The sequence below is a fragment of the Cynocephalus volans genome, chromosome 9 (genome assembly GCF_027409185.1).
Source record: "Cynocephalus volans isolate mCynVol1 chromosome 9, mCynVol1.pri, whole genome shotgun sequence".
Taxonomy (NCBI): Eukaryota; Metazoa; Chordata; class Mammalia; order Dermoptera; family Cynocephalidae; genus Cynocephalus; species Cynocephalus volans.
In genome coordinates, this window is record NC_084468.1 from 116,135,540 (window position 1) to 116,207,628 (window position 72,089).

Genomic DNA, 72,089 nt, shown 5'->3' on the forward strand with positions numbered 1-72,089 from the left:
TAGCAATTGGTTAACAGCCTAATAACCTTCACTGTTAAAGTATAGGGCAAGCTCAAAGAGAGTAGCTAGTCTATCACTTAAGAAATCTATTTGTATCTTAGCTCGTTTACCTGATGTCTGATACTAAATCAAGTAAGAGAAATTGGTTATGCCTTTGTAATGAGAAAACATGGCTGGCATGCTTAAGCGTCACATGCACTGAGAATGTTTTTATCTTTCAATCTATGTATCTATCTCTTTATCTGTGTATGTGTGTAAATACATACATATGTATCTATCTATCATCTATTATCCATCATCTATCAACTAAGAGATAACATAATCACCTCTTCCTCCCCAATAACTCAATATGTCAACTTCCATACTCTATCTTTAAATTTCTTTCTAGTTTCTTTTTATAAGTACTCATTTCATAAGCATATAAATAATATTTACTCATAAGGCTCTTGCACTGTAAGTTTTAATTTAATTAAATATGAAACATTATTATACATGTTTTATTCCTTTAAATAGTATTTAAATCTAGAATGAATAATTTTTTCATTCTAAGAATGAATGTAAAAGTATGAAACTTAAGTAATGAGATCACTACAATAATATAGGAAAAGAATACTAGATACAGAATCACAAGATGAAATTCTTACAGTCTATCTATGTAAATAATTTTATACATACTGGTTCTCACATCAACACATCTGTAAGATGAGAGAGTTGTTATTTAGCTCCATTCCAAGTCAGTGTTCAAATAAAATTAACTCACTGAACATTATTAATTTCTCATTCTATTTGGGTGTTATTTGTGTGTATAAGTTTTATTCCAACTATTAAGTATCTAATAGTGTATGTTAATATGAGTAAATTGTTGCAATAATTTTTATCAAGTAATTCATAATGCAAAATAATTACGGCATCAATTTAACATTAATTTTCTGTGAGAAAAAAGTCAGTTTCTATTGAACTTCTAAAATTATAGACACGGGGTGAAAGATGTGTGGTTTTATTTTCTGATGAAGGACATTAATGTGTAAAAGTGTGTTTTAATCTATTTACACATTGGAATAATATGTAATCATAGTAGAATAATATTAAGGCTTTTTCACCAATTTTTGAGGGTAATCACAATTTAAAGATGTCTAATTGTTTAAACCTGGCATCTCTACAACTTTGGCAATGTATTTTTAGGAAGGTACTTAAGCGTCTAGTCGTTAGTCCATGCGAATTTAATGAGAAAATATGGAGAGACCCCTGTACCAGAGAAAAAAAGTGGCCATAGTCACCGGAAGCTAAACCTGAACAGTATGTCGGAGCTTAAGCAAGGTCAAAAGAGCAGTTCCATGCAGGCGGGTCTGATCAGAGATGTCAGTACGTAGGCAGGATGAGCAAAACATTCTCCAGGAACAGAGTGACAGAACTCAAGTGGATTAACTAAGACCTTCCTTGAAGAAGAGATACTAGCAATTGTTTGTGGACACTGATAAAGAAAATAAAAAATTAGTATTTAAGTTACAAGATTCCATTATCCTTTTTTGGCCTTAGAACATGTTCCCCTAAGACATACAGTCAGTGTCAGCGTACTGTGTTCCAAAGTTGTTATTATTTTCTTATGGGGAAAAGTCACCAATTTGGTATTAGTCCATGGTTTTACTTGCTGTTTTTTAAAAATTTTAGGATATGTTTATTTCATGATCTATAATTATTTCTTATTATACAAATAATTTCTCTGTTCGGTGTAGAAATTTATATCAGTGAATCTTGCTCCCATCTCCCCCCATTCTCACCTCCCTCAACATCAGTTCTCTAGTACATACAAAAAAAGTTGTCATTTTATTCAGCTTTTTCATTTTTGTAAGAACTCAGCAATCACTTCCAAGCTCATTACATTTGGGAGTTGAAACAGGAAGCTATAACTAGCTTTTAACCAACAGAATATAGCAAAGGTGATAGGATGTTACTTCCATCATTACATTCCATAATATTTAAACTTCTGTCTTCTTGGTTAACTCGGTCTCTGCTTTCTTGGCTTGCACACTTTGATGAAGCTGGGAGCCATGTTGGAGAGGCCCACATAACAAAGAACTCAGGGCCAACAGCTGCCAGGAAACTCAGTCTCTCAGTACTACCAGCTGCAAGGAATTAAATCCTGCCAGTAACTATGTGAGCTTGGAAGGGATACAAGCATCCTTCCCAAAGGTCTAGTCTCCCAGTAAAACTCCAGTACTATCCCATTCTTTAATGAAAATCTTGTGATAGACTCTGAGTCAGAGGACACAGTTAAGTTGTCATTGGATTCCTGATACAGAGAAGCTATGAGAGTAATGTGTGTTGTTTCATAGCTGCTAAGTGTGTTTTAATATTTATGCAGCAATAGATAACTTGCATAAATATCATTTAATACAATGTTCATTACCTATAAAGGTGTGCATTCATAAAGCACTTACAAAAGTGGAATTGTTGGGTCCAATAATAAATGCATTTGTACATTTGATAAGTGTTGCCAAATTCCCCTTCATAGTGGTTATAGCATTTCATGCCACCATGGCAATGTAAAAGTGTAGAGATTTTTCCATAGCCTCACAGAGTGTTTTGTCAATTCTCCTTGTGGTTTGTATGTGAAAGATATCTGTGTTTTAAGCTTAAATTTCTTATATTTTAGGCCCACTATCACAAATTTATATATGAACTGATTATTCATATATATTGTGTGTGTATGCATTTCTTCAAATTTTAAAAGTTCTTTATACATCTGGTATATTAGCCCTTCATCTAATATATTAATAATCATACTGATTGAAACACCCAATTCTCTTTACTGGCTGGATACAAGCCAACTTGTTTCATTGATTTGTATTACGTTCGTTTGGTCTTTATTTGATTATTCCATTTAATTAAAGTTTTATGATATCTGCCTGTCAATGTCTGTTCACAGCCAGTTTCTTGGAAGAGACTTCCTACTAGTGACCCTATTTGGGTCAGAAAGTCTTTTCCATCAGGATGCATCTGGGAATATTTTTATTTTCCTGACTCAGTTCCTAAGATATCTGTAGAATATTTGCAATGATAAGCCCAGTGCTAATCAAATCACCATATGTGCCGTTGCCATTGAAGACCTAACACTTATGCAGCTAGCTAAAATGATCTATACCAAAAATTCCATACACCGTGAAGCTACAAATAAGTATATTCAACATGCAAATAAAGTTCATGAAGGTGTACAATAAAAATTCTCATAAATGTCCTTTGTCAGAATAAAGTGTTACGTCCTGCTGCGATGTCACACCAAAATTTACCTTTCTCAAGATTTCATTTCCATTCTCCTTAAATGGTTTATTCACATTCACATTTGACATATTTAAAGGAGCATATTAAGCTGTAATATACCTATAAACCGTGAACTGAGTGATCACTGAAGTTAAATACCACAAACTGAGTCATCAGGTGATTCTGTGTCCGTTCTTTTTCTCAAATTTTAAGCAGTCCTTAGATAAAGCTTAAAGATCTACAGGAATACAAATTTCTTCCTCAAGAGAAAACAAGTTTGAAGTTTTCTGTCAAGATCAGTTATTAGCACACATGTCTGAGTGTTTTATTCTCTTGTGCTAAGGCGATGGCAGGAAGTCGCATGATTGCATCACACTCTGGGTTTGACAACCATTTGTGATTACCTTATCCATCTGTTCTGAACACTCTTTGTTTCCATTAATTACCTGTTTAAATCATATCACCTTTGTGCTCCACACATTTTTATCTCAGCAAACGTGCTATCATCAACAGAACTGTTAATAACAGCAACATACCTGCTACATCCACTTTGTTCCACCCTAGGCAGATGCCATGGTATTTGACAGATAAAGAATCATGGAACATGCAAATATAAGGAGGGAAATTAATAGAAAATCTATTGATACCATAGTAATAGGTTAAAATTTTTATATGTTGTGGTCACTAAAGGATTAAGGGTTATTTGAAAAATTCAACATTAATTACTGATTAAAGAAAAAAAATTCTCAAGTCTCTCTCTCTTTCTCTTCCCCTCCTTTCCCTGTTTCCCTCCATTTGTCTACCTTTTTTTTCTTCATACTTTACTTACTCTCACTTACTCTCTATCTCTCTAGCTCTCATTCCCCCATCTGTCTATGGATAAACTTAAAACTGAAGTATATATGTTGAAAAACCAGAAGCATGAGTCAGGATTAAATCAAATTAAAAATAGTAGCCTCAAAATCACTGTAATTATACAAACTTATTTTTACTATAACTACCAGTAAATTCAAGCATTCAATAGAAAGAAATCAATTAAAACAATAGAAATGACATAAATTTAACATTAATTTATATAACATGATTTAGTATTTGGAAATCAATATTACAATCAAATGAAAAATATTAATGTTTGCAATAACAAATGTGTGTAGGATTAATTGTTGCAGATTTTATATACATATAGCAATAGCTTTTCTCTGCATCAACAATAACCAGCCCCAACATTTAACAAAGGAAAACAATCCTAGTTACAATAACAATGAAAATGATCAAATTAATCAAACACACACAAAAATATGTGCCAAGGGAAAAAATGTATCTTAGCAGAAAACTTTAAAATTCTACTGATTTAAACAAATAAAAAATATTTAAATAAATCAGAGAATGTCAAATATATTGACAGAGAAAAAGTCAATACTGAAATATGTCAATTCTGATATTAATTAGTCAATTTAGTGTAATTTTACTTACAAACTTTTTATAAACACAGGAAAGCATATTATAAAGCTCATAAAAAAGAATAAAAGTACAGGAAAAGAGAGAAAAATATATAAAATTTAAAGATAAAAGACAATTAAAAATTTTGGTTACTGACACACACAAGCAAATTTTTCAAAGAAATAGGATAATTCGTAGATCAATTCAAATACATATGAAAATCTAGTATATAGTAGAAGTGACATTGTGGAGAAAAAATTAAAAAATCAATCAATCACATTGTGACAATTTACTAATTGTCTGAATAATAAAAATGTGAAAATCTTTCTCATTGCACACAACATAATTCTAAATTGATCAAATATTTTATTAACTTCTAAAAAGTAAAATTAGTAAAATAAAACATTGAAATTATTTTCATAATTTTAGAATGAAAAATTTCATTAAGAGACAATTCACAGAAAAATAGCTAGAAAACAGTTGAAAGGATCCTTATCGTTAGTTGCCAGGAAAAAATTATAACTTAAATCAACTAAGTACCATGTTAGTCCGACATCTTTGCAGATATTTCAAAAAATGGATGGTATGAATAATTGGCTTTGACTGTAGGTAAGCAGCCACCCTTACATGTTTCTTGCATAAACTTTGACTTCAATTTAATATTTACTACATTTTAAAAATGCCCTGTCTCATTAATTTTTAGATGAAGTATTTTATTTTGAGATAAAATGTAAATTTAGTTGCATGAAGTTGTAAAACATAATACAGAAATCCTGTGGAGAGACCTGTGTATCTTTCACTTAGTTTACCCTAAAGGCAACATCTCGCAGTATCACAAATAAGGTATAGATGTTGATGCTGCCAAGACACAGAACATTTTCATCAACACACAAATTCTTCATGTTGCCTTTTTATACCCATCACCCACTTTCCTCCAGATCCTTATCACTAATCTGTCCTCCATGTCTATAACTTGTCATTTCAAGAATGTTACACAAATGTTTTCACACAGTATGTGAACTTTTCAATTTTTTTCTTTTTTGTGGTAAGAACACAACATGAGATCAACTTTCTCAGCAAACTTTCAGTTTGTAGTACAGTATTGCTAACTATGGATACGATGCTGTAAAGATCTCTAGAACTTATTCATCCTGCATAGTTAAAACTATATACCTGTTGAACAACAACACCTTATTTCCCTTTTCCGCCAGCCCCTGGCAACCCCTATTCTACTCTCTGCTCCTATGTGGTTGACTACTTTAGATTCCTGATGTAAGTGGAATCATGCAATATTTGTCCTTCTGTGACTGGCTTATTTCACTTAACATAAATGTTCTCCAGGTTCATCCATGTTGTCACATATGGCAGGATTTCCTTTTCCTTTTTGAAGACTGAAAAATATTCTATTATATGTACAGTATATACCACAGTTTCTTTATCCATTCATCTGTCCACGGACATCTATGTTGTTTCCATATCTTGGTTCTTGTGAATAATACCGTAATGGGTGTGGGAGTGTAATATCTCTTTGAGATCCTAATTTTATTTCTTTTGGATATATATACAGAAGTGGAATTGCTGGATCATATGGCAGAAATATTTTTTAATGTTTTGAGGAAACTCCATAGTGTTTTCCATAGTGGCTGCGCCACTTTACATTCCCTCCCTGTTTTTTGATCCAGCATTTCCACTATAAAAACTACCCAAAGAAATGCACCCCTGGCCCCCCTCCCCCTCCCCACATACAATCCTAGTCTTCAGAAACAATCTAAATACACATTGAGGGCTAAAAAGAAAGGCCTGACTGAATGGTATTTGAGCAGAATGTACTCATCTGTCTTCTGTTGCTTCTAACAGAATACCTGAAACTGGGTAATTTATAGGAAAATGAAATTTATTTCTTACAGTTTTAGAGGGTGTGAATTCCAAGGTCCAAGGGGCACATCTAATGAGGGCCTCCTTCTGGTGGGAACACTCTAGAGAGCCCATGGTGATGCAGGATATCACCTGGTGAGCATGGCATGAACAAGAGTTAATATGCTCACTTAATCTCCTTATAAAGCCATCAGAACCATTCTCTGATAATTCATTAAACCATTAACACATTACTTCATGAATGGATTAATCCATTCACTAGGGCACAGTCCTCACAATCCAATCACCTCTTAAAGGCCCCATGTTTTAAATACCATAATGGGATTTTCCAACCTTTTAACACGTACAATGAAGATGAAGTATCCAATACATGAACTTTTGTGGGCACATGCAATCCATAGTAGAGAGATATTAAGAAGTGAGGAAACAGAGCATGCAGATATCTTCAAAGAGAATGACTAGTACAAAGGCTATGAGGCAGAAGTGTGCTCGCTGAGTTTGCAAACCATCTTGGAGGCCTATGTCGTTGTATCATAGTGAGCTGAAAAGAGAATGATAATAAAGAGGGTGAGTAGGAGAGGAATTCCATATCATGAGAAACTTTTAAAGGCTACTCTGCTTTTTTTTTTTTAAATTTTATATTTGTTGAAACATAATTGATTTTATGTATTTGTGAGTTACAGAGTTCACTATCAATTCTTGTGTGCAATATGTGATGATCAAATCAGGATAATTAGCATATTCATTACAAACCATTGTAGAGGATTCATAAAGCAAATGTACCTCACAGGGCCTGGTTTTCCGAAGACTTGCAGTTTCAAATATTGACCTTGCAAAGGATAGGAAATTTCCCCAGGGCATTGAGTCTCTGTTGCAAGATAAGAATCATAACACAGCAAGGCTGCTGGCTCTAAGACAGACAAGTTACTAATTGATATGTAAAGTTACTAAAAAGCTGCTAGAGGAAAAGGAATGTCAGCTAAATCAAGCCTTTGTTAGTGGATCACTTAATTGCCTAACAGACTATCATCTGACTTGTTTTTACTGAATGTGACCAGCTTCTATTGTAAAACATGTTAAACTGTACTTAGCAAAACCCCACCTATGCCTCTTCCTGTAACTTCTTGGTTTGGAGAATAAATGCAGGAAGAGAACCCCAATTCATGGTTAATTTCCCAAATGGAAGGAATGCCTCTGTCTGGAGGGTTCTGGGAGATTAACCCCTTTCTGGGGCTTCTCACTGCTCAAAAGAGATGGGATTTGAGTAATCTTTGGCAGCTCCGTCACCCAGGGGAAAAGGGGTGAAAAATCCATGGAAGGCAAAGCAACAAAACATAATAATTCTTTGTGTCCCTTAACCAATTTCTTGTCGGGCCTTAAAAATAACGCCACCTTAAGTGACATTACAAGCGGCGCCATTATGGGCCCACAAGGGTGTATTAATGTGGCACCCTAAGACATGCTGGGAGGAAGTAGGGTGGGGGTGTCTGCGGGAACCTTGCCTTAGCCCTTATTGGCCAAATACGTGTACGTGCTTCCGCACTCATGGTTGCAATAGCTAGGCATTGAGACAGGATGCATGCTCTCTTGACCTTTAAGCTGATAAGATTATGTAAAAAACCTCCCTTCCCCATTTGCCTTTAAAAGCAAGTGCTTGTGTGGTAATAAACGGGACTGCTCGACAGAACCCCCATGCGTGTCTGAGTGTCCTTTAACTGGGCTGTTTTTGGGGGGCCAGCGGCTGTGCTCACCTCTCTTCACAGCTCTCTTCCCCCGTCTCCTTCCAAAGGGGACAGGAGGGAAAAAGGAATCCCAGGCCGTTCTCTCACCCACTGAAAGGAACGAGGCTAGGGCTGTTCGGGTCGGCCGGTGGTGGACCTGACAATTTCTCACCAACCCTTCTCCCCTGCCCCCTTTCCTCTTCTTGTAACCACAGTTCTGTTCTCTTCTTCTCAATGTTTTCAATGTATTATTGAGATTTCTTTCTTTCTTTCTTTCTTTCTTTCTTTCTTTCTTCCTTCCTTCCTTTCTTTCTTTCTTTCTTTCTTTCTTTCTTTCTTTCTTTCTTTCTTTCTTTCTTTCTTTCTTTCTTTCTTTCTTTCTTTCTTTCTCTCTCTCTCTCTCTCTCTCTCTCTCTCTCTCTCTCTCTCTCTCTCTTTCTTTCTTTCTTTCTTTCTCTTTCCTTCTTTCTTTTTTTTTTTTTTTTTTTTGTCTTTTTCGTGACCGGCACTCAGCCAGTGAGTGCACTGGTCAGTCCTATATAGGATCCGAACCCGAGGCGGGAGCGTCGCCACGCTGCCAGCGCAGCACTCTACCAAGTGCGCCACGGGCTCGGCCCCCTTCTTTCTTTCTTTCTTTCTCTTTCCTTCTTTTTTTCTTTCATCCTTCCTTCCTTCCTTCCTTTCACTCCCACTTATGAGTGAGAACATGAGTATTTCTCTTTTGTGCCTGACTTATCTCACTTAACATAATTTTCTCCACTCTCATCCATGTTGCTGTGAATGGCAGAATTTCATTTTTTTATGGCTGAGTAGTATTCTATTGTGTATATATACCACTTTTTCCTCACCCAGTTGTCCATCAGTGGAAATTTAGGTTGGTTTCAACTCGTTCCTATTGTAAATAGAGCTGCAATAAACATGGAACTGCAGGTATCTCTTTGATGTGATGATTTACATTCCTTTGGGTATGTACCTAGAAGTGGTATTGCTGGATCATACGGTTGTTCTCTCTGTAGGTGTTTGAGAAATTTCCATACTGTTTTCCATAATAGTTGCACTAATTTCTAGTCCCAGCCACAATGCATAAGGGTTCCCCTTTCTCTGCATCCTCACCAGAATTTGTTATTTTCTGTCATTTTGATTAACAGGCAGTCTAACTGGGGTGAGATAATATCTCAATGTGGTTTTGATTTGTATATCCCTGTTGATCAATGATTTTGAGCATTTTTTCACATACCTACCTGTTGGCCATTTGTATGTCTTCCTTGAAAAATATCTATTCAGCTCCTTTGCCCATCTTTAAATCAGATTATTTGTTTTGCTCTTACATTGTTTGAGTTCCTTGTATATTCTGGATATTAATTCTTTGTCAGACACATAGTTAGCAAATATTTCCCGTTCTGTAGGTTGTCTTTCCAAGCTGTGCACTATTTCCTTTGCTGTGCAGAAGCTTTTCGGTTTGATGTCATCCCATTTGTTTATTTTTTTCTTTTGTTTCCTGTGCCTTTTGGGTCTGATACAAAGTCTTTGCCCAGTCCTACTTCCTGGAGTGTTACCCCTATATTTTCTTCTAGAAGTTTTAAAGGTTCAGGTCTTATATTTAAGTCTTTAATCTTTTTTGATTTGACTTAAATACTTTCAAGGATCAGTTCTGTAGTTTGTCATTGCTTAACTCCAAGAGAAAATGTAAGCAACTGGAGAGTTTTTAGTAACAAAGTATTTAAATATACTTTTACACTCACTTTTATGTCAGAAATAAAATTATGTCATCATATCTTATTTCATGGGTTTAGGTTTCTGAAGAAATAATCTGAATTTAACTTAAGACATTTATAAAGTTCTTCTGATTCATGAGCATAAAATTCCTTTCCATTCACTTGTGTCCTCTTAAATTGCTTTCATCAATGTTTTATAGTTTTTACCTTGGAAGTTTTTCACCTCCTTGGTTAAATTCATTCTTAAGGTTTGTTGTTGGTGGTGGTGGTGGTGGGGGTGGTGGAGTTTATTTTTTCATGCGATTGTAAATGAGATTTTTTTTTCCTTGATTTGTTTTTCAGCTAGATTGTTATCTGTGCATAGAAGTGCTGCAGATTTTTGTATGTTGATTTTATATCCTGCTACTTCACTGAATTTATTTATAAGACATAACAGTTTTTTGGTGGAATCTTTGGGTTTTCTACATATAGAATCATGTCATCTGTAAATAGAGATAATTTTACTTCTTTCTTTCTGTTTTGGATACTGTTTATTTCTTTTACTTGTCTAATTGCTTTTGATAGTACTTCCAATGCTATGTTGATATTGACTTCTTGAAAAATGTAGAGTGGCAAATGACATTATTACTGTTAATTGCTGTATGTTAGGAGCAAACTCAGAAATATGGAAATACAGCTTTTATTGTACAAAATAAGTGACTCATACCAAGATCGAGAATGAGAACACCCAATCCAATAATAGATGTCCAATGCCTAATATTATAAGTTTGGTACAGGAGGGTTGAATTGTTTCACTTAGGAGAACAGGGCTAAAGTGCTACTTAAGAAATTCAAAGTAGATTTGACAGAATTCGAAGGTTAAACTCATCCCAAAAAAGATAGTAAGAAGGTAATTGATTCCAAGTAATAACTATCATGGTTGACAGCTCTCTTGCCCTTCAGCTTCAAAGGCCTTGGGGAAGACACAGAAACACTAGATAACAAAAAGACGTGGTAAGCATGGATTCAGGTAAGTGGACTGATTTCCACAAATGTCTGGCCTAGGACGAATGTAGCATCTCCCACTCTGAGTATAGATCAGTAATGTGATACAGAACTAATGATTTCCAAATTGGATATTATTGACAGATTGATTACCTAGCTGGGATCTAGAAGAAAAAAAAAAAAAAAAGACTTTGCAGAAGCCGCATGCATTCTAAACAATAGATATAGGACTAAATCAGGGCAAGCACCACCAAGGTCATTCTACATACCACTGAATTTTATTACCTTTACCACATAACTCTCAATTATGTATGAATCATATCTAATTTTTTTACTAGTGTCTTTCAAGTCATTTTATAATCTGTTATATCACATTTATTCAAGGTTATTTTAAATTTTAAAGGTGTAGCATGCTCTATTGTCAGTCTTCTAATACTGTCTTCTATTCTTTCTTTGAATTCACCTATGTAGAATATCTTTTCCAGTGTTTATATTCTAAATTGTCAATTTTATCTGTCAATTATATGATATTCTGCAGTGTCAATTGATCATTTCATATGCATTTCTGCTTTATGCTATAATATGTTGTAAGAGACCTGAAGACAGAAAATCTTTCTTATTCTTCTTTTGTATCTCTTCTATTCATCCTGGCATTATAATGAATTAGAAGATAAATTATTTTAATTGTTTGCCAGTTTTCCAAATGTCATCATTCTATTTCTTCCTCCAAAAGGAAAAATCTGAGTACTGATTTTGTTATTCTTTTACTTAAGTGCATAATTAATGTGCATTCTAAGAAGAAAATATAAAACTATTTTCGATGTAACTTTTTTATAAGTAGAATTATAGAATTAAGATATTGTTTTAATATCCTTAACCCACAACAGTTTTAGAATTCAGTGACTCATTTTTTATGTAGCTAAGTATTATTTTTAAGCATAATAATAAAAGCAGAATAAATTAGGTGGTAACTTTATTCATATGCAAAACGTAAGTATCATGATTTTACAAAAAATAAAAACTTCTTTTTCTCTTTAGTGATATATCATCCGTAAATCAAAAAAATCGTGTCATTTGGGTTTCCATAAGTATTTGATAATTATACATTTAAAATATTTTTTTTCGATCATTGAAAGTATAGCCAGTGTGATTTTTACAGGATAAATATACTGACAATTTTGCAGGGGAAAAATAATAAAACATATCAAATATAACTGTTCCATTAAATTCTTAGTGTGCATCCATAGTCAAATTGTTGCACAGAATTACAAGGATTGTCCATTTCCATAAATCATCAGTCTAGTTTAATCAATATGTCTGCCAATTATAAAAGGTGACTTTTATGCACTGTTACTTGAAGGGATTATAAAAATTATAGCAGCAAACTAAGACTAGCTGTCTACTTCATAATTGAAGATCGAACTATCATTCACTTATTTGAAGAAAGCTACATTTTAAATATTAATTTATTTTTAAGTTACCAAATATTTAAGTGTTGCAACATTGTGAAAGCACAATATGTTATAAGCCATTACCAAAATAAAAACTGGAGAGAAGAGATTTTACATATAAATAATTAGAGACAGAGAAGCTAAGAATACTATGATTGAAAGGCTTTGTGTAGAGGTCAGCCTGCCTTTCTTTTCTGGATATATAAATAAGAGACTTAAAATGTACAAATTTGATGTAGATCCTGAGTGGTTTCTGTAATAGCCTTCATGAGTTTTCAACTCAAGATACCTACTTTTATTCCACTATTAAATGATGACTATATTGAGGAAGTAGTCATGAGTTGGGAGTCCTGAGGAGCAATAACCACAACAGTTAGAGGTTTCATGTTGCAGCATTTATTTCTAGTCAAGTCAGATATTTTCTGAAAGATTCGTTAAGTTGACCTGGTTTATATGTCTGTGGGAAATAACTGAGTGCATGATACAATTTAAATGACAACATAATAGAGGATGCTGTTATTTGAATATGTTAATATATATATATATATTATTACAAATACATTACTTTGTATCCTCTTGGTGTTGACCAACTGTTTACCGTAAGTTCTACATCGTTTGGATAACAAAAGAGAGAATCTTTAACTTGTTGCCCTATAAATTTTGTTCATTGCATGATTAATTCAGATATGGAGATTAAATATATTTCAGTAGCCATGCATTGAATATGAGCGTAAATGGGATTTCTTTTTGTGACAGAGAATACACTTCAGTTAATACTAAATTTGACATTGTGTACACCTGAAGACCTTCAATAGACAACTAATTTAGAAAGCTGATTTTCTGAAGACAAAGTGGAGAGTAAGTTATTAAAGCAATTATCTGTAAATGAGAAAAGGAATCTTAAATCCTTTTAATCCAAATTTCAAGTGGTTAATACATGACTCTGCATGAATCAAAAAAGATTCTTTGAATTTCTAAGATGACCTCATCCAGAAAACTGAACTTGTCATTTAAACATACCATTGTCTTGAATACAAAGAAAAACAAAAAAAGCCACCAAAATACCTTTTGCACCCTTTTACATTTAGTCAACATTTATCACATTCCTACCTAAAAGTACATGGAAAAAATGTTTGAAAATAATACAAAGCAAGTTAGAATACAAAGTTATTATGAATTTTGCACCTGTTCTAATTTGTTCTGTGACACACAACTGATAATTTTTTAATTGACTTAACTTCCATGTTTCTTTTGAATACACAGGGTAACTATTTGATTTTAAAGATTTAATGAAGATTGTTAAATTACTGTAATTATGTTCGAGATTAGCTGGTGAGCTTAGGGCTTTTACAAGCTTGATTATCACCTGAAGTCTGGAAGAAATTATATAATTTTCCCTAAAATGCAATTTCTTGACACCAATACATTTATTTTTCAGTTGTATTTTTGTGGGTATTTCAAAAAGAGACAAGATTATACCTATGGATTTTCTTGCCACATGAGAGTATAATAGGAGAGATTAGGAGAGGACTTGGAGCTGGGGAAGAAGGGACAGAAAAGATCTTATATGATCTTTTATTTTTTTTTTTGACACATGTGAAAATCTCCCAGATTTCTCTGAATCTTAGATAGGCAATTGCTGTTTATGGACACTCCAGAATAAGAGCGCTCAAGTTAGAATAAGTAAAAGAAGTTTCTCCAAGTCTGATATCACATTGTTACCTGGAAATATGGCTAACACTTTGTGACACAACACATAAGTAGAAAATAGTTTTTCACCATTTATATTTCCTTTGCTGGGTTTGCCTAGAGATAAGATTTTGATAAGGCACGAATGATTTCAATATCTTGACTTGTAAAATTATAGATTAATTTTCCTCATTTTAGAAATTCATATAATGGGAACTATGCCAATGTATTCTTTTGTGAGTAGCTTAATACTCTCCGTATAATTTGTCATGTGTTTTGAAAACCATCCATCATATTTTCTTCAATTACAGCTTTTGTCCAATGTTTCTTTCATTTCAAATTGGATTCCAATATAATTTCTGCTTCCTTCATGATATCCTGCATACAGTGGATGCTCTTTTTTTAATTAACTTTATGATTTTCCCTTTGAACTTCGGACTGTATACTTTCTTATAATCCATCTTCCTGTACACTAATTCACTCTTAGCTTTTATTTTAATCTGCTCTAAAATGCACCCATTGAATTCTAAATTTCACTTATTTTATTTCCAATTTCGGAAGTTCCCTTTAACTATTATTTTATAATTTCTTTTTCTCTGCTGAAAAAGTTTTCCTTGCTGTTTATCCTCTTGAACATACTAATAAAATTATTTTTCAAGCTTATATCTGATAAAAATATATCTGGATATATTTTAAGGATATTTTTAATTTTTCATTTCATTTAGTGTCAATTCATATATATTCATGTCTTATTATTTGTATTACCAGATATTTTGTATGAGATTGTAGAGATAATTTGAGGTTTTAGATAATGCTACCTTATGCGGAAGATGATAAAAGTTAATTGCTTTTACCTTAATATGCTAGGAACATATTACCTCCATCTATTCAAGCATTGAACTAGTTTTTTTTTTTTTTTTACATTTTAATCTCTTTATTCTAAAGGATTATTTAGATTTTATTCCCGTTTTGCAGGTGAGGAACCCGAAGCCCAGAGTATCGATTTGCCCCCAGTCTCCAGCTTGTCTGTTAGGTCCTGGCAGTGAGAGGACTTCCCCTTCTTTACTGGGCTCAGTCCTGTGGGCTTTTGGGGTGCTGGCTGATGAGCCACAGCTGTCTTCTGATATGGTACCTTTGTTTTTTTTTTTTTTTTTTTTTCAGTTCTTATTTTCTTTTCTTTTTTTTTTTTTTTTAAATTTTATTTTGTTGATATACATTGTAGCTGATTATTGCTTCCCATCACCAAAACCTCCCTCCCTTCTCCCTCCCCCCCTCCCCCCCGACAATGTCCTTTCTGTTTGCTTGTTGTATCAACTTCAAATAATTGTGGTTGTTATATCTTCTTCCCCCCCCCCCCGGTTTGTGTGTGTGTGTGTATGTGTGTGTGTGAATTTATATATTAATTTTTAGCTCCCTCCAATAAGTGAGAACATGTGGTATTTCTCTTTCTGTGCCTGACTTGTTTCACTTAATATAATTCTCTCAAGGTCCATCCATGTTGTTGCAAATGGCAGTATTTCATTCGTTTTTATAGCTGAGTAGTATTTCATTGTGTAGATGTACCACATTTTCCGTATCCACTCATCCGATGATGGGCATTTGGGCTGGTTCCAACTCTTGGCTATTGTAAAGAGTGCTGCGATGAACATTGGGGAACAGGTATACCTTCGACTTGATGATTTCCATTCCTCTGGGTATATTCCCAACAGTGGGATGGCTGGGTCGTATGGTAGATCTATTTGCAATTGTTTAAGGAACCTCCATACCATTTTCCATAGAGGCTGCACCATTTTTCAGTCCCACCAACAATGTATGAGAGTTCCTTTTTCTCCGCAGCCTCGCCAGCATTTATCGTTCATAGTCTTTTGGATTTTAGCCATCCTAACTGGGGTTAGATGGTATCTCAATGTCGTTTTGATTTGCATTTCCCGGATGCTGAGTGATGTTGAGCATTTTTTCATATGTCTGTTGGCCATTTGGATATCTTCCTTAGAGAAATGCCTACTTAGCTCTTTTGCCCATTTTTTAATTGGGTTGCTTGTTTTCTTCTTGTAAAGTTGTTTGAGTTCCTTATATATTCTGGATATTAATCCTTTGTCAGATGTATATTTTGCAAATATTTTCTCCCACTCTGTTGGTTGTCTTTTAACTCTTTTAATTGTTTCTTTTGCTGTGCAGAAGCTTTTTAGTTTGATATAATCCCATTTGTCTATTTTTCCTTTGGTTGCCCGTGCTTTTGGGGTCGTATTCATGAAGTCTGTGCCCAGTCCTATTTCCTGAAGTGTTTCTCCTATGTTTTCTTTAAGAAGTTTTATTGTCTCAGGGTGTATATTTAAATCCTTAATCCATTTTGAGTTGATTTTAGTATACGGTGAGAGGTATGGATCTAGTTTCATTCTCCTGCATATCGATATCCAGTTATCCCAGCACCACTTGCTGAAGAGGCAGTCCCTTCGCCACTGAATAGGCTTGGTGCCTTTGTCAAAGATCAGATGGCAGTAAGTGTGTGGGTTGATTTCTGGATTCTCTATTCTATTCCATTGGTCAGTGTGTCTGTTTTTATGCCAGTACCATACTGTTTTGGTTATTATAGCTTTGTAGTATAGCTTAAAGTCAGGTAGTGTTATGCCTCCAGCTTTATTTTTTTTGCTGAGCATTGCTTTGGCTATTCGTGGTCTTTTATTGTTCCATATAAATGTCTGAATAGTTTTTTCCATTTCTGAGAAAAATGTCTTTGGAATTTTGATGGGGATTGCATTGAATTTGTATATCACTTTGGGTAGTATGGACATTTTCACTATGTTGATTCTTCCAATCCAAGAGCATGGAATATCTTTCCATCTTCTTGTATCCTCTCTAATTTCTCTCAGCAGTGGTTTGTAGTTCTCATTATAGAGATTTTTCACCTCCTTGGTTAACTCAATTCCTAAGTATTTTATTTTTTTGGTGGCTATTGTAAATGGGCAGGCTTTCTTGATTTCTCCTTCTGCATGTTACCAATTGGAGAAAAGAAATGCTACTGATTTTTGTGTGTTGATTTTGTATCCTGCTACTGTGCTGAAATCATTTATCAATTCCAACAGTTTTTTTGTAGAGGTTTTAGGCTGTCCGATATATAGGATCATGTCATCTGCAAACAGGGACAGTTTGACTTCATCTTTTCCAATCTGGATGCCCTTTATTTCCTTCTCTTCTCTGATTGCTCTGGCTAGTACTTCCAACACTATGTTGAATAGAAGTGGTGAGAGTGGGCATCCTTGTCTAGTGCCTGTTCTTAAAGGAAAAGCTTTCAGCTTTTCCCCATTCAGGATGATATTGGCAGTGGGTTTGTCATATATGGCTTTAATTATGTTGAGATACTTTCCCTCTATACCTAACTTATAGAGGGTCTTTGTCATGAATGAGTGCTGAACTTTATCAAATGCTTTTTCAGCATCTATAGAGATGATCATATGGTCCTTGTGTTTGAGTTTATTAATATGGTGTATCACATTTATTGATTTGCGTATGTTGAACCAACCTTGCATCCCTGGGATGAATCCCACTTGATCGTGATGAATAATTTTTCGTATGTGTTGCTGTATTCTGTTTGCTAGTATTTTAGTGAGGATTTTTGCATCTATATTCATCAAGGATATCGGCCTGTAGTTTTCTTTTTTGGTTATATCTTTACCTGGTTTTGGTATCAGGATGATGTTTGCTTCATAGAATGAGTTTGGGAGATTTGCGTCCGTTTCAATCTTTTGGAATAGTTTGTAAAGAATCGGTGTCAATTCCTCTTTGAATGTTTGGTAAAATTCTGCTGTGAATCCATTTGGTCCTGGGCTTTTCTTTGTTGGGAGCCTTCTGATAACAGCTTCAATCTCCTTTATTGGTATTGGTCTGTTCAAATTTTCTACGTCTTCACGGTTCAGTTTTGGGAGCTTGTGTGTGTCCAGAAATTTATCCATTTCCTCCAGATTTTCAAATTTGTTGGCGTATAGTTGTTTATAGTAGTCTCGAATGATTCCTTGTATTTCAGATGAATCAGTTGTAATATCGCCTTTTTCATTTCTAATTTTTGTTATTTGAGTCTTCTCTCTTCTTTTTTTTGTTAGCCATGCTAATGGTTTGTCAATTTTATTTATCTTTTCAAAAAACCAACTTTTTGATTCGTTGATCTTTTGAATTGTTTTTTGGTTTTCAATTTCATTCAGTTCTGCTCTGATCTTAATGATTTCTTTCCGTCTGCTAACTTTAGGATTGGATTGTTCTTGTTTTTCTAGTTCTTTAAGGTGAAGTGTTAGGTTGTTCACTTGCCATCTTTCCATTCTTCTGAAGTGAGCATTTAATGCAATAAATTTTCCCCTCAATACTGCTTTTGCAGTATCCCACAGGTTTTGGTATGATGTATCATTGTTTTCATTAGTTTCAATAAACTTTTTGATTTCCTGCTTGATTTCTTCTTGTACCCATATGTCATTAAGTAGAATGCTGTTTAATTTCCATGTGTTTGTATAGTTTCCAAAGTTTTGTTTGTTATTAATTTCTAGTTTTAATCCATTGTGGTCTGAGAAGATACATGGGATAATTCCAATTTTTTTGAATTTATTGAGACTTGATTTGTGACCTAATATGTGATCTATCCTGGAGAATGATCCATGTGCTGATGAGAAGAATGAATATTCTGAGGTTGTAGGGTGGAATGTTCTGTAGATATCTGCCAATTCCAATTGGTCTAGAGTCTTGTTTAGATCTTGTGTTTCTCTACTGATTCTTTGCCTAGATGATCTGTCTAATATTGACAGTGGAGTGTTCAGGTCCCCTGCTATTATGGTATTAGTGTCTATTTCCTTCTTTAGGTCTAATAGAGTTTGTTTTATAAATCTGGCTGCTCCAACATTGGGTGCGTACATATTTATGATTGTTATGTCTTCTTGATGGATCAGTCCTTTTATCATTAAGTAGTGTCCCTCATTGTCTCTTTTTATGGTTTTTAGTTTAAAGTCTATTTTGTCAGATATAAGAATAGCCACTCCAGCTCGTTTTTCTTTTCTGTTTGCATGGTAAATCTTTTTCCATCCTTTCACTCTTAGTCTGTGTGAATCTTTATGGGTGAGGTGGGTCTCTTGTAGGCAGCATATAGTTGGGTCCTGCTTTTTGATCCAGTCAGCCAGTCTGTGTCTTTTAATTGGGGAATTTAAGCCTTTAACATTAAGAGTTGTTATTGAAAGGTGTTGATTTATTCCTAGCATTTTATTGGTTGTTTGGTTGTCTTAGGTGTCTTTTGTTCCTTGCTTTCTGATTTACTGTTTGGTTTCTTTGTTTGTTGGTTCCTTAGGTTGTAGATAGTGTTTTTGTTAGCTTGTTTTCTCTTCATGAATGCCATTTTTATTGTACTAGCGGGTTTAGATTTTTCTTAGGTTTTTATGGCAGTGGTAGTTATTTTTCAGGAACCAAACCCAGTACTCCCTTGAGGATTTCTTGTAAGGGTGGTCTTGTGGTAGTGAACTCCCGCAGTTTTTGTTTGTCTGAGAAATATACTATTTGCCCCTCATTTCAGAAGGATAGCCTTGCAGGGTAGAGTATTCTTTGCTGGCAATCTTTGTCTTTTAGTATTTTGAAAATATCATCCCATTCCTTTCTAGCTTTTAGGGTTTGTGATGAAAAGTCTGATGTTAACCTGATTGGGGCTCCCTTATAGGTGATTTGACGCTTCTCTCTTGCAGCTTTTAAGATTCTCTCTTTGTCTCTGAGTTTTGCCAATTTGACTATGACATGTCTTGGAGAAGGCCTTTTTGGGTTGAATACATTTGGAGATCGTTGAGCTTCCTGGATCTGAAGATCTGTGATTTTTCCTATACCTGGGAAGTTTTCTGCCACTATTTTGTTGAATATGTTTTCAATGGAATCTCCATTTTCCTCCCCTTCTGGAATACCCATGACTCGGATATTTGAGCGCTTGAGGTTGTCTGATATCTCTCTCAGATTTTCTTCCATGTCCTTGATTCTTTTTTCTTTCTTTTTGTCTGCTTGTGTTATTTCAAACAGCCCATCTTCAAGTTCAGAGGTTCTCTCTTCAACTTCGACAAGCCTGCTGGTTAAACTCTCCGTTGTGTTTTTTATTTCGCTGAATAACTTCTTCAGTTCAGCAAGTTCTGCTACATTTTTTTTCAGGACATTGATTTCCTTGTATATTTCCTCTTTCAGATCCTGTATACTTTTCCTTATTTCATCATGATGTCTAGCTGAGTTTTCTTGTATCTCATTCAGTTTCCTTAGAATTATCACTCGAAATTCCTTGTCAGTTATTTCAAGGGCTTCTTGTTCTATAGGATCTAGAGTATGAGATTTATTAACTTTTGGTGGTGTACTTTCTTGATTTTTTGTATTTCTGGTGTCTTTTTTTTGGTGTTTATTCATTGTGGCAGGGGGTTTCACAGTCCACCAGTTTGAGACTAATGACTAACTAGGATGTTGCTGTGGTTGCCAATTTGGTATGGCTCCCGCCGTGACTGCTCAGTTGGCCTCTAGTGTCTTGTGTGTGTGGTTGCCTCGGGTCTTGGGCTTCTCCGGGGATCCACCTTTCTGGTCAGCTTGTACTCTGCTGGGCTGGTGGATCACGCACCACAGGGTGTGTGATCTCTGTTGAGCTTTCACTTTCTGTACAGGACTTCTCCCCGTTCCGTGTGCTCTGGCCCAGGCTGTTAGATCGTGCAGTGGCGACCCCACCTGGTGTGTGGTTTCTGTTGAGTCTCCGCCTCCCTGGCCGCACGTCTCCCCCCTCTGTGCACACTGTGCTGGGCTGGGGTGTGTCTTCTGCACCCCTCGTCTATCAGCTGGGCCTTCAAGACCCTGCTCAGCACCGCCTCGCCCAGGAAGTCTACCAGGTTTCTGCTAGGCACAGACGACCAGTCTCTCTGGGTGCCTTTGTAGCACTGTGTAGATCTTTCTCGGGTCTTGTTCACCTTTGTATCCCCCCGGTATAAACCGAGTCTAGTGCCCACCTGCAGCCTGCTCTCCGGCAGGTTCTAGCGGACCTGGGAACTCTCCTACCACACTATTCCCAACCAGAAATTCGTTAGGCTTTTTTCCAAACTGATGGTCGCAGAGATGGTATCTGCCTCCCAGTAACAGGAAGTTTACCGGGCCGGAGTCCAGGGTGTGGTGGAGTGACAGTCGGCCCGCCCGTATTTCCTAGCCCTCCCAACACTGGTCGGGACGCCCCACACCCCCAGCCCCGCCAGAGAACCGCGGAGGGAGTGGGAGAGGAGGTCGGCCCGCAGGGTCCGGAAAGCCCCGCACCAGGCCAAGCAAATGGGCTCAGTGATGGCCAATCAGGGCGGAGCTGCCCGCACCTGGGAAAATGGAGGCAGCACTGGAGCAGTGAGTGGCCTGGTGGTGCAGGCGGGAGCCGGGTGGGCAACCACCCCCCGAACAGAGCTGTGCCAGGGATCACTCACAGTGCTGTGCCAGGTCTGGTGCTCGCTCTCTGTCTCTGGTTTGTTGCCTTCCGTGTTCTCGGCGCTGCCGCCTCGGGCTGTTCAGTCGCGGCGCCGCTCGGGCGCTCCCAGGAATCTTCTTTAATGCCGGCCTGAAACCTCGAATCCTGAATAGGGCAGCTGGCCGCCTTCAGTGCGGCCCCAGCCTCCGGGATCCTGGCTGCATCCACAGCAGCCCTGGCGCCGTGTTCCCTGTTTCAAGACTCGCTTTTGCAGCTAAGAATCAGTTCTTTTCCTGCTCCACACTTCAAAGCTGTTGCCGGTAAATGAGGCAGCCTCTCCTGCCGGGGGCAAAGTGGCGTTGAGCCCCCACGACCGGCCAGCAGCAGCAGTCCTCCCTTAAGAGATGGCCAGAGGAAGGTCTACAAGTTTCCCGGCTGCCTGAGGCCCAGTGGCCACCTTTTCCACCTCAGCTACTCCGCGCCAGCCGCCGCAGCCGCCGCCATCTTGAAAAACCTCATTGAACTAGTTTTGATTTTTTTCAATTCATTTTTTTAATTGAAATGTAATTGATTGTACATATTTGTAGGGTATAGAGTTGAATATCAATACCTGTGTACAACGTGTGATAATCAAATCGAGATAATTAGCATCTTCATCATTACAAAATGTAATTATTTCATTGTGTTGAGAATGTTCGATCTCCCCTCTTCTAGTTATTTGATAACATGCAATAAGTTAATGTTAATTACAGTTGCCTAGCTCAACTGTAAATCAGTAGAAATTATTTTTTCTAACTAACTAGCTATTTTGAGTCCATTAACCAGTTAATCTATACCCCTTTTCTCTACTCCTTTCCTGCCTCTGGTAACCACAGTTCTATTCTCTCCTGAAAGTTAACTCATTGTGAAGTATGGTCTCATTCTAGTATACCCTTGTCTTAGTGTGATTTTCCTCATATTTCCCACTCTAAAGCCTTATTTTTAAAGTCTCTCCTCTTTCAAAGACATTAAACTTTGTTTATTGTCCCATGCTTAGTAAGACTCTTGAAAGCTCTGTATCACTCTATAGCTAGCCACATATTAACAGATTTTTAGTCTATTTGTTAGTCTTTCAGTTACTCCTTTTAACTCAAAGTACATTTCAAAAGATTAGCAGTTCTAAACATTGGCTTCCTTTATTTCTGTCATTTTTGCCATGTAAGTCTTCACAGTTCGATAGCTTACTGACATCACCAATCATATTTTTTTTAAATACTGTTTTCAGATTTCAAAGTTCCTCTTCTTGGCAGTCTTAGTTCTAAACAATCTTTATAAGAAACAGAACTACCACATTATAATATTTTTTATCTTCATGAAAGTGATATTGGCAATTTACATGCTTTATATCAGGTAATCTTTAAAACCTCTGCAAGTTATGGAATGTCTGATGTTACAGATATTCATTTTCACCTTACCTAAAATATCTTAAATTGGAATGCTTTTGAATAATCTGAATGAAAGCCCCAAAGCATGATTACATACAAATACATGGTATCACTTCATCCTGGGTTTCAATGAAATGCAGTTTGGTCAATATTTACCATCAAAATAGAAAAAAACTATTAAATTATTGAAAAAATTGGTTATAAGGAAATGCCTGTTATATTTTAAAAAATACGTTTTTTGTTAAGTAATCACAATATTCAAAAGCACATTTCAAAGGAAGTTTGATTGATACATGTCTGATTTGGGAAGTAAAGGTACCAATTTGCTTATTCAGAGTAAGAAGAAGTTAAAAAATTTGGAAGATAAAACATTATAGACATATAAAAATGAGGGGTAGGAGTACCAAACAAATATGAAAAGTAGAAAGTTACTAAAAAGACTGAGTTTCTTATTTTATAAACTATGATGGTTATGAAGTAACACTCTTTAAGCAATAGCAATATGGATATAGATAGTGATATTTGAAATTAAGAAATAAACATAGCATATATGGGAACACTCCCTTTTTTCTTCAATTCATATGACTAGGGTGTGTGTGTGTGTGTGTGTGTGTGTGTGTGTGTGTGTGTGTGTTTTGCCAGAGACTATAATAAATATTACCAATGCTTACACACTCCCATTCACACAAACTTGTCTAAATATCTGTATCACATAAGGATGAAAAGACTATATCAGTCATGGTTCTCCAGAAAAAAAGAGCCATTCAGATGCGCATATATAGAGGACATATTTTAAAGAGTTGGCTCACGTGGTACCAAGGTCCAGTGTTTGATTCTTCTAGGGACTAGCCACACACTGAACAAATAAATAAATAAATAAATAAATAAAGTCTAGTGTTCAGAGTAGTTAAATAGCTTTATGGTTAGAGGTAGAATGGTAGGAAAATATTTGAGTCCACGGTCATGTTCTTTCTAGATCTCAGTTGAATGGAAATAACAGAATGGATTTAATATTGTTGTGGAAAAAGACACCAAGGAAATACAGACACTCAGAGAAATGGAGAAACCAGATGATTTCTTATGCTAGCAGTCCCAGGCGAACTCATGTTCCAAAAACCTGGGCCCTGAAAGCAGGGAAAGTTGAGGTTATATATCTTTCTTGAGCAAGCAAGCAAGCTTTTCTATTAGCTCTGTCTGGATCCAGGCAGAGTTCCCCAAATAGGGGTCTTCATCAGGTGGTTAAAGGTGGGTAAGGGGCTCTGGGTAGGGGGCTTCACCAGGTGGGCTAAACTGGGTCATGGAGAAGGGGGATGTGATTAAGGGGCTTTCTGCAATAAGAGCTAGAGAGCAAGCCAGTCTCTCACCACACAGGAAGAACTGACAAGCTGGCAAACTGGAGAGTCACAGAGCTCAGAATCGTGTTTATTTGTTAACCCTCTACATAACTTTTTGGTATTTCTTACAAGCAAGCATATTTTAGTTATAAAACTGAAACAAGGATAAATGTAAGTGGAGGACAAGGAATTTGTCTACTTTTATATGTCTCCCTAATCTTAGTAAAATAAGATGGAAACAATTCAAGGTGTACATACTTCTATTTATCACTGAAGAAGAGGTAGTCAATAGGTTCTCAGGAAGACATAGAGGCCCAGTCAGAAACTGAGTTTTAGAATATAAGACATTTCCTCCCATGAAGGAATCTGATAAATAAATCAAAATTCTTCAGTAAGAAATAAAATTACACATTAACACCTGTAAATATACAGAGCCAATCCTCATTATTTACGAATTCCATATTTGTAAATTCTCCTACTTATTAAATTTATTTGTAACCCTAAAATCAATCCTACCCAGCACTTTTTGGTCATTTGCAGACAGGTGCAGAGGGGCAAAGCATTTGGGTTATCTGATATGCATGTTTCTAGCTGAGGTTGAACAAGAAGATGTCTTCTTGTTTCAGCTTCCATACTATTAACAAGTGTCCTTTCTGTGTATGTTCAAATCACATTTTCCAAATTTTTGGCCTTTTGTTGATGATTTCACTGCTTTAGATGACCCCCAAGTAATAATGCTAAAGTGCTGCTTGGTTTTCCTACGGACAAGGCTGTGATATTCCTTACAAATAAAATACATGTGTTAGATTAGTTACATTCAGGCATGGGTGTTTTTTGCCATCAGTTCAATCTTAATGAATCAACAATGCATACTAAATACGGTGTCTATAAGTAGAAACATGCATAAACAAAGTTAGGTGTTAAATATGGTATTAAGTAAGTTGTCAGTAAACAGAAACACACATAAAACAAGGTTAGGTATTAATCAATTGATAACAATGTTGTGACCAGGGGTTCACTGGGACCTAACTTTAATATTTCCTATAGGAGCAATGTTTTAGTATTATATGCTGACTTCATAGAGCATAACTATACCAAATAATGAGAATCAACTATATATGGGTGTGGGTTTGTGTATGTTTGTTTGTGCCTGAGATATCTATCAGTCTCTCTGTCTCTTTATATCTACCTAGAAATATTGATCACTAGATATATAGAGAGATGACAGATTGGTGGTAGACCCCCACATGAACTTTTTGGACAATGTTTCTATGCAGCTCCCTACTTTGGGATGTCCCTGTGGATGCCAACCACTCTGCTTTTCCAAACACTGATCTGTGCCTCCTCTGTTTAGTAGGGCCACCATGATGTGTTCAGAATGCAGCTTTTCTGTGCTGCTACTGGGAAATTTTCCCCAGACATAGATTTTGCATGACCATGGGGCTTGCGTTATCCATATCTCTTCTCTCAGGAATTTCAGTCTTTCGTTGTCCTTTGTCACTGCCTGAAAGCACTTGCATCATACATTTCACCCAGTTTTAAAGTTAATAGCTGTAAGCATAATCTGTTATTAGTTATTTCATCTTTAAAGGAAGCTGATGTAGGCTTTGCTCCTATGAAGGGGGCAGGGGATCTAAAGAAGCCTGTATACCCATTTCCCCCTCTTTTTGTAGCTAAACATGCCCCTTTCTTATTGTTGACCTTGTTCATTACTCCCTTTCTTCTAGAGATTTATGGTGCTTCAATAGAATCTCACTATTTAATTATTTCCATAGCATGTCAATTCTGGCTGTGTCTTGCCTACATACAGATTTTCTGTGAAATAATAATTCACTTTCTGTTAATTATTGTCTTGTAAAATTTTCCACAATAATTCTTACTTTATTTACACTCTGTATTAGCCTGAGTTCTCTAGAGAAACATGACCAATTTGTGTGTGTGTGTGTGTGTGTGTGTGTGTGTGTGTGTGTGTAAGAAATTAGCTCACATGAATATAGAGGCTGAGAAGTCTCACAGTCTGCTGTCTGAAATGAAAGCTGGAGACCCAAAAAAGTTGATGGTGCAATTTCCCTCTGAGTCTAAAGGCTCAGGACCAGGACAGCCAATGATGTAAGCTCTAGTCCAAGTTGAAGGCCTGAGAAGTAGAATGCTAATGGTATAAATCCCAGTTTGAGGTCAGGAGAAGACCTATGTTATAGCTGGAACAGTTATGCAGAGAAGAAGAATTCTCTTACCCTTTGTTTTTTTGTTCTATTCAGACCCTCAGTGGATCAGATGATGTCCACATGTAATGGGAGGGTGATCAATTCTTACTGAGCATACTGATTCAAATGCTAATATTATTCAGAAGCACATTCACAGTTGCATCCAGAAAAATATTTAAGTAAATATCTGGGAACCTTGTGACCCAGTCAAGTTTACACCTAAAATTAATCATCACACAATCCATGGAACTAGTGGTGAGTTTTCTCATTCCTCTGTCATAAAATGAGTTCTCTGGAAAGCAATGAGAGACTTGGATTTAAGCATACAAAATTTCATTGAGGAGTAACCTATAGAAAGAAAAGTGAAGGAGAAAAATCAGACAGTTAATAACATAACTTTGATGCAGACAGGCTTCCCACCAAGTAGAGAGCTCTGGAGCAAAAATTGCCCATTTAAGGAATGCCAAAAGTGAGAATAAGTAGGCTACTATGCCATTGCTTTGCTTAGTCATTTGCTGAGGGTCTTCCTGAAAAAAAAAAAAAAAAACATTCTCACTTACCATCACCTTGCTTATTCATTGGTTGGGAGGTCACCTTGGGAAAAGCATAACATTGGCATAACAGTTGAGGCAACTGACAAAGAGCAGAAAATTGTCAGCTAGCCAACTCTAGACAAAGGAAAAATGAGGATTTCTTAAAGGACGATCTGAGGGGCACATCACAAATACATATCTGCCACAATCCAATACAGGACACTACTTCAAATGATTATTAGAAGGATTAAATTAAATTAAATTTGAGGGCCGGTCCTGTGGCTCACTCAGGGGAGTGCGGCGCTCGTAGCGCCGAGGCCGTGGGTTTGGTTCCTATATAGGGATGGCCGGTGTGCTCACTGGCTGAGCGTGGTGCCGTGGGTTGCGATCCCCTTACCCGTCAAAAAATAAATTAATTAATTAGTTAAATTTAATATGTGATGGTATTTATAAACAGTAAGCTACTCCATAAGCAATATTATTTAGCAATACATTTTGTTAGTACTAATTTCTGCCTTGTTGCTTTTTTCTTCTTTTTGAGTTCATGTTTATATTACCGAATTTTGTCTTTAGTATTTCCAAACCAATGTAAAGCTTAATTTAATCTTTATATTTGTGCTTCTGTTCTTTGAGTTTCTATAATGAATTTAATACAGTAACTAACTCAAACTTTACTTAATGGCTGGATATAATAGATTGCATTATGTCCCCCCAAAACTCACCGAAGCTTGTATTGTGTCCCCTAACTTTTATGCATTAGAAACTTGGTCCCACTGTGACTGTTAAGAGGGTGGGAAATCCTATAATGGTAATTGAAAGGTGGAGCCTTAAAGAGGTGATTGGATTGTAGGGCCATGCCATAGTGAATGGATTAAAAATGGTGGCCAGGGGTGTTGTTCTGAGGGCTTTAAAAGAGAAAGAAGAATCTGTGTCTGCTCTCTCTGCTTCCACTGTCTTGCAATATGGACTTTGGACTTCCTAACCTCAGAAACTGTAAGCAATAAATTTTGTTGTTTTTATAAATCACCCAGATCCAGGTATTTTGTTATAAGCAACTGAAATGGACTAATACACTGGGAAAAGATAATTCAGTTTTTATAAAGTATTTTATTTACTAACAGGGGCTACTGTAGGCCCTGGGAGAATCCCTCTTATCTCTGTTATTCTCACTCTCTTCAAAGTAAACAAAAGCAGGTATTGTTACCACAGCTTGGAAACAGGAAAATTGAACCCTGGAAAGTTAGTGGCTTGCCAATGTCACTTTAACTTAAAAACACTGCTGAATTCACATTTCATGTGTAAAAGATTTTAAAAATAATTTAATATCATATATTTGGGTATTTGCAAAAGATTACAATCTTTCAAAATCAACAGAAAGATAAGCTATTTCATGGCACCCAGTCAATCAGTGATAATGAATATTTTGTATATTTGTGTGCAACAATGAGCAGCCAGGCAAGGTTTTGAATACATGAAACTGCTGTAATATCTCATTTCCATTCTTACCACAAACTCATTGGTAAAGAGGAAAACTGCTGCTCTTACAACTCAGTCCCACTTTAATGGAATCAATTACATTCCTTACACAACTCTAAAAAAAGAAAACTACTAGCCATAATATTAACAAACAAGCTTTCATTAGCCAATTTCATGGGACAATAATCTATCTGACATTTGCCAGGATAAAATTATTTACATTTCAAAGCAAATTATACTATTGTGTAAATGATATTGCAATTGTGATTGCTTAATCTGTTAATAAAATTTGCAGTATTAACATTTTAAAGCTTAGATTTTATGTAGATGTTTAGATTAGCTAAAATAATCACAAAAAATATAACACTTTCTGTTTCACATTATTAAATATACCGTTTCAAAAATTGCCTTTTCCAATTAATTTTCTTAAGTATATGACTATAACAACATATTTGATGTTTGAAGAATATTCACATTATTGCTTGATTGATTTAGGCCTGCTAAGAAGATACATTAAATAATAATTTTTGGTCCATTTTAAAAGATGTCTTTAAATGTATGTATTTTGTGAAAAATTATGAGTTGTAAAAAATTATAGCTATTTAATGTTGTATTTCTGTGGAATGGTTATGAGTTATTTAAGGGGTTACTGAAAGCAAATCATCTCTTTCAATACCAGTTTTACTGACCCTGCAAATGAAATCTACTTTTGTTTACTACATCATGGCTAGAGCATTTAAAGGGCACAGTGAGTCATTTGCAATACATTTTACAAGAATATATTACTTTAATGACTAGTGATTCTCCTTTCATAGTATTCTTTTCCTTTATTTCAAGATTTTTGGGATTTTTATGATTAGAATTAGAATGAAAGCACAGTTTATTTTAAGAAAAAAAATTTCCCTCTCAAAATGCATTAAATAAAAAAAATTAAAATATGGTAGTAAACCAGAAAGCTTCAAAATTTTATTTATAACATAATCACACATTTCTTTTCTTTCCCCCTAAGAAATCATGTAGATGTCTTTAATACTTTTTAAAAATTTTCAAATATGATCTCTTTTTCTTTCATAAATTGTAATGAGTTATATGATCTAATATTAGACAGAATTCATTAATTGCAACTAGAATATAAGTGATTTACTTTATTCTAACACTTCTATTGTGATCAAAACACTGAAGTATTAATATGTGACTTTTTAAAACTCTACTTGTTGAGAGCAATTACTTTACAACAATGCTAAATTTTAGATTTAACTTTTTAAACAAAATGAGAATTGCTCTATGTCGGGCCTTAAAAACTAACGCCACCTTAAGTGACATTACAAGTGGTGCCATTATGGGCCCACAAGGGCGTATTAACGTGGCAGCCTAAGATGGCGCCTGGAGGAAGTAGGGTGGGAGTGTCTGCGGGAACCTTGCATTAGCCCTTATTGGCCAAATACATGCTTCCACGCTCGTGAACACTGAGTGATTGCAATAGATAGGCATTGAGACAGGATGCATGCCCTTGTAGCCTTTAAGCTGATTGGAGGATATAAAAACCTCCCTTCCCCATTTGGCTTTAAAAGCAAGTGCTTGTGTGCTAATAAACAGAACTGCTCGACAGAACCCCCTCAGTGTCTAAGTGTCCTTTAAACCGGGCTGGTTGGGGCCGGAGGCTGTGCTCACCTCTCTTCACAGCTCTCTTCTCCCGTCTCCTTCCAAAGGGGACAGGAGGGAAAGAGGAATCCCGGGCCATTTGCTCGCCCACCAAAAGCAATGAGGCTAGGGCTGTTCGGGTCGGCTGGCGGGACCCGACAGCTCTATATTTAAAAATTTACACTATTTAAATGGTAACTAAAGCTTCATTTGTTACTTAATTCTATATATAGCTAAATGCTGTCTACATGGTATATGAAAAAATATGTGTTTATATTCAATGTATAAAAAGAAAACTACACAAACAAGGATCCAATCAAGAGTTTTAGTGTAAAGTAAAATTTGACCTTGTAGCTGAGGAAATTTTAGCATTCTGAATTTTTCCCAATTATGTGAATTATGTGAGTGGGAGAGATGGTTTACATAAATATGCCTTCCATTAAGCCAGCAAACAAAATCTAATCATAGCAACATGCGGCTGACTTCGGTGGTCTGAGTTAATATAACCCTTTGCCCTAATAAGTGTTGTCAGTCAATCAAGGGAATTTTTTTTTTTTTATAGACAAGTGTAATTATGGAGCATAAATTTTTATTATTTTAAAAATTTTAACATTTACTTGTATTCATTTATGAAGTACAGTGTGTTCCTCCAATACATGCATGTACTGCGTAATTATTCACTTATGGTAGGTAGCATAGTTTTGTGCTTTTATGTAATAAAAAGCTTAATTTAGTAATATTGCCTTAAATAGGTATAAATTTATTTTATTTCAAATAATGAACAAGATCCATTAAAACAAAAATTTAAAAACAAGTTTTTCCCCTTGTTGCTAATTCACTATCCTTTTAAAAATTTAGTTAATGTCTGTAATTCTTTTGGCTTGAAATAAAATCCTTCCTTGCTTTCTTTCCTCCTAGTCAGAGATCTTAAAATTCACATTCTTTCTGGTATACAGCGTACATCTCTGCTGGGCCAAATCTTATACCTCAGGCTTGTTTCCCTGCTCCTCCTAAGAATTTAATTAGCTAATTAGCTCTCTCAGGTGTAAGCATCAGATGCTTCACATCTGCCCATAACATTAGACTAGCCAGGAGCACTTTTTCCACCCCACTTTGGACTGAAGAAAGGCACTGTGTCTCTTCAGTTGGCTTTTTTTTCTTTTTGCACACATGATTCCAACTGTTGTAGAAGCTAATATATCGGTACTTAACATTATTTCTCCCTAAGGAGATCAATCTATTTTGTCTCTTCTATTGGGCTATATGATCAATTATTGCTCTTTCTCTCCCTATCTAGGATTTTAGCTTTCTCTCCCTATTGAGGATTTTAGCATTCCCCATGTTTCCATAATATATGCATTTAAAAAATAAGTCTTTTTGTTCTAGAGGAGTTTGGCTTTTAAAGAACAGATATTTTTTGGAAAATTTTAGCATTTTTAAAACCTTTTTTTTTTCCTACCACAAAAAGGAATTTATTATATTTCTATTCCTTAGTATCCTCAGTAGCAAGCAACCAAAGTAACTATGTTATGGCCTTTTATTAGCTTAGAGAATATCCAGAAGATTGGAGGAACCTGTTGAGAAACATAAAACAGACCAAAAAAAAAAAAAAAAAAAAAAGGAAGGCCCCAAAATCAGAAATAAGGCAAAATCATACTGCAAAAATTGTTGTAAATAAAAGTTGTGTGTATACACACACATCAATAAAATCACGTAGTCTGAGAAAAATTACTTTGTGTTAAAATTTCTGCCTGCATAAGACAACTTAATATATGGTGCTACTATATTTGAAATAATAGTGCTAAGATATACAATTAATATATCGGTAATACATAAAAACATATATTTACTAGATATTATATAGATATAATTCACATTTATACAGATAATCCCTCATACATAGATGTACATCCATGAGAATGAAATCTAATAGAAAGCAAAAATTGAATTTTCAAATGTCTCATTTAATAGAAATGTGTTGCTTTTCACTGTGATCTACATATACACTTCAACTACAAATTTATGCTGCACTTAATTGTTAAAATTTTTACATTATGTTTCAGAGCCAACTGGATAGTTCATGTCAACATCATCTTTTTTTTTGAGCCAAAATATTCTCATTATTTCTGTGCTAGTCTAGTTTCTTAAGTTAAAACTACAAACCATTTGTCAGCATCTTGTTAAGGATGAAATAAAGAAGCAATAATTAGGCTGCAAATCACATTTCAGTGGCACAATTGCACCACTAAAATTAAGGGTCTTCAGGCTTTTCAGTTACAATCTTCTTAAGTATTTAATTATTTATAATTGTACTTAAAGAATATCACTTCTTAATTTTTCAAAATTGAGTGAAAATTTAAAGTTATTTTTTAGCAGAAATAGTTAAATTTTTCAAAGGATTAAATAATTTTTTTTCTTCAAATGCTAAGACTATTTGTAGTTTCTGCAGTATCAGCTCAGTTAATATTTTATTTGACAGCTCTAGAATTTAAACTCTTAATCAATATTGTTTGAAAATCACATTAACTAAATAATTTGTCTATTTGCTACATAGATTAAATAGGCAATATGTTTTTATTTATGCAGATATAAAATAATGCAATGATTAACAGGGAGAAAAATTATCTGTGATATTTAATCTTATGTGTTACCTTGGCTGGGCTAAGCAATGCCCAGACAGCCCACAAGGCTGATAAAACATTATTTCAGGGTGTGTCTGTGAGGGTGTTCCTGGAAGAAATTAGTTTTTAAATTGGTAGACTGAGTGGAGAAGATCCACCTTTATCAGTGTGGGCAGGCACCGTCTAATCTGCAGAGGGCCCAAATTGAAAAAAAAATTTCAGAGGAAGAGCAATTTCTCTTTCTCTCCTTGAACTGGAACATCCATTCTGCCCTGACCTTGGACATTAGAGCTCCTGGTTTTTGGTTGGGCCATCAGTTAATTCACATAAGAAATCTCTTTGTATATGTCTATATATATATATATGTTATTGGTTGTGTTTCTCTGGACAGCCCTGACAAATACATAATCTAAAAACAACAGATTTTTTTTTGAATTGTACTATGTACATTATAGAATGCAAATAGGTATGTGTTGCTGTAGAAAAGATGCCCCCCAACCTCATCAAAGCTTAATCCTTGCAGTTAACTTTTGAGGTGGGAAATTCTATCATGGTAATTGAAAGGTGGGGCTTTGAAGAAGTGATTAGATGACCATGCCATAGTGAATGGATTAAAAATGGTGGTCATTAAAAATGAGGTCTCTAAAAGGAGAGTGAATTAGGAGGTTGTTCTTTCCACTCTGAAGTTTTGCAATGTTATACCCTGCCATCACTGTTGTTACCACAAAGGCCTTCACAAAATATGTTCCTTGGACTTTGGACTTCCCACCACTGCCACTGTAAGCAATATATTTCATTTTCTTTATAAATTATCCAGTTCCAGGTATTTTGCTATCAGCAACAGAAACTGACTAATACACAGCATTCACATGTTTTACTTTTAAACTATATATTGAAATTCCATAAAAACTGAAAAGTGTTCAGGAGTAGTTTCTTAGAAGAGAGCTGCAGAACTTCTCAATGCTAAATTAATACTGGGAAAGAGGAATCAGGCATTTGAAACAGTAAGAATGCTCTTCGGGCTGAGCCCCTCCTTCCTTGGCCTTTGTGTTGTATTTCTGCCTGTACGGACTTTTTTTTCATTCTTTACCCAAATCTTTTCTGTTCTTCATATCTATGTTTCAGGTGGGAAGCGTACACTTCATTTGTACACATTAAATTATAAAATATAGACATCTTGCTAACTCTTAGAAGTTAAAGCTATGAGCCTGTATAAAAAATAAAAATAATAATAATAAAGTTTTATCATCTCAGTAGTGAAGACAATTTTGTGATTTGATTTGCAAGTTTCTTTTTTTGTGTAAGTAATATATGTGCTTGGAACTTGGGATGCTGATGAAAGTTTTCTCCACTGACAATATGCTTAAAAAATGAGAATTGTTATAGTAGCAATATTATAAAGCAGTTATCAACTATTGCTCTTGAGAAATTTAGATCTTCAAATATGTTTTAAAAAAATAGTCCCTAGGGCTGAGCCCGTGGCGCACTCGGGAGAGCGCGGCGCTGGGAGCGCGGCGACACTCCCGCCGCGGGTTCGGATCCTATATAGAATGGCCGCTGCACTCACTGGCTGAGTGCCGGTCACGAAAAAAAGACAAAAAAAAAAAAGAAATAAAAAAGTCCCTAAAAGTGTCAAGTTGAGATAAACTTTTTAAATGTTTATTTCCTAATTAACAAGTTTTTAAATACAACTTTTAACATTCCAATAGTTTCAAATATGTGTTCCAGTTTACTAGATTATAATTTTATGAAAAACAGCATTCAGTATAAAATAATTTTTCTCCATTGCAGATTGTACACTGTAATAATTCAAAGCATACCAATCAGTATCTAATTACTTAGACTTTAAATATTTTCCAATGCAACTAAACTAAAATAATAAACTTTTAAATTCAATAAAGCTTTTTTTTGTATGGAAAATTGACTCAATTTTACTTTTCCAAACCTGATTTTATTATTTATAGTTATACTCTAAACTTTTAACTTTGTGATATTGGGTCAACTTGTGGGAAGTAAAAAATGTAGCTAAAATTATACAAAAATTAGTAATTTTTTCACTGTTTTTAAGGTTTTTCAGGCATTAAATGTCTAAATTTATTTATAAAGTATAGCAACATATGTAGTTATTAAATTATATTAAGTAATCTGATTTTAAAGATAAATTCATAGTTTTGAAAATAATTATATATCAATAATATGATTACTATTAATATATTAAGTATATAATTATTAAAGATTCATGTGTATTAGCAAAAAAACATGTTTTATGTTATAATTGATAGTCCATCTTCAAAATAACCTTTTTCTTTATTGTACATTAAAATGTGGATGTCGCAACATAATTTCAAGATTATTGGACATGGATATAAAAATAAAATAATTCCAAGTGTGCAATGAAGCACACATGCACAAACACATACCACTAACAAAATTAAGCATGCTGAACACCTACTATACATTTTTCTTCCCTGAAAAAACAATAGTGGAATTGTAAAGTTTAGAAACATACTTTATAAAAAATTACAATAAATATTATGTATTTATTTCTGACTTTTCAGCTACTAACTGACAAAGATACAAGAAAAAATTGTCATAGGGCACAGACATGCTAATTTTAAGCAGTAAACCAACAATAAAACAAAATATGAAAATCTAAAATTACTACTCCTTATTGTTTTTTGTGATGTTTTATGTAAGCAAAGTTACTTAATTTCCCTAAAGAAAATTGATATCTTCAGGGAAGATGAAGTAGAAATCAGGAAAGAAAATAAATCTACATGTTATGGTAGATATTAAAATTATTAAGAGATTCTTTGTGCCAAATTTGTTTTTTCAGTGTAAATATACATACATATTTATCTAGATCAGTGTTCAGAAACAATAATAAATAATAAATATTATCATTGCTTAATGGATGTTAAATTGTGAACCTCTCGCTCAAAGGTTATGGATTGACAAACTGTGCCATTCACATTATTTCTCTATTTTTAAATAATTTTGTTCATTAATTTATAATAGTATCTGTGGAAAAGTGGAATGTATTTTTTACAGGTAAGATAGCTTACTGTTCAGAAAATTAAATAACTGTGAATCTATGACAATTCAACTTAGTGAAATGGCGAAGTTATAGTTAGAATACTACATGTTTCTGATATCACAGGCTTCTACTTCATAGATAGATTCAATGTCTCTGTATTGAACATACTCTCATTTTATGGAAAACCTAGTGCTCTTTGCTAGAACCCTTGGAAAGTCTCAAAATTGTTAATGAAGCAATTTCATTGACTATGCATTTCCTGCAATGACCCTAAGGATTTTTTTTTTCAGGGTGTTATCTTTTCATAATACCCAGACAGGCATATTTATATTACAATTCACACAGCACAAACAGTAAAATAACATACCTCAATACTTTATTAAAAATATCTAATTTCCCATTGGCATCTGAGTTACTGTGTGTCCTTTGTGGATCGATTATTCCCTTTGCTCATTTAAAGATGAATACTAATAAGGTATTTAAAAAATATTCCAATGGTAAAGCTTAAAAGATTTGCTTTAGCAAATAATAAAACAATAGCTATTCAATCAAGGGTTTCAGAATGGGATAAATTCTTCCTGAGACCAAAAATATACATTACTTCATTTCATAAAATGATATATTGTTCAGCCAAATGGGAAAAGAGAAAGTAAGAATTTTTCTTTTAACAGGAAGATTGAAAATTGTTTTAAAGAAAAGATCCTATAACCTTCAATATTCATTGAATTTACTATTCTTCCCAACATTCAGAGAAAGGAGACTATTAAACTAGATTTAACACTTATTGATCATGTTTAATTTTATTGGGAGTTTTTTAGGTACCAGGGATACAGTTGATTAAAATCAGACCATGTCTCTACTTTCTGGAGACTGCATCTAGAGAAGAAAATAGAAAATACCAAATGAATAAATGAATACATTATAAAATGTCAATTTTTAATAGGTCTATGAAGAAAAATAATGCTAAGCAGATTAAGTGCTGGTTTAGGTAGAAGAGCAATTATTTGACCTGACTTGAATCAAAGAAGTGATCAAATCCTGAGTACCTCAGGGAAGCATGTTCCAGGAAGCTGAAAGGGAGAGGAGGGGATGGGTTCCAAGATTCCTGAGCTTCATGTTTGACTGGAGAATTTGAAGGCCAGTTTGTCTGGGGCTAATCGAGGTTAGAGAGGTAACCAGAGGCTAGGTCTTGTAGCAAATTCCAGACAAAAGAAAGAATTTAGAATTTGATTCCAAGTGGAAGAAAAGACATGAGAAATGAAAGATAAGATCAGAGAAGTGATGTATTATAGTTTAAAGGAAGAAAAAGTTTTCCCTTATTTTATAGAAAATTGATTTTTTTATTTTACTTATTTTGCTAAAAAATAATACACATTTAATTACATTCTATAATTCTTTCAGTAAAAGTAAATATTAATAGACAATTTCTATTTACATAAATTATAGGAAAAATAAGTATATCTCATTAATCATAACATAGGAAACATATCAAAAAGACCGGAGTTTAAATTTAAGGTTTGAAACTTTAGTTGTTTAACTCTTAGTTTCTTTAGGTGCAAATGTATTATTTCATAATAATTTATAACATATATTGTGTTTCCCCAAAATAATCATTATCTGTTAGAAAACAAAATGAAGTGAAAGCTCAACAGAGATCACACACCCTGTGGTACATGATCCACCAGCCCAGCAGAGTCCATGCTGACCAGAAAGGTGGCTCCCCGGAGAAGCCCAAGACCCGAGGCAACCACACACACAAGGCACTAGAGGCCAACTGAGCAGTCATGGAGGGAGCCATACGAAATTGGCAACCACAGCAACATCCAAGTTAGTCATTAGTCTCAAACTGGTGAACTGTGAAACCCCTGGCCACAATGAATAAACACCAAAAAAAAGATACCAGAAATACAAAAAATCAAGAAAGTACACCACCAAAAGTTAATAAATCTCAAACTCTAGATCCTATAGAACAAGAAGCCCTTGAAATGACTGACAAGGAATTTCGAGTGATAATTCTAAGGAAACTGAATGAGATACAAGAAAACTCAGCTAGACATCATGATGAAATGAGGAAAAGTATACAGGATCTGAAAGAGGAAATGTACAAGGAAATCAATGTCCTGAAAAAAAATGTAGCAGAACTTGCTGAACTGAAGAAGTTATTCAACGAAATAAAAAACACAACGGAGAGTTTAACCAGCAGGCTTGTCGAAGTTGAAGAGAGAACCTCTGAACTTGAAGATGGGCTGTTTGAAATAACACAAGCAGACAAAAAGAAAGAAAAAAGAATCAAGGACATTGAAGAAAATCTGAGAGAGATATCAGACAACCATAAGCAATCAAATATCCGAGTCATGGGTATTCCAGAAGGGGAGGAAAATGGAGATTCCATTGAAAACATATTCAACAAAATAGTGACGGAAAACTTCCCAGGTATAGGAAAAATCACCGGTCTTCAGATCCAGGAAGCTCAAAGATCTCCAAATGTATTCAACCCAAAAAGACCTTCTCCAAGACATGTCATAGTCAAATTGGCAAAACTCAGAGATAAAGAGAGAATCTTAAAAGCTGCAAGAGAGACACGTCAAATCACCTATAAGGGAGCCCCAATCAGGTTAACATCAGACTTTTCATCACAAACCCTAAAAGCTAGAAAGGAATGCGATGATATTTTCAAAACACTAAAAGACAAAGATTGCCAGCCAAGAATACTCTACCCTGCAAGGCTATCCTTCCGAAATGAGGGGCAAATAGTATATTTCTCAGACAAACAAAAACTGCGGGAGTTCACTACCACAAGACCACCCTTACAAGAAATCCTCAAGGGAGTACTGGGTTTGGTTCCTGAAAAATAACTACCACTGCCATAAAAACCCAAGAAAAATCTAAACCCGCTAGTGTAATAAAAATGGCATTCATGAAGAGAAAACAAGCTAACAAAAACACTATCTACAACCTAAGGAACCAAGAAACACAGAAAACAAACAATAAATCAGAAAGCAAGGAACAAAAGACACCTAAGACAACCAAACAAGCAATAAAATGCTAGGAATAAATCAACACCTTTCAATAACAACTCTTAATGTAAAAGGCTTAAATTCCCCAATTAAAAGACACAGACTGGCTGACTGGATCAAAAAGCAGGACCCAACTATATGCTGCCTGCAAGAGACCCACCTCACCCATAAAGATTCACACAGACTAAGAGTGAAAGGATGGAAAAAGATTTACCATGCAAACAGAAAAGAAAAACGAGCTGGAGTAGCTATTCTTATATCTGACAAAATAGACTTTAAACTAAAAACCATAAAAAGAGACAATGAGGGACACTACTTAATGATAAAAGGACTGATCCATCAAGAAGACATAACAATCATAAATATGTATGCACCCAATGTTGGAGCAGCCAGATTTATAAAATAAACTCTATTAGACCTAAAGAAGGAAATAGACACTAATACCATAATAGCAGGGGACCTGAACACCCCACTGTCAATATTAGACAAATCATCTAGGCAAAGAATCAGTAGAGAAACACAAGATCTAAACAAGACTCTAGACCAATTGGAATTGGCAGATATCCACAGAACATTCCACCCAACAACCTCAGAATATTCATTCTTCTCAGCAGCACATGGATCATTCTCCAGGATAGATCACATATTAGGTCACAAATCAAGTCTCAATAAATTCAAAAAAATTGGAATTATCCCATGTATCTTCTCAGACCACAATGGATTAAAACTAGAAATTAATAACAAACGAAACTCTGGAAACTATACAAACACATGGAAATTAAACAGCATTCTACTTAATGACATATGGGTCCAAGAAGAAATCAAGCAGGAAATCAAAAAATTTATTGAAACTAATGAAAACAATGATACATCATACCAAAACCTGTGGGATACTGCAAAAGCAGTATTGAGGGGAAAATTTATTGCATTAAACGCTCACTTCAGAAGAATAGAAAGATGGCAAGTGAACAACCTAACACTTCACCTTAAAGAACTATAAAAACAAGAACAATCCAAACCTAAAGTTAGCAGACGGAAAGAAATCATTAAGATCAGAGCAGAACTGAATGAAATTGAAAATCAAAAAACAATTCAAAAGATCAACGAATCAAAAAGTTGGTTTTTTGAAAAGATAAATAAAATTGACAAACCATTAGCATGGCTAACAAAAAAAAGAAGAGAGAAGACTCAAATAACAAAAATTAGAAATGAAAAAGGCGATATTACAACTGATTCATCTGAAATACAAGGAATCATTCGAGACTACTATAAACAACTATACGCCAACAAATTTGAAAATCTGGAGGAAATGGATAAATTTCTGGACACACACAAGCTCCCAAAACTGAACCGTGAAGATGTAGAAAATTTGAACAGACCAATAACAATAAAGGAGATTGAAGCTGTTATCAGAAGGCTCCCAACAAAGAAAAGCCCAGGACCAGATGGATTCACAGCAGAATTTTACCAAACATTCAAAGAGGAATTGACACCGATTCTTTACAAACTATTCCAAAAGATTGAAACGGACGCAAATCTCCCAAACTCATTCTATGAAGCAAACATCATCCTGATACCAAAACCAGGTAAAGATATAACCAAAAAAGAAAACTACAGGCCGATATCCTTGATGAATATAGATGCAAAAATCCTCACTAAATTACTAGCAAACAGAATACAGCAACACATGCGTAAAATTATTCATCATGATCAAGTGGGATTCATCCCAGGGATGCAAGGTTGGTTCAACATACGCAAATCAATAAATGTGATACACCATATTAATAAACTCAAACACAAGGACCATATGATCATCTCTATAGATGCTGAAAATGCATTTGATAAAGTTCAGCACTCATTCATGACAAAGACCCTCTATAAGTTAGGTATAGAGGGAAAGTATCTCAACATAATTAAAGCCATATATGCCTAACCCACAGCCAATATCATCCTGAATGGGCAAAAGCTGAAAGCTTTTCCTTTAAGAACAGGAACTAGACAAGGATGCCCACTCTCACCACTCCTATTCAACATAGTGTTGGAAGTACTAGCGAGAGCAATCAGAGAAGAGAAGGAAATAAAGGGCATCCAGATTGGAAAAGATGAAGTCAAACTGTCCCTGTTTGCAGATGACATGATCCTATATATCGAACAGTCTAAAACCTCTACAAAAAAACTGTTGAATTGATAAATGATTTCAGCACAGTAGCAGGATACAAAATCAACACACAAAAATCAGTAGCATTTCTTTTCTCCAATAGTGAACATGCAGAAAGAGAAATCAAGAAAGCCTGCCCATTTACAATAGCCACCAAAAAAATAAAATACTTAGGAATTGAGTTAACCAAGGAGGTGAAAAATCTCTATAATGAGAACTACAAACCACTGCTGAGAGAAATTAGAGAGGATACAAGAAGATGGAAAGATATCCCATGCTCTTGGATTGGAAGAATCAACATAGTGAAAATGTCCATACTACCCAAAGTGATATACAAATTCAATGCAATCCCCATCAAAATTCCAAAGACATTTTTCTCAGAAATGGAAAAAACTATCCAGTCATTTATATGGAACAATAAAAGACCACGCATAGCCAAAGCAATGCTGAGCAAAAAAAATAAAGCTGGAGGCATAACACTACCTGACTTTAAGCTATACTACAAAGCTATAATAACCAAAACAGTATGGTACTGGCATAAAAACAGACACACTGACCAATGGAATAGAATAGAGAATCCAGAAATCAACCCACACACTTACTGTCAGCTGCTCTTTGACAAAGGCACCAAGCCTATTCAGTGGCAAAGGGACTGCCTCTTCAGCAAATGGTGCTGGGATAACTGGATATCCATATGCGGGAGAATGAAACTAGATCCATACCTCTCGCTGTATACTAAAATCAACTCAAAATGGATAAAGGATTTAAATATCCACCCTGAAACAATAAAACTTCTTAAAGAAAACATAGGAGAAACACTTCAGGAAATAGGACTGGGCACAGACTTCATGAATACGACCCCAAAAGCACGGGCAACCAAAGGAAAAATAAACAAATGGGATTATATCAAACTAAAAAGCTTCTGCACAGCAAAAGAAACAATTAAAAGAGTTAAAAGACAACCAACAGAGTGGGAGAAAATATTTGCAAAATATATATCTGACAAAGGATTAATATCCAGAATATATAAGGAACTCAAACAACTTTACAAGAAGAAAACAAGCAACCCGATTAAAAAATGGGCAAAAGAGCTAAGTAGGCATTTCTCTAAGGAAGATATACAAATGGCCAACAGACATATGAAAAAATGCTCAACATCACTCAGCATCCGGGAAATGCAAATCAAAACCACATTGAGATACCATCTAACCCCAGTTAGGATGGCTAAAATCCAAAAGACTATGAACGATAAATGCTGGCGAGGCTGCGGAGAAAAAGGAACTCTCATACATTGTTGGTGGGACTGCAAAATGGTGCAGCCTCTATGGAAAATGGTATGGAGGTTCCTCAAACAATTGCAGATAGATCTACCATACGAGCCAGCTATCCCACTGTTGGGAATATACCCAGAGGAATGGAAATCATCAAGTTGAAGGTATACCTGTTTCCCAATGTTTATCGCAGCACTCTTTACAATAGCCAAGAGTTGGAACCAGCCCAAATGCCCATCATCGGATGAGTGGATACGGAAAATGTGGTACATCTACACAATGGAATACTACTCAGCTATAAAAACGAATGAAATACTGTCATTTGCAACAACATGGATGGACCTTGAGAGAATTATATTAAGTGAAACAAGTCAGGCACAGAAAGAGAAATACCACATGTTCTCACTTATTGGTGGGAGCTAAAAATTAATATATAAATTCACACACACACACACACACACAAACCGGGGTGGGGGGGAAGAAGATATAACAACCACAATTATTTGAAGTTGATACAACAAGCAAACAGAAAGGACATTGTTGGGGGTAGGGGGGAGGGAGAAGGGAGGGTGGTTTTGGTGATGGGGAGCAATAATCAGCCACAATGTATATCGACAAAATAAAATTAAAAAAAAAAAAAAAAAGAAAACAAAATGAAAAGTAGAATTGAAATGATTTTTATATGACAGAACTATCATATTAAGGGATTATCATTATCAGAATCATAAAACACTGTACGGATCCATACAATCTGCTATAATTGCTCCTCAAAGATGTCCATGTTCTAATTCCTAGAATCTGTGAATGTATTAAGTTACATGGCCATAGAAAATTAAGGTTTCATATGAAATTAAGGTTGCTAATCAGCTGACTTCAAAATAAATTATCCTGGATTATCTAATAGGCCCATTTTCATCAAAAAGCTCTTTAAATGTAGAGGCAGAAGACAAGAATCCAAGGCAGATGTATCTATGGAAGAAAGGAAGAGAAAAATGCAAGAAATGCAACATTGCTGGCTTTGAAGACAGAAGAAGGGGGTCATGGGTCTAGGAATGTGGACAGCCTCTACAAGCTGGAAAGGGCAAGAAAATGAATCTTTCCCTAGAGCATCCAGAATGAGTACAGCCTGCTGACACCTTGATATTAGTCCAGAGAGACCCATGTGGTACTTCTAATTTACAGAACTGTTAACCAAGAAAAAAAATATGTTATTTTTAAGCAACCGATTTTGTGGAAATGTGTTACAGAAGCCATAGAAAAATTAATGTGCTATAAAATACCAGTGCAATGTTTAAAACCATCTCTATTGTTCACCCTTATGAAAAGACTTGTTCCAAGAGTTGCTTTGTTTTTTGGATAAAATTTATGTAAATGTTCTTTGTGTTGGAGAAAATAATTTTCAATTGGCATAAAAATAAGTGGAGAATAAGCAATATAAAACATATAATTAATAGTATTATATTTACTAAGTCATTCCTGTGTGTAATACTGTGTTTTAAGTTAATTAGTATTCAATGTTATCCTTACAACAATCCTCTGGTTATCTTGATATTCTTGCTATCTCCATTTTACAGGTAAGGAAACAGAAGCCAAGAGAGCCTTACCTGCCTAAGTGACTTGTCTGTCCAATGTAACACAATTGCCAAATGGCAGGGTCAGCATTTCAATTTAAGCATATGCCTCCCCCTCTGAGTACCCCCTGTACATTACAGGGACTACACTAGCAGTTAGAAGTAAATCCTGACCACTGTCTAGAGTTGAAATTTAATATTCTTAGAATACAAAATGACTTTACAAACATTAGCATGTTAACCTTTTAAAATTTTCTTTCATGAGAGAATTCTGATAAGTGACACAAGATTCATTATTGAATATATACTCTTTCTCAAAACTTTTCTAGAATGTTGTAACAGCACCTCCTCAGAAACACAGCCATTCAATTTTATTGATTAATCAGAAGAAGAAAAATCAGAATCAGAAACAAGACTAAAAAACAGGTATTTCTCACAACAGCTGAAAAAAATGTCTTTTTTCGGGGGGGTGTGGGAGCAAGATATTGGGAGTTGGTGGCTCATTTCTTAGGTCTACTAGTACCAAGGTTATATCTCCTCAAATATGCTGTCAGTTAAATTTTTAACAGAAACAGATTTTGTTTCTCATGATTTTACTCACTTTCCTGCCTGGACACTGAGACAGCCTCTTAACTGCACCCCTGCACCTCAAACGCACACTCTTGCAAACTACTCTCATAGGCTGTCACAGGGATTTTCTTAAACTGTAAATTAAATCAAGTAATGCACTTGCTTAAAAGCTTCTTCTCATGACTTCAGTGTGTTAATCGAGCATGAATGTAACATGCTTTTCTGATGCTATATAAACAGGTCCACATCCATCCATCTAAGCTCTGCAAATACCACTGTAAACATACCAGTGTGCACATTCCACTCCCTAGCTATCTTATAGCCCAAATACACCCAGTGGTTAGATTTTCCTTGTTCCTTTCTTTGCCAGTGTGTAGCCCTTACCTCTTCCTTCAAAGTGCTTCCCTGAACAACCCTTACATTCCTTTCCATTCTGCTCATGTTCATTATAAAATGTACTGAGAAATGGCATTATTTTCTTTATTTTCCTTCTCCCATTGGAGTATTAGTTTTATTTATATTAATCATGACAATAAATTTGTCTAGAATGTGTTTAAAAAATATATGTTGAATTAGTGATTATTCCCTTTGAGTTCATGCTTCAGTGGCCTAGGGCGGTAATGCCTCAGGCTCTTTTCTTAAACATACACATCCAGCACATATTGTCTACTCTAAAACTTTTAACTATATGAATAAAACAAAACTAAAAAAAATATTAATAGCTGGCTTTAATTATATTCTAGATACTTTTATTCTGTCTTACTAATTTAGTGTTAAGGATCGTGATCTTAGAAAATATATTAATGTAATATATTAGTAATTGCCTCATGTTATTTTTCCATTATAGATAAATGTATTATATTATGGAAATGTATTACACATTATCAAAAGAATGGTCCACTTAAAAATTCAAGAAAGAGATAGACAAGTAAGTGTTGCTCTAGCACCATTTCACGTCTGCAGGAAATTAGCATTACATTTTTGTCACTATGCTTTTAAAAAGCATATTTCATAAAAAATGTTTATATATTTTATTCATTTCATTTTAATTATTGTTATAAGCTTGGTATTAAAATGGAAATAAGTGTAATTAGAAAATATAGGAGTACATACAAAATATATTATTTCCTTTGAAAAATCTGAATTTCACACCATGTCTCAATAACACTATAGAAATGTATTTAGCCCTCCTATTTTATTGTGTAAGCAGTGTGAAAACCAGTCTCATTTAAAAATCCACGAGGACTTAAATTCAAACCCTGACTATGAAATTGCTTCAATATTAAGACAAGCTCCAGGGATGGGTTTTAAATTCTAATCTTTTAAGAAATTTTATGTGTCTTTGATGAGCAATTTTTCATGTTCATTCCGATGAGCAATAATGTCAAGGTGATCAAAAGCAAGAATTTCAATTCCAAAAATATCTCTAGAGATGGCATCAATATAAAAGCAATTTTTATCTAGACAGGTTTTGAAATTTCACTATTTCTAGGGATTTTGTGGTATTTCTTTATTGATTGTAAATAGCACAGCAATAGTTATTTTGAGACTAAGGCAGATTAATGGATTTTGCCCATCATATTTGTTTATATGCCATTTTAGTGCAGAAGACATGATTTTTAAATCCTTCTTATCTGTTATCAGTTTATCACTACATACATATAATATCTGATCTAATTGCTATTTCACGTTATTTTAGTCTCCAATTATAGGCTAGCTCATGATAGTTTTACCTTTTTTTTATACTGTTCTGAAGACAATGTGTATTTACTTACTTAATTCTCCTAGTAACTCAATAAGGAACCAAGGGATGGAGAAAATTCTTCTAGATTAAAGAGCCGATCAGGATCAGAACCAAGATTTAAAGTAATACTCTTTGCATGGAGTCTGCGTTCCTAATCACTAATAGATACTCTCTAAACAAAAGTTTTCCAGTAACTAATTTGGTTACTGAACATGAGTTAGTTTATATTATATACTTAACATAAAACTACATGTTATAATTTTAATATTTAAAAGTCTTAAAGAATATTCTTGAATATTTATTTTATGTACATTTTTGGCATTTGATTTTTTTTCTCTTCTGTGCCTATAAATGCACTTAAAAGTTAGTATATTAAATAAAGTAGTACAAAGAGATAATGTCAAGTTTTTCCTTTTTGCTTGGACAGGCAAAAATTAATAGAGAAGTCAAAGATAGTTCCAAATATACTTCCAGAGGCTTAAAAATAATTTATTTTCTTTCTGTTTAGTGTTCTACTTAGACTAATTTTGATAAAGTTTTAAATGAGAGTAAATTCATCTAAATTAGATGACAAGTGATAAATGGAAAGACAGGTAAATATATAGGTAGACGTGACAAAGGACAGGAGAAGTATAGGACTTTTAAAAGAAAAGAGAAACAAGTGGACAAAAGAAAGTTAGTCACTTTTGCTTGGTCAGAGCCAATACTTTTAATACAGTTTCATGAGATTGACATGATGATTTAAAAAAATGTAGTCAGCTTTGTATACCTTAGAATTTAGTCATATTTGAATATAATCTTACCTGAGAAAATGAACAATTACATTATAGTCACCTTATTCTGAAAACTGATACCTAGGAAGAGCGAGAAGATAAAAGACAAGTGAAAGAGATAGAGATTTGGTTATTTGTTCATGTAGGGAACGGCATAAATGTTAACAAATGAGAGTGTTGAACTAGAAAGGTTCACAGTTTAGGCATGACTTGTTTCAGTTAAAAAATGGATAGATTCAAACCTTCAAAATTGTACAAGCATCAAGATTTCAGCCTGTTAATAGAAATGGATGGAAGGACCGATAGATCCATAGATCTATGAAAGAGAGAGAGAGAGATTTTATGAACATAAACATGCCCAGGAAAATTAGTGGAAAGAAGTGCCATGCAATTTACTGTTTCTTATGCAAAATCTGGAAGAAAAAATTCTCAATTCTTACTCCCAACTCTCATGCTGATCCTCCTTCAAGTACAGATGATAAAAATTGTGTGAGACTTTGCATCAGTTAAATGTCATAGAAATTTGTAGTAATGGTGACTTAAAGACAATAACATATAAAATAAACCACACTGTATTTAAATATTTTGGTGTGGCAAAAATTTTGCTATGATTTCAGTTGCATTAGATTTTTATTAATGTCCTAAAAATCGCTGCAAACTTAGTGGCTTAAACAAATACAATTTCATTATTTTGTAGTTCTGTATCTCAGAAATCTGAAGAGAATTTCACCGGGCTAAAGTCAAAGTGTCGGCTTGGCTGCATTTCTCTTAGAGGCTCCAGGGAAAAACCTGTTCCCGGGTGATTTTCAAATTCTAGTCACTTACATTCCTCCACTTTTTATTTCCTTGTTCTATCTGCAAAGCCAGCAACATTGCCTCTCTCTGACAATTCTTTCCTGTGACCACAACCAGGAAGTGTTCTCAGCTTCTATTGATCCCTGTGATTAGATTGGGCCCACCCAGCTAATCTGGGATTAAATTTGAATCTCAAGGTCCTCAATTTAATCATCCACACAGTCTTTTATTGACTTGTTAGACAACATACGAGTTCTGGGGGTTAGTATATCATCATCTAGGAGAGTTATTATTCTGCTACCACACGGGTGCCTACATTTTGGGAAATTACTGACGAAATATTATTTTATTATAATAAATAATTTTGTCCAAAGCCTAAAAGACAAACTTTCATTATACCTTTTAGAGTGTCTTTAGCATGTCTATAACACTATCAAATAAAAAAAAAAATACGTTTTTTGAAAACCTCCTATAGGCAATGCACTTGGTATTTATCCAAGGACACAGATTTCTTAAGACAAAGGACGGTTAAAATTAAAATATATAAGCAGATTTTCTAAATTATAATTATATAAAAAAATTATTTATTCAATTAAATTATAAACACATTAGTTCTTACAGGAATTCAGAGAATAAAAAATATATGCGAGGGTACTTCAAAAAGTACATGGAAAAATTCACATTATTTTTCAATTCTGTTTTTCCAGGAACTTTTGAAGTACTGTCATGTAATTAGATTGTGAAACATTGGGAGGACTTCGCATATAAGAAAGATTTAAAATGGGATTTGAAGTCTAAGTAGGGACTAGGTAGAAGGAACCACAAATGATTAGAGAAATATATGGCAACACCTAATAAAGTGGTTTTATATACAGAGAGTAAGGTGAAAGTATGAGAGCGTTCCATCTCAATGACACTTACGAGCCAAGCTGTAGGACTTCAATGTGAACCATTTTCCTTTTATTATTTTGTGTGAATATTTTCTCTGCATTGCTTTTCCTTTTATTTAATACTCGAGTTTACAGATTTAGTTGATAAAATTCTCTTTAATTATAAGCATAATGAGAGGACCAGCTAATTTTAGGGCAAATTGTTTCTTTTCTGTACAATGTGATAAAACTCTTGATAAGCCTTCATCATTCTATTCTCAAGTGATGGCACAATAATTTAATTTGCATTTTAGCACTATCTAACAGTCGCTTTTCTGAAGCCACAGTTATTTGTAAAAGAAAATACAAATAATGTGTTTGACCCTTAATCTTTCAGATCTTTGTATAACAATAGTGCCCAAATACACTTCCAGGATTTCCTTTGGTGCCCTTATTTGTTTTGAAACAAACCTGCAGGTGTCAGTTGTGATTAGCATATGCCCCATTATGACTAAATCAAGAGAGGAGAGGCCACATTGCATTGCGGGTGAGCGTATGTGCTCTGTAATTTGTCCAGCTTTGAATTTATGCTCTGATCTATATGTATGTATATACCTTATATACACACAAACACAAACACAGACTATATATATATTAGTTTTGTGATCTTGGATAACTTATTTGACCTCTCAGTACCTCATTCTCCTTATCTGTAAAAAGTGTGTAGTAGTAGTAATGAGTTACTGCTTATAATTTTCATGAGATTTAGTATTTGTAAAGCACCTAGTGTCTGATACATGACAGATTCTACATAAATGTTAAATAAGGCAAACCTGATCATGTGATTCAATGCAAAGATTATCTTTTCCAGGTAGTCAATTTAAATTTTGCATCGTTGATTTTTTCTCTATTATAAAGATTTAATTAGTCCATATATGTAATAAGGATATAGTGCCTGATTCATAGAAGCCACTCAATACATTGTATGTGTTATTACTTTTGTTATCATTGAGACAACGTAATTTTATTTACTGTAAATCAATATATTTAGTGCAGAAAAACCTCACTACATTATCAAATATGTCATAAATGATCAATATAGGTTAAAAATTATTACACCTTCAAAAAGAAAATATGTGCATAATGCTTCAGAAAAAAGGAAGAAAGATGTCCAAAAGTAATTTGTAATAGAGAAGAAAGATGGGAGGTATAAAAAGAGCAAACTACTTATTTCATGCTTACCCGATATCGTGCCAAAAAGTCAAAGAATGAAATGACTGAGCAACATTTACAAAATCATTATTTTGAATATGGCACAGTGAACAAAATAGTTTGATGCTCTGAATAATGAAATTGTTTTTTATTTCAAATTTAATTTGAAAAGAATCATTTGAGCAATGGAGAATGAATGTGTACCTCTTTTTATCAAAACATGGATCAGAGAGATTTTTAAGTAAAGTTGTGCAAAATATTGGAAGGTCCAACCATAATAGGAGCTCAGTCTAGTAGGCATTAGTTATTGAGGAACAGAAATTACAGGAATAGGATTTTCTTTCAAATTATGTCAATAGGCAATGCATTTAAAGAATTCTGACATAAAATAGTAGGCAGCAGATAACTAATAACATTCCACAGTACAAGGTACTTACTTGAGATATGTATAACAACTGTTTTTAACACTATGATATGGCATCTTTATGCTTGAAAGACCACACTTTCATATATAAATGTCTAGAAAACTAGAGGCCAAAATACTTAAAAAACAAATTAACATATCTACATGCTGAAAACGTGACAGACATTGTAATGATAAATCTAATTCAATGATTAAAAAAAAGCAATAGAAACAGCAACAGAAAATAATGGTGAACTCAAGACAAGCTTAATAATGGATGCATTCTCCCAGAAAATTTTTGAAACTCCCATCCATATTTAGAATAAATCCATTATAGGAGTCCTGCAATGCTTTATGACAGGGAGAAACTTTACTAAATTCTGAAATGCAATATCTCAGAAAATTTCAGTGTACTCTTTTAACGTGCTAATTTATGAAAATCAAATATTTCTATACCTTAATAATATTTTTTCCCATATAAATGAGCAGCATACAATAAAAGTCGGAGATTTACTTCCTCAGATGTTTAAAAAATTATCTGGTTAATACTTGCTTTTGATTTCATCTCTTCCCATACTACTTCAGATCAACAGAGACAAAACAGGTGCTATTCTTCTGCTCTGAAAGTTTTTAAAATCTAGTTGGAGTGACCCATCTTAATAAGCAGATGCCTGGCTAAATGACATCGAGTTTCATTATATTCTTCTATTTCTGAGTACAGGAAGACAGCAATTTGTCTTTGATGCAAAGTAGAAAGCAAAGAGCTCATTTGGGCATTGTAGAGAGAATAAAAAAAAGAAGGGGCTGACCTGGTGAAAATTATGTATTCATGGAATATATTACACTAAATTGTTCTGTTTCTAAACGCAATCCTATAATCTTTAAGTGGAAAATGTCCTTTGGTTATAGTGAATGTTTTCTGTGTATGGACTACAATATTACATCTTTTGTTAATGATATATGTTATTAATTTTTTCAAAAGCAAGTAATTTGGGAAAAGCCCAAAATATCTGAAAACGAAAACAAAAACCTAGGCAATATTTTTGTCAGGTGGTTATTTATATAAATAGGTTATTATCAGATTTTTTCCTTAAAAAATTACAATGTCTAAGCACCACAATAGTTTTATCATGGTATCCTTAGTAACTCAGCAGACTAAATATTTCAATTGAATGTTTCTTTTTACTGTCAGGAGAGAAATTATAATTGAAATTTTTTGATTACAAATTTTAAATGCAATTAAAGGTCATTTAAAATGTATGTACTAAGTAATATCATAGAATTGCATAATATTATACTTTATGTAAGAAAATTATACACATTAATATATTATCTGTGGGTGCACTTACATAGAAATAAATATAGATACAGATAAATATATACATATATATTTGTATACACACATGCACACACAATCATATTCATATATACAAGTATATGCACATGTGCACACACATATACACACTGATGTATTATAACACAATTACTCCCACACACGAATAGGTAGGAATAAAAATTTCTCTTGACTAGAAGACAATAATGAATATAACTTACAAGTTTACTTGACGGGATAACTTAATATATGCTATTAGTAGTACAAAAAGAATTGGAGAGATGAGTAATGTAAGCCTCTTGCTAATAAAATATAAAGACTAATAATGCATTCTATAATAATATGGTTCATTGGCTCCATGGGAATAAATAAAAAAGGCAAATTATTATGAGATATCTTTACTGATAATGTAGATTTTTAAGTAAATATTTCCTTAGATATAAAAGTTTATATTATCTGATTATGACAAAATAAATGATTTGTGAACATATCTTTACATTTATGAACATATCCCGAGAGAAGTTGCTATTAAGAAAAATTGCTGCCAACAACTATGTATATAGATCAACGAAACAAAAAAATCATTTTTTGAGAAGATAAAGTAGACAAAGAATTAGATAGTCTAACTAAAAAAAGAAGATCCAAATAACAAAAATCAGAAATGAAAAAAGAGTCATTACAACTGATACCACAGAAATGCAAAGAATCATTAGAAACTATTGTGAACAAATTTATGCCTACAAATTTGAAAACCTGGAAAAATATACACACACACATACACAGACACACACACACACACATCCCATCCATACTAGAACTCTGGATAAGATATCATTATTGAGAGCAAATCGTGAAGGGTCTGAATATATATATTTATTATTTATAGATATATATAAATATATATACATATACATATATGTATATATGTGTGTGTATATATATGCATATGTGTGTGTGTATGTATATATATACATACAGTATACCGTGTCTACACACAAATAAACATATATGTAAACAACTGACTTCTGGATCAGAAGAGGACGTTTTAACTACTTAGCATCTTGCATAGATTACACTTTTGGCCTTAACTAAAAAATAAAAGTAATGAAGATAAATTGTTTAAGATGTAAAAAATATCTCAATTCTAAAGATATAATTCTAAAATGTTAATTGTATTTCAAGATTCTTACTAATTTTTCAAGAATATATTATATTACAATGATAATAGAATGGTTGTTACCAGAGGAAGGGGCAGGGGAATATAGGGAATTGTGATTCAGTAGGAAAAAGTTACATTTATACAAGATGAGTAAGTTCCAGAGATCTGTTGTACAACATAATGCCTGTAATTAACAATAAAGTACTGAGTACATAAGAATGTGTTAAGAGGGCAGATCTTATGTTCGCGTTCTTACTGCCCCAAACAAAAACACAAACAAAAGAACAAAAGGACACAAGGAAACTTTTGGGAGTAATGGACATATTTATAACTGCGTTATGATGATGGTAATACAAGTGTATACATATGTCCAAACTCACCAAATGGTATACGTTTATTATGTGCAGTGTTTTGTATACCAATTATACCTTAACAAAGCTGGATAAAAGTAAAATAATAAAATGTAAACTGCATCCCAAGTAAACATTGGCAAAAACATCTTAAAATTAGAAATCTTATCAAAAATATTAGTTTTCCTAAAAACCTCTCTTTCTCTTATGCAATTCATTTATATTGTGAATGGCAACACTTTTTTTTTCTCTATGACTAGTCACCAAAATTAAAATAGGTAGTATTATATCAGATGAACTTATAATTTCTCTACTTCAAAATGTTTCAGTTCCCAGTTTCACTTAACTATCTAAATGCTTAGTCCTTACCTAACCTACTGAACTTTAGCGATCATATAAATGAAATAAAGATCTAATCTCATTTAACTATATTAATGAAAATACAAGTGAATTACCAGATTTAATACTGTTAATTAAGTTAATTTAATGTTCCTTTGATGAGATACTCTAATGCTATTTGATGTTATAATAGAATTTTAAAAATCACATGGGATTTTTGAAACCCTAGGCATCACAATTATGAACATGTAGTTATGAGATTATGACAGTATCTGTATAAAATTTATCCTTCTCATCTATAAATTAGCATTCTGAAATATAATGTAAAATTTTCCATACAGATAATACGAAATTTCCAGATATATGTATAATTCAAAAGGCAAATAATACAAATATTTTTGCAAGATTAATAGAAATATTTATTATTCTCAAGACTTTATGCCTCAAGGGACGCTCTCAATATTATCCAGCAAATGACAAAAAAATTGATATTTGAAAATTAGATTATGGACCACATCATGTGTAAAAGCCTTCTCTATCACTCTACTTCCAGCCTTTGCAAATAAAACAGCCAATTTGTGCACATACAATTTAAATTTTAATTAAAATCTAATTCTATCAGACATTTTAAGTAAAATCCTAATGAATATGTTCACAAAAAACGAACTTTCTGTTAAATACATAGTGTTACAAAATTATTTTTTTTGTTTGTAAATTCCTGTGGCTTCCTATGTAAACATCTTTTAGATTACATTTGTCCCTAGATTCTAATTTCTGTTAAATTTGTTACAAAAGTTATTTCCTGTTTTCGAATTCCTATATATTTCCATCTATAACCCAATTAATAGGGTAAATTGACTGAGATAGACAACATATTGAGTTTCCTCTGAAAACTATAGTGTCCAAATGGCTAGAAATGATAATTAATTCCGTAGGGTAAAATTTAGCTCTCAATTTTTTGTGCTAATGTTAGAAGCAGATATGAATAACTATGAATCAATTTGTATTCACCCATAGAGAATGTTTGAATTTCATTTTAATATACAGTATACAATATTTAATATATACAATGTAATATATAATAACAACATGAACAAGAACATGATTAGAAGTTTCTAAGAGTTGTCAAATACCTTTATCTTTCTCCCATATATAAGTACTTCTTGAAACCTGCTCTTAGCAGGAAACACTTTTCTCAATTTTTCTTGCAATGTTTTATTGAAGCTAAGATTTTTTTCAAATATTTGTGATTTATATTCCCTCTTTGCATGCAAAGAAACTTTATATATTCAAAAGCAAACAGAGGAATTTGAGATGTCTACACATGAAGAATTAATAGGAGTAGAAGTCTGTAAGCAATTGCAATGAAGAAATAAAACTCTATACTGTAACAAGCCAGTTTTTATAAAACCTGGGGTGATAATATCCAGAGTAGCAAAACATTAATATGAAGATATAAAAAGGCGTCCATGAAAATATGTCCTTCAATGAAACATGAGTATACACAGTAATTAACATTAAGAATGCATACGTTAATTAAGAAGAGCAGAAAAAACTAGTGAAGGCAGATAAAGATTAATTTCTATAATAAAGTTGCATAGTAGAATATAATATCTTAAAATTCTTCAGAATGTAAATTAAACCTAAAATGTTAAGTAGAGAAAAATAAACAAAAATAATTACAACAATAAAATCCAATAAGGATTACAATCAGAAAGACCAGATTCTTAGCAACTTTACTTGGAAAATAATTCCAAGTAGATAATTGTTCAAATAGCCAGATGGAACTGATCCTTGTTTATATAAAAAAGTAAAACATATATTACAAATTTATAAAGATTCAATATAGTATTCATAAATTGTTATTGTAAGAATATTAGACCCATAACTTTCTAACCACAAATTTGGAATAATAAACATCTGTTATTCCTTATTCTCTGTTGACTTGTTCAAATTTTCCAGTCTCTTCTATCTCCAGCTCCCTCATTTTCTCTTTTATTTATTGTCTATGAAATGGGTAGTCTTACCAAGGCTAAAACCATTGAGCTTACTCTAGGTGGCTATTCTTACTGTTTCAGAGATCTGAAGCTGTTTACCCTTTCTGGTATCCTTCTTGAACCAATCTCTGCAAAATAATCATCAATTAATTTTACAATTACTGAATTTATGTAAATGACTAACTCTTTCTTTGATGTTGTCTTGAATTTCTAGTGTTTAGAAATGTACTGTCACACACTAAGAAAATGATAGAAAGTGTGTGGATTTGAATTTTCTCATTCCAAGTGATTTCCAGGGTTTTTTTTACCATGGTGTTGGTTATTTTAAAAGAAGGTAATACATGAAAGAGTTCTGGAGGTTACTAAAGTCCAATGAAACATTGTTCTTGTAATGAGTTACTTTAAAAGTTAAGGCACAAATACAGGCATAATCAGGTTTGGTTTAACCTTGGGACTGGAAAACACACAACAGCATCTCTGGCTTCAGAGGTCTTCACTCTACTTACATTTTCTGTTTGAGAACACAAGGTATGCAAATAGTTGATCATCAACAATCAAACTGTAAGCAGAGTATGAAATGATCTCTTACTGAAAAATCTATTCAATTTGAGCTGTTAGTATAGCCTAGTTATCCTTTAATATATCTGGAGTCAGCTCACTTTTCCATTTTTTAAAGTGGCTATTTGTTTATTATTAATGATTTTAGTAGTTTTATTATTTTTAATTATTTTAATTAATAAAACGGGCTTTCTCATAGTAATGGAGATGGCAGGATAATAAAATAATAGTTACAAGGTCTATACAGTGCTTAATTTTAAGCTGCAATTAAGTACAGTCATTATAATGAGTGGCAAATTCTATGTGATATCTACAATAGCCACAGGTGTCTAACCCACTAGACCTATGGAAATACATAATATAATACTATTCATAAGGGACAAGATAAATGTTCACCCAACAGGAGTATTTTTCTATCTATACAACTAACAGCAATCACAGGGGGATAATTGAGGGGCTAAAGCATGAACAAAATGTTATAATCCTTGCATAAATTCTGGACCTGAACCAGTTTTCAGATATGGAATCCATTGTCTGAAGGAGAAGGTAGGTCCCCATAAGGAACAATGCTGGATTTCTGCAGCAAATATATGCAATATTGAGTTCCACAATCTTCCAAAAGGACCTATGGTCATGTACTCATCTACATTGAGAAAATTAAATATTGCAACATGTTGAGGACCTGTTGATACAGAGTATGAATTCATATTGATACCTGCAGCCCGAAGCATCCTGATGGCTCCCCTTTTAGAAGGAGAATAATCAGACAAAGTAAAATTATTTCCTAACCCAAGTGTGATTCAAAGATGGTCCCCCAGATCTAGTGGTCATGAGATAGGAGGTGCTCAATTTTCCCTGGCATCAGGTATTAGGCCACTCCCCTGGGTCTCAAACCACTCCCTTAGGACTCAAACTTCTCCTCTGTGTCCTGAGCTGCTGTTGCTTGTTGTACCTATTTTCAGCACCAACACATGGAGATTGAGACCACAAGAGGAAGACTTATGTAATTCTAGTGGCCGACCATGCTCAGTAGAAACGAGTTTATTTTATGACTTTCTACTGGAGGTTCTAGAGAACACCTAGCATGTTTTAAGTGTATTTGGTGGAATTTGACCAATGAGCATGCTCCAAAGACACCAACTGAGCACGTACAAGGCTATGTTACATAACCTGTTACATAACTGGAACCACCCCCTTAGTTGAATACTCATTAGAAAACATGAATATGTATAGATAGCCAAAGTATAAAGGCAGAATCCAGGAAGAAGGCGGGGCTGTTGCTTATTCTCTCTGGAGTCTACACTTAACCTATGAGGTGTGTACACCTTACTTTTTTGTGTGTAACTGTCTTTAGCAGACTGCTACTCACTCTGGAGGCAGTTTGCACTTTCCCTGTGAAGTGTACACATCTTGTTCTTTACATTAAATGCTTTTTGTTTGTTTGTTTGTGCTTTCTGCTCTGGAATCCTTTCCTGTGGTGGAGTCAAGAACCAGGTAGAGGATGGGGTGGGTTGAGGTCAGATATCCAACCTCTCCATACCCTCTCCTCTGGTATCTAATCTTTGCCAAGCCAGCCAGGAGAACACCCCATAGTAGCCAAGGTATTTTTCCCAGCCACGTGTTCAAGGTCCACCTTGAGCCACTAGGGGTCCAGCTGCACTGCCTGATTAGGGACCATCACACACAGAAGTGACTTTCTCATTTTGGGGGGGAATGGTCCAGAGTCCATGAGGGAAATAGCCATCCTGTCAGTGAAGATGCCATCCCTGATTGCATCAGGTCCTTGTCCAGACTGGGTAAGTGTCCAGGGTTCCAGGTTAGAGTCCTGGGTTCTGGGTTAGAGTCCTAGGTTTTGGTAGGAAGCTTGGCCCTAGGATGCTGGGACCTCAGAAAGCCACCTGAGCCATGGCAGAACTGATTATTCTTTCAGTGGATCTCAAATCGCACCAGCTCTGATCACATTAGGTCATTGGGACAGGCATTGATCGAATAAAAAAGATTAGGCTGCATGCTCTGAGGAAGCCAGGATTTTATTTCAGCACCTCCCCCCCCCTTCTTTAGATTTCTTGCATTTTCTTCTCTGGTAATAGGCCCACTTGTGGGTGCCAGCTACATTTTGTAGGCCAGACTTATGGCTGGGATTTTGGGGGTTTTTATTGATTTTCAGCAGGCAGCATAAGTATCAATTCCCTATCATTTAGTCAGTCTTGCTGACTCATTTCCTAACCCTCCACCATCTTGTCTCCTCTCCTTGCTCCCCTTCCTCTCAGACTCCTCCCACAGCCACCATCTTGTCTTAATTCATACGTGGATGCACATAAGAGACTAAACTAATACAAATTACCTCCTTAAAAGAGGAGGTACATGTTTGATGTTCTTCTTAAAAGAATCTTTGCAAAAAGCAAACGAAGAGTAAGCAACAGACTGAGGGAATGTCAAAAGAGTACTATACTTTGAGTTAACTCTTTTTTTTTTTCTTTACCTCAATTCTGCTCAACTGTTGCTCAAGAATCTTTTTGCCAATAGAGCCAAGAGGAATTGTTAAAAACCTTTTAAATTTTAATCCTAATTCTTAAGGGTTTTTTTCTGCACAAAATTGGTTGGTCCATTACACAATCTTGCAGACAAAGGAAGAACAGACCAGTTTCTGGCAGGGCTTAGTGAGAAACTGCAGAGCTTATTTAGCAACATGGAGTGTTTCTTGCAGTGACAAACAGTATCAACTTATAGGCTGCAATAAAACTCAGTAGCTAAGACATAACCTAATTGTTTAGAAAGAGTAACAATAGCAGACAAATTGGTGGAGACATGTGGGGTGACCCTCCCCCTTTTATGTTCCCTCACTGTGTGTTTCACCTTCTAGCTAATCTGAACCTCATGAGCTTTGCACCCTTCCTCACTCTTTCTGTCGTATATCTCTTTTCAAGCGTCTTCTCTCATCTGTAGCACTCTTTTTATGTTGTTTATTTATTAAAAAGTACCATTTGGGTATAAGAAATTACACAAATATGTAAAATGCAAGCATTTTTGTTTGTTTGAGGAAGCTCTGTCTGTTTGGGTTTGAGTAACTTAAGTTTGTGCCTTTTGGTCATTAAAGTCCTGATGATAAAAGAAGAAAAAAAAAAAAAAAATTCCCCTCTCTGATTTTCTCTAGGCAAACTTGAGAAACAGCACCTGTTCCAGAAAGTTGCAGTTGGCTAATTCTCTGGATGAAGTGTGTCTATCTGTGCACAGAGTTCTGTAAGGCTAAAGCAGAAGCCTGTTTAAAAAAAAAAATGGTGAAATGTTTAAAATTAATCTGGTATGAGAAATGTTACCAGAATTATCAACATATATCTTTGACTGCTTATTGGTTAGGAGTATATTTTATATTTGTCTCTGCTAGAGATTTTTAAGGTTAAAGTTGTGAACCCACCCTAAAGCAAAATGATCTTTGATTATGCAATTCTTAGATAATTGAAGTTAATTTAGTATTGATAGAAAAGAATAATTAAGTTGGAGAAAAGAGGAGGTGTGAAGAATGCTATGGATATGAAGATATAGTGGTGTTTAGGAAGGTTAAAAAGAAGATACTTTTGAGTGAGAAAGCTTCTTGTGTAGTGAATTTTTGTCCTAGAGTAAAATGACTGGTTATTCAGGAAAGAGGAAGTATGAAACAAAACAGGAAATCTAAATAAGTCATAATAATGGTTTGTGAAGAGTGAATCTATGGAAAGAATTTCTGTGTGTGTGATTAAGTTGGCTATAACTAACAGGAATTTGTTTCTAGGTCTTTCTAAAGAATGAGCTTCGGTATTGAGGGGACACTAAATTTCCCCATATCAGAGCAAAGTTTTCCTGAGATATTGGTTTACTCCTAGTAAAACTGCAAGAGGATTTGATTTTTTTCTCAAGAGGCATTTGCAATTAGACTCACGGTGTTGATTGTAGCAAGTACTCTTAAACACAGGTTTCAAGTAACTGTAAGACAAATGGACCGAGTAAAGTTTTTCAAAACTCTAATAAGAAATCTGATGGGATTGTAAAACTGCTAATCAAGATCAAGCGAAGCAAAAACTAATTACATGAAGTTAAATAACTGATAAACATAATGACTGTAACTTTTATTTTTGGTTCTTTACTTAAATGATCTGTTTTCCAGATTTAAGGAAACTTTCTCTCTTCAGCTATGTATAATTTACAGCAATTTGAATTTATGGACAGTGAAGTAAGCATTTGCTTTCTTCAAAACCCTTATTTGATTTGCCCCAAATTTGAAAACTTTTTTTATATCTTTACGGTTTATGGCAATATAATTATTTGCATAAAATCAGTAAGTATCTGCTCTCTATCAGGATACAATTGAAAATATTGGTTATAAAATAGCTCGTCTCTTCTAATTTCCCGACTCCACTGCATGTTACCCTAATCTGGCATAACTGCTGTGTTATCTCACCCCCATCCCTGATGTGGGATTAGTCTACCTGGCAATGAGCCTTCCCAGCCCCGAGGGATCGGTATAAAAGAAAGCAAGACCCTTGCAATCAGAATATTGATCTTCAATGCCTTCGTGAGGAACGTTTGATCAGGCGCTAACACAACTGCATGAGCAGTTCTCTAAAAGTATTCACATCTTTGAAGGGTGGTGGGAGATCTTTGACGAGACATCCTGTTCCTAAACAGAGGATCGGTGTAAGTTCTTAAAATCGTTGATATAGCAATGAATGTACAGCTTGTTAACTGTAAGTAGGCCACGTGTTGTTAATCAACTGTTAAGACAATAGGTAAATAAATGCCCTTGGTTCCCTCTGGCCAGGTATCAAAAAGTATGTCCTCCATCATGTCAAATAGTTCCATTCCAAATTTAACCCTTTCATTGCCCTGAATTAGCTTGAAGCAGTAAGATGAGTCATTGGTCCTGTGCCACAGAAGTGAAAGGAACTGTTGACAGTGGGGAAGTTGTTGGAGTAAGCAGGATTGAAGCCATGTTGGAACCTAAAGCCACATGATCGGTAGGCAAATTTTAAAAAGGACACAGTTTTGTTTTGTTTTGTTTGTTTTCCCCTTGGCATGCATTTCTGAGTTCCCTCTTTTCCCATGGTTATCTGACATTCTAACCTTGATTATGGGGCAAGATGACATTATTTACATGAATGTGAAGTTGTGTTTCAGCCAGCCTGAAGCTGCAAACTTACAGACCCTGGGAAACCAAGGAAGACAAAAATAATGCTATGCTGATTCCACCCCTCTAGCAATACCTTGAGATAACAACAAAGATGATAGCAGACAGAGTCTCAGTGAGGCTTTGCACTTGAGACCTTGCGTGAAGTCCTCATGGCCCATGTCCCTCCTCCTCATCCTTTATATTTCCCATTTTCTATTACCATTAGCCCCCAGTACCGCAGCCAGTTCCTACTCAGTCTAGTACCTGACTGTCCGTACCGCCAATTCCAACTTCTGCAAGTGATTCAGGCTCGATCTCTGAGGGGTGCATTAGTTCTCCTGCCTCGAGTTCTCTCTTGAATGCAATAGATACTCCTCCACATCATCCTGCTAGCCCTAAAGGTCTAGAGGAGTGAGTCACATACTCTTGTGTCTTCCTCACTTTCACATTGCTCCTCAGGTGACAGTTTGGGCACAGGAAGAGGCCTGGCAACTAGAGAATAAATAGCATTTTATTCTCTATAGATGAGGAAGGCTTGATTTGGGGGTTTGCACACTCTGGATATGCTAGTAGGCTGCTATTCATATTCAAGGAAGTGTGCAGACTGAATGTCCTTCCAAGCCTGGGCACATTTGCTATGCGCTCCACTTGTGAGGGCAATGAAAATGGAAGTGAGTGATAGTTCATTCTCTTCCTACCCAGGATCACCAGGGCTTGGGGCAGCAATGATTCTCTATGCTGGCTAGAGGGGACAGGAGTCCCTCTAGACAGCACAAAACCTATGATATGTGTGAACCTGACATCCCTGTGCAATACCACATCTAGCAAGGGGATGCAGAGGTTAAACTGTACCACTGTTAATACAGCCTGCTGACCTTTTGCAAGATCTGTGATCTTGATTGCCCCAACAATATACCTATGTCTTTCTCAAATCCTTGTACCCTAAACAACACCCATTGGTGCCCCTTTATAAACAACTCTATCAGGGGAACCCCAGGTACAAAAGATAAATGTAGCATGTGGGAAGGGTATAACCTGCCCCCAGGTACCTGAAAAGTAGGTTTTGACAACCCCAAGGCAGCATCTAACAAAATTTTGAGGAGTAAGCACCATATTCCAATGAGGAGGGCTACTTTCTCCAAATCATAGCACTTCTAATCTCCTTAGTTGGATATCACAGATAATCAAAGAATTAAACACAACTTCTCCCAGAAGGGTCTGTGCTCAATCGGTATAAGTCTTCTTGTGCACAGACCCCTAAATTGGCCATGAGTAAATTGGTCCCCAAATTTCATATCTCAGAAGGCAAGTTTTCCTCAGTCCTTAAAACAAGAGCCTATCTATGGCTCCTAATGATATACTTATTTATAATATGGCACACAAGGAAAAATGAGCTGTTGGCTTATTATTAGCAGGTATTAGAGCAGCCATTGGATCAGCTATTCCCTGGGGAGGATTCCCATATCATGAAGTCACCTTACAGAATTTAACTAACACCATAGCTGAGTTATCCCAGACAACTGGTGATGCTATACAAAAACTTCAAGCATCCACATTGTTCTAGACAATCATCTGGCCCTAGATCATCTTCTAGCTCAACAGGGGGGAGTTTATGCTGTCATTAATAAAACTTGATATATCTACATAAATGTCACTAGACAAGCAGAACAGGACATGCAAAAGATATACCTAAGCCTACATGGTTGCATACATTTGGACAGAGCAGCACTGCCAATGTCATGTGGACTGCTGTAAAGGATGCATTACCTAGTATGACCTGGTTCCTACCTCTGCTGGTACCTTTAGTTATAATTTTGCTTATACTTTTCTTTTGACCTTACTTGTTAAGTTTGTCTCTTCCAGACTCCAACTTCTACCTATTCCAACCTAAGCATCTCAGACTGAGCTAGGGCTCCTAGATTAGGTAATCAGAGATTTCTATTCCCAGGCAGGCAGGACCTACAGCCCCTATACCTAAAGCATCAGCAGAAGATGAACCTTTGTTTTTTTTTAAAGATGACCAGTAAGGGGATCTTAATCTTTGGGCTTAGTGTTGTCAGCACCACGCTCAGCTAGTGAGGGAACCGGCCATCCCTATATAGGATCCCAACCCATGGCCTTGGTGTTATCAGCACCGTACTCTCCGGAGAGGGCCACGGTCCGGTCCTAGAAGATGGACCTTTGTCCTTCATCATCCCCGGAGATTAAGGAAATGGAATCTGTGAAGGGGGAATAAGATAAGAAGTGCTCAATTTTCCTGGGGTTGAGTTTCAGGCCCACTCCCCTGGGTCTCAAACCACTCCCTAGGACTCAAGCTCTTCCTCTAAGTCCTGAGTTACTGTTGCTTGTTTCACCTATTTTTGGCACCAACACGTGGAGATTGAGACCACAAGAAGCAGACTTATGTAATTCCAGTGGCTGAGTATCTTCAGTAGAAAGGGGTTTATCTTATGACTTTCCAGTGGAGGTTCTAGAGAACACCTAGCATGTTGTAAGTGTATTTGGCGGAATTTGACCAATGAGCACGCTCCAAAGACACCAACTGAGCACGTGCAAGGCTATGTTACATAACTGGGAACTACCCCTTGGTTGAATACTCACTAGAAAGCATGAATATGTATAAATAGCCAAACTGTAAAAGCAGAATCCAGGAAGAAGGTGGGGCTGTTTCTCATTCTCTCTGGAGCCCGCACTTCTCCTGTGAGGTGTGCACACCTTACCTTTTTGTGTTAAACCTTCCTTTAGCGGGCTGCCACTCACCCTCTCAAGCCAGCCTGCACTTTGTCTGGGAAGCATGTATTTCTTTGTTTTGTGTTGAACTTGCTGCGACTACTGCTCCCTTTCTGGAGCCACGTCTGCACTTTCCCTGTGGAGTGTACATTTCTTATTCTTTACATTAAATGTGCTTTTGCTTTCTATTCTGACTCTGCTCTTGAATTCTTTCCTGTGGTGAAGTCAAAACCATGGTAGAGGATGGGGTGGGTTGAGATCAGATACCTGATCTCCCCAGACCCTCTTCTGTGGTATCAGTAATATTACCAGTCTTCAAGTATATAATACTGACAACCTACTTAGTAGTTGGCAGATGTTACATTTAACCTTTAGACTGTGGGACAAGTGCATTTATAAGGAGGAGAGGACAAGGAGAAGACCCTGAAACTGCTCCACCCTTCCCAAAAGAGTAAATCAAATATATTATGTTTTGGGAAGGGTAGTAAAGATTAATACCACCCTAAAAACTTAAAAAATTAAAAGGAGAGTTCCCATCCTATCTCATTTACTTCACTAGCCTAGCTTAAAAAAAAAATTCTATCTTGTAATATAGCAATAGACAGTAGACTACTGGAAACTCAATTAAGTAGAAGCCCTCATTGTAGCTGTTCACTGTATGTGATTTCTTTGTTAGGTTAACATGAGCTCAGTCTTTTGTGTGTCCTTTTATGGGCAAATGTATTCTTCTCCATTTCTATTAAGAACGAGGACCATAAATAGTTCATATGCTCATGGTTTGGACAACAGTATGCATTTAGATTACACAAGGCTTTTATTTGGCTCCCCTCATCCTCTGTCATAATGTATTCTAGAGGGATGTGAAGCATCTGGATATTACACAGAACATCATAATATGTTATTATATTGTTCACCATAATGATTCCATCACGTTAATTGGGCTGGATTAACAAAAAATGTCAAGTACATTGGAAACTATGATAACACACATATGCTCCATAGGATGGGAGATAATAACCAGAAATTTTATCAGTAAATGTTTTGGGAAATGGTCTATTAAATATAGACATAATGGGGCAACCCTTGTAATGCACAAATTACTGCATTATGCACATCTCATCACTAGGAGAGAGGCAAAATGCCTCTGTGGGTTCTGAAGACAGTATGCTCTATACTGGTAAACCCATTTACTGGTTAACAAGAAACCCTGGTAGCTTTGATTGGAGCCTAGAGGAGGAAAGTTTTCTTATGCATGCCTAGGCTGCAGGGCCAAGCAAAATAGCCCCCCAAAATTTGATATTATGTCAATAATTAATAAGAGAATATTAACATTATCTAGGACTTTGAAGCTGGGGCGTGCTGCCTGCAACTGCTAATTGTACGCCATTGGAAAAACAGCTGCTTTTGTACTTTTGAGCTCTAGCAGAGATGAAGAACGTAGACATGGGAGATCAAGTAACCTTGCCACCAGAACTACCCACAGTGATCTAATGTTGGGTGGTCCCTGAGACAATCTATCATAAAGTGGACATGGTGCGTATGGGATCAGGCACAAATAAGCAAAGAACAGAAATATGTTATAAACATCTCTTAATTTTATCATTATTTTTGTTTAAATATGCAATTGTCTTTTAAGAGACTTTAATGATTTTTTTAAAATGTGAGTGTTTACCTAAATAGTTACCATTCTCTGTGGTTTTATTTTTTTATTTTTTATTTTTTGTGCAGGTCCAGATTTCCATCGATACTCTTTCTTTTTTGCCTAAAGCATTTTCTTTAAAATCTCTAAGGCTTATAATTTTCTACTATTGAGACAAGACCCTTCTGTATACTCTACTCTATGCTCAATAAAAAATAAGGTTTTCCAGTCAAGCTCTCTAGTGTCAGACACTGGCATTTGGATAATTCTCTTTCTGTCATTAAGTAGTTTCCTAACAGCACATGCTGAGCATACTCAGCTGAATGCTTAAAGGGGATCCTTTGCACACTTCTGTATTTCTTTCTCACCATTCAGCTTTTGCCTTTCTGGTACTCTGTTTTGTAAATAGCTGTCCTGCCCTCTATACTCTCATCTCAGTCTGTTCTACCCCGGGAGTCCACCAGGCTCTGCCTGGCTTCCCCAGCCCTGCCACAGGGCCTGGAAACCCTCACAAAGCAGTAAAGTGAAGCAATCGCAGGGCTTATCTGATTTCTTTCCTGCCTCTCAGAATCACTGTCCTTTGTCGTCTTATGTGTGGTGTCATGAAAACACATTGCTTCACGTATTTTGTGTTTTTAAATTTTTTTTTCCCATGTAGAAGGGCTAATTTTGTCTCTGTTATTTCGTCAGAGTTGGAAGCAAAAAGTCCATATGCTAGGATTTTAAATCAGATTGCTTTTAAACTGTAGATAAATTTGTGGATAATTTTTATATTAACAGTTAAGGCTCTTCCAATCTGTGGTACAAGTACATTACTTCCCTTATTCTGTTTTTCTTTAATTTTGTTCACCAGTGTTTATAGCTTCAGTACATAGATATTGTAGACTTTTGCTACATTCATTCTGAAGGTCTTTTGTTTATGCTATTGGAAATGGACTTTCTTTCAATTTTTAGTATCCAATTCCTGGTAAATTTTTATATATTGACCTTTGTGTATTGACCAATTATGTTAAATATTTTTCTTCATCTACTGAAATGATTATATATATATATTTTTTTTTTTTTTCTAATTTTCCTACCAACATGGTGAATTATATCAATTGAATTTTTAAATGTTAAAGTGATCTAATACTGCTGTAATAAACCCACTTAGTCAGGATATAATATTAGTTTTGTGTATCTATGTTCATGAGGAGTATTGGCTACAGTTTTCCTACTTGAAAAAAATATGACTTGTATAAATTTGGTATTAGGGTTATTCCTAATTCATAAAATTAGATAAAAAATATTCCTTCATCTTCTATTTCTGACATATTTTTGTATTTTGACAGGTGCCCATCACTTCTGAGCACTTGCAATACTTTCTGACCCAATATATTCCAAGCTAATATTGAACTTTCCATTCATATCTCTCACATCAACCATTTCTCTATGGAAAGTTGTTTCTTTTTGGTGAAAAATGATACGCATAAATCTATATCTAAATGTCTGGTCACTGCTCCCAAGATGTCTCAGTAGAACCAGGCAGTGCACATATACTTTTACATCAATTAATAATTATTATTATACATAATAATTTAATGTAAACAAATATAATTTTTATAAATAATGATTATGAGTATTATTATTTATCATTTGAAAAAGATAAACTCTTTGCGGATCAGCTCTTTGTATGATGTTGATGTAGAGGAACATCAAGGGTCATGTTTCTGTGCTGTAAATTGTCCTTATGTTACAGCATGTAAAACAGTTCTTTTTAGCTTTCTTAAAAAACAGATTTATTTTTTTAAAACAGTTTTTGGTTCATAGTAAAACTGAGTAGAAAATACAGTAATTCCTACATGCCATCTGCCCTCATATATGCATAGACTCTTCCCTTAACATCTCCCCCCAGCGTGGTATATTTCCTACAACAATAAATCTATATCGACAACTAACAAACCTATATCATTATCACCCAGAGTCTACAGTTCATGTTAGGGTTCACTCTTAGTGATGTACATTCTGTGATTTTTGGACAAAGGTATAGTGATATTCACTATTGCAGTATCATACAGAGTAGTTTCACTGCCCTAAAAATCCTCTATTCTCCACCTATTCATCTCTCTCCCCAACTCCTAGAACCACTGATCTTTTTACTACCTCCATAGCTTTTCCTATTCCAGAGTGTCATATAGTTGGAATCATACAGCATGTAGCCTTTTTAGATTGGCTTCTTTTACTTAGTAATACACTTTTCAGTTTCCTCCAGGTCTTTTCATGGCTTGATGGCTCATTTTGTTAGTGCTGAATAATACTCCCTTGCCTGGATGTATCACAGCTTATCCATTCACCTACTGAAGAACGTTTTGGTTGCTTTCAACATCTGGCAATAATGAATAAAGATGCTATCAATATTCATACGTATGTCTTTGTGTAAACATAAATTTTCAACACCTTTGGGTAAATATCAAGGAGGATGATGGCTGGATGGTATGGTACAAATATCTTTTTTATTTTATTTTATATAGATATTCCATCGTTCCAGCACCATTAGCTGAAAAGGGTCTTTTTTGCTCCTTTTTGTTGCCTTTTCTTATTTGTCAAAGATCAATTGGCTAAATTTATGTGGGTCTATTTCTGAGATTCTATTGTGTTCCATTGATCTATTTGTTTATTCTTTCACTAACACAACACTCTCTTAATTATTGTAGCTTTATAGTGTGTCTTGAAGATTGGTAGCATCAGTCCTCCAACTTGGTTCTTTTCTTTCAATATTGTGTTGTCTGTTCTGGGTCTTTTGCTTCTCCACATAAAATGTAGAATGAGTTTGTACACATTCACAAAATAAATTGCTGGAATTTTGTTTGGGATTTATTGAATCTACAGATCAATTTGAGAAGAACTGACAACTTGACAGTACTGAGTCTTTCTATCCATGGACATGGAATGTATCTCCATTTTTTTAGTTCTTTGATTTCTTTCATTAGATATTTTGTATTTTTCCTTAGATAGATTTTGCACATATTTGTTAGATTTATAGCTAAGTATTTTATTTTGGTGGGGGTAATCTAAATGGTATTGTGTTTTTAATTTCAAATTCCAATTGTTCATTGCTGGAATATAGGAAATTAACTGATTTTTTTATTAACCTTGTTTTCTGAAACCCTTCTATAATTGCTTATTAGTTTTCACAACTTTTTTTGTCAATTCTTTCAAAGTTTTTACACAGGGATCATGTCACCTGTGAACAGAGACAGTTTACTTCTTCCTTTTAAATCTGTATAGCTTTTATTTCCTTTTCCTATTGCATTATCTAGGACTTCACATATGGTGCTGAAAAGCAGTGTTGAGAGGATAATTTCATAGCCTTTTTATCTTCTCAGCAAACAAAGATCATACCAGTAAAGCTGCTCATGAGATAAAGGCTTCTGGACGCGACCTCTGGTGTGTCTTATTTATTTCAAACTTTCTTTCTCCTTCATGCTGTAAACAAAACAAAAAATAGAATAAAAACAGAAATAAGGATTTCCCCACCACTATTCTGTATGTGTCCTTTTGTCTGTCAGGTTACGTGAACTACTTTAAACACTGTGATTTAATGTTTTTATTTGACACAGCAAGGTATTCCTTATGCGCATCTTCTCATAGTCTATTGGACTCTTTATTTGGTAGCACTTACCTGTTGCCTTTTGAGATAACTGCTCTCTGCTAGTTTCATTGAGGATAGGCTTTTTAATTTTTGTTTACTTCTCATTCTTTTAGTGTTTATTTATTTATTTATTTTGAGGGGAGAGGAGGTACTGATTGATATTTGTAATCTGGCTGTTAAAACTGAAGTCACATTAAATATTTAAACATCTCTGTATTCTGCACAACATCTAATTCTTTTTCCCTTGCTCTTTTTAGGTAAGAATCAGAGAGTAAACCCATTTCCCACACCAATCATGTTACCTTTATTCCCATTACCACTGTATTTATCATGCCTTGTATTTGATCTCTAGACTACAGTACCCATTATTTCAACCACTCTCTTCTCAATGCTTTCAGCTTCCATAGCACACTGTCTCACTTTTTACATTAGTCTTGCAAAATCAATGCTTGGATGATCCAACAACCCTCATTCTGTAATCTCCTCATTACAGAGAACTCTATCCGTTCTTACATTTGGACAGAATGCAAGCTAGCATTTTAAATCACAAGAGACTTGATCTACATGCCCAGTAATTCTTTGATATTTTTCTAGTCATATTTAGCACACACCCCATGGAAACTATGTCAAACATCAACGTTTTTTTTATACTCCAATGCTATTTTTTCACCTGTCATTTTCTGCACCCAGTCTCTCCCTCTCCCTCCGCTCTCCTTCTCTCTGATACACACACATGTCAGTGTATAGTTGTAATTCCATCACACGTTTCATTAAAACCACAAGTTCAACTGTATCTACCATGGATTTTCTACAAAGCTACAATAATATTAACATACTTAATAAAGTTAATAATAATTTGGTTCCTTCTTATTACTAGTTTATATTTAAATTTCTTTTTTATTTTCAAATTTCTTTTACTATATCAAAAATTCCTTGTTAGGCTATTCTTTTTACTTAAGATCCTAACAAAAAAATGCATATTACATTTGTTTGTTAGATCTCTTGTCTACTTTTAACTAAGAGAGCCCTTTCTTTCCTGCCACTGACATATGACATGCTCTTTCGACATGTATACTCAAATCTTTAAAAAAGAAATGTATTGTAAACTGTAATTTCAAATATTTTTCTGTTCTACTATTTTAGCTTTGCTTGACAGCCACCCCTGTTATATGCATATCAGGTCTCTGTGCCTGACCCCTATATTGTTTTCTCTTTAATCTTTTTGTAATCTCTTTCTTTCTTTTGTCTTACTATTTCATTTCACATCATATAGTTTCTATATATTGTTTTTTGTTTGTTTTGCCAGTTTGCTATTTAACACTTTCTAATTAAGGTTTTTTTTGTTTGTTTGTTTTTTGGGTTTTTTTTTACTTTTTAAGCCAATTTATTTTATAAATTGAAGATAAGATTTATGCCTACCTGATTACTTGTTAAGAGATTTTTGTATGCCTTCCACTGATATCCTCCAAATGCAAAATAATATTATCTCCTGGGAAATTATATAGTAAATCTTTCCAACTTTCTGTCAAGTTATACTATGTCTTTTCTTGTCATCTTTACTAGACTAAACATTATCAAGTAAAAACTGTCTGCTATATGTTTTTTAAAATGTTTTTTTAAAATTTAAATTTATCAATATATAATGTAGTTGATTTTTGTGTCCCTTTACCAATTCCTCCATTTCTTCCCTTCTTCTTCCCCCTCCCTCCCATCAACATCATATCTGTTCACATGTCTTAACAAGGTCGAGGAATTGTTGTGATTGTTGTGTCTTCTTTTTTCTCCCCTGTTCATTTGTATATTTACTCATTTATTTTTATTAGCTCCTGAAAATAAGTGACAACATGCATTATTTCTCTTTCTGTGCCTGGCTCATTGCTATATGTTTGTATACCACCATGTTCATGCACAATATATCAACTTGAAAATTATTTATTATGTAAAGTTATAATGGGTGAATGGGTATCTTGAGAGTGCCAATATTACTGTCCATGCATGCCCCCAATTTACTAAACAAATAAGTTTATGTTGCAATAGTCTTAGACATTATTTATTTGAAACTTAGTATTTTATTGTAAATTTGTGTTATTGATTACCTTTAGAGTCCCTGGTTAGCCTGCTGTCCTTGGAAAGATTCTACAATGACACAGAATAAAATAAACATTTATTAACATTTCTTATAAAGTCTTAAAGGATCTGGCCACAAACCACCTATCTAATTTCTTCTTAAACCACTTTCCCACCAACGCTGTATTTTGATTTCTGTTTCTTGAATATGCACAGTTCATTACTAACTTAGCCAAGCAGACATTCTGCTTTCTGGATTATTCTTTCCTCTGCTGACGTATTATTAGATCTTTCTTGTTATTCAAGTTTCTCGTGAATGTACATCCTCAGAGACACCCTCTCTGATCACTAAGTCAAAAACAACCTGCAGATAACTATGAATAACTTATCCCTTTTTAAGTTCACTGCACAGTACTGATCATTTCCTGCTACTTTTCTGTTTTCTTATTTGACCACTAGCTCATAATTCCATTTCATTATGAGCTGCTTGAAAGAGAGACTTGTTATTATGAGAGACTTGTCCTTCAATTTCACTACTTCCTCTAGCATTTAAAATGGTTTCTAGGCACATAGTAGATATGTAACAAAAAAATCCTTGAATTACTGTTTTATAAAATTTCAATTAAGAAAATGATGTTCATAAAATCCTAATAGAAGACTATTTAATCCACCAATTGCTCTGAATATCCATAATGTACCCTCAAGCTAAGCGAATCCCTCAGGGAGCTCCATGGTCAAAATTGATGCTATTTAGAATTGCTTTAACTGAACTGTACATTGTCTCTTTACCATTGGTTTAAATTGAGAAATACTATAAGAAATACTCCATGAAGCTTATTTACTCTAAGGATGTGGTCGAACATATAATTCACTGCATTGTAAAATTTCTTTAAAGGCTTGGAGGAGGATTTTTTGACTCTCTGGTTTTAGAACC